Consider the following 72,089-nt stretch of genomic DNA (forward strand, 5'->3'; position numbering starts at 1 on the left):
GTTGTAAAATCAAAAGTCATGTCAAAGAAACTCTTTGAAAACTGGTTTCAGAAAGTGGGAGCAGTTATAGCCCATTACCTAGTGTTTAGGTAATAATTAGTGCCTGGGAAAATGAAATGTAATCATGGCGTAATGGGAATTAACAAAAGTCGAAACCCAAGAAAGAACTGAAACGCCATCTTTTCTTTTTCCTAAAGTCAGTCGAAAGAAGTCGCTTGGGGGGCAATTTGTTACCCTAGGATTTCGACTTACCAATAAATGGGCAACTGGGGCTCAAAATTGGTAATTGGGCCTCAATTTGGTAGAAAGGCCCTAAATTGGTAATTGGGCCTCAATTAAATAACTACATTGCCATTTGGGTCAAAGCGGTTCGACTAAGTAATGCTTAGTAGTCGAAGCTGTTCGACTAGAAAGATTATCAGAGGCTTCAGCGTTCGACCAAAAGTATGCGAAGACTTAAGAATTTTGCTGCAAAAACTGAAGTGGAAGTCGAGAGGTATTAGAAGTTAAAAGGAGACGGTTTTCAGCAGTTACAAGAGACGCGTGGAGGCCTTATACATCGAAGATGCTGCATGTCGAAGACACGTGTCGGCTGATGACAGTCAACCGTTAGTAGTAGTTATCTTATTTTTACTATTTAAGCAAGTTCAATAGGAACAGTTTAGGGGTCCGCATTTTCTACATAAACACAAGTAAACTCAAATCTCTGTGCAATAATGAGTAAAGAGTGCAACTTTGGAATGTACGTATGCGTACCAGTTTAATTAATGCAATCATTTTACGTTATATTTCATCTTTCAGTGCACATCTACTGCTTTTTTATTGCTTTGATTTACTTTAAAGCCTTTAATTTCAGTGTTTACTTTTACTTTAAAGTCACCGTTGCATTTAATACAAACCAGATACACATAATATAACAAAATAAAGCAATTAGTCCTGGAGTATTCTAGTTGATTCCGCAAAAGTAACATTTAAAAAGGAAACTAGCGCTTGTTTACCATTTTTCTGGGTAAACAAGGGTTCTTATGTTTTCTGCAAAATTCTCTTGACTCAGAACAAATAAATTGTTCATGAGCAAAGAGACATGAATTTTGATGTTAGTAAAAGCTAAAACATTTGAAGTTTAAGTTTAAAACAACAAGTTTATGATTCTGAAAAATTAAAGTGGCTGGCGGTTGAAGATGAAGTGTGGCGCGCGTTTTGGGTAAAACATTTGAATCCATCCAATCAACGCGTGACACATCAACTAGCCGTAGCATTTTTTATTTTCCTTTTCTATTTTAATTCCTTTTATTTCAAAAATTCATAAAAAATTATTCCTAAAAACTTTTTCACTTCAAATTTTTTATATAATTTCATAAAAATATTTTCTATTATATTTGTTTTTTTTTCAAATTAAAAAAATGATTTTCAATATTTTTTGTTATTTTTCCATTATTTTCTTTTTAATTCATTTTACACAATTTATTTCTCCATCATTTTCAAATTTTTTTATCCAACTTTTGAGATCTTATTTCTCATAGTTTTTATGATTTTTCATTATTTTCTTGATTATTTGATGTATGTTTTGAATTTTCCCTCTAATTTCCATTTTAATTCATTAAAAAATCTTTTAAAAAACCTTTTAATCTTTTTCTTTTGATTTTAATTGATTGCTTGATTCTGACTTTTTATTTACTTGGTCAATTTTGGTTGATTGAAGTTTCTTCTCGTTCAATTGACATGAGATTAGTGCTTGATGAACTTTTGACATTTCAAATCTACCATTAAATGATCATTTGATCATTTTTGGTACTTTGATTTGATGATAAGTTTCTCTCAAGGTATCATGAAGAAGTTTGATTGAAGTAATGATCCAATTGAAGGTTCGAAAAACACAATAAGGGGGGGTTGGATTGGGTTTTTGATAAAATAAAAACTTAAGACACGTTTGGTTATCCTGGCTCGTTTGAACTCAAACTACTTCTGTCCACCCGCCAAGGTGATTTTGCCTCTCTCTTACGAGGACTTAATCCACTAAATCAAACTTGATTACAACAACTTTCACAATGACAACCGTCAAAGTCTTCTTGAGATAAACCACAACCCGGTTACTCAAGGAACAATACAACAAAATTTAATCTTATGTGTTTACAAATATGCTTCTAATAAGCTGTACCACAACTGTGATATATACACAATGTTTAAGAACAATGCACAAAAATTAATAAGAGAATGAATATAGATTTTTTGATAGCTTGTGCGTGAGTATTCTACTTCTTAACTTCAGTAGTGTCTTCAATATATAGTAAAGCTTTTTTAACCATTTGAGAGACACACTTTTCACTTTTGGAATGTTGAAATAATATGATTTAAGACCTTTCCAAATATAGCGATTCTTTCCATAGAATTGATGATCCAGCCGTTAATAGAAGATCTTGAATTTAATGACTTGTAATGGAACTAAGTATCAGAAGATAATGTATCAGAGCATTACGTCAGCGTTTGGTGCAATAAGCGTTTTCCTTATCAGAGTTTCATCAGAACTTCTGCTTCTGAGAAATTATAGTCAAAACCCAAGCAATTGACAACCTTACTACTTCGATCTGGGAGAGCTTGTTGTAGTAACTTTTGGAACATGATCTTCTTAGAACGAAGATCAAGTGACAAATACTTCTTGTTCTTGTAGACTTCCTTCAAAGTCATCAGAACTTCTTGTTCTTATAACCTTCTTTCAGAGATTAGATCTTCTTATTCCTGTAAACCTCTCTCTTGATGAAGCCTCCTGATTCAGAGAGACTAAAGTTCAGACTTTCTTCTTTTTATAAGCTTCCCTTAATGCAGCCTTCTGCTTCGTTTTCTACTTCAGAACTTCTGAAACACAAATAACCAATCAGGGAGCATATATGTTCTTATTAGAAACATGTGTTTTTTATCATCAAAACTATTTCAAAGATGTAGAACCAAACTTTGTTTAAACACCAATCTTCTTTGCCTTAGTGCTTGATCAATTCTCTATCTTCTTATCCTTATTCTTCTTGTTTGGTTTTGACTTGTGCTACATTGTTTTAGGAGAATGATTTATATGATTTCTATAACATGCATGGCATATAACTTGCTATTGAATGGCCTCATATAGGTACTTATTCTACATAAGTACACTTACGATTGCTTAACATAACGTTAATTGTCTCGAATATGTTGATTGATCATTAATATTCATTATGACTTAATAATTGTACTAACTCCTAACATTTATTTTATGCACTTTACTTTAATTTTATTTACGTTATGCAATTTACATTTCAAACTCTTTACATTCATGTCATTTTACATTTCATGAACTTTACCTTTATCCCACATAAGCTACCAAGAAAAGAGCATAACCTTTGTGAGAGATAAGCTCTTTTTGATAAGAGGCAAATATGGATTGGGACGAGGTCTAGAAGTAACTGATCCCAAACTAGAAGCAATTAGAAGATAATATGCCGTAGCGATCGAGTAAACACCATGCTTACCATGGCTCCACCATTAGATGTCACTCTCGAGGGAGAAGGTAGTACCCTGCAGAAGATAGAGTAGCTCATCGAGCATCTCCTATTCCCACACAAAAATGTCATTCATCCACTTCAAATCCCATAACAAAAGACATCGACCCAATGACCTACCATTTCTAATTTCTCATGTTTTTGAAGAAAACTCAAAATAGTCTAGGATATATAACCTTCATAGGTTAGATAAAAATCTAAATATGACTCCAAAATGAATTAAGGAGTATAACCTACCTTTTTTAGAAATACCCTCCACAAATCACTCAGAGTCAACTTCTAACAGGGAACCTAATAGGGAGACATCTCTCAACTAGAGGACATTGATCCTAGAGCAAATAATGTTCCCTTTCTAAGAGGATAAACCTCCTAGGAACCATATATCATATATGGCTACAAGAGCCTAATGATACAAATCACGTGATTCATTAATTAGCCTCTAACACCACTTCTCAAGCATGTCCAACTTAACAAATCTAATATCACGAACATCCAACCCACTGTTGGCTAGGATTTTTGACTAGGACTAAAATCCTGCCAAAAAGGTTTTGTGAATATGGAAAGGCTCTTTAAGACAAAATACTGGGGTCGAACCACACATGGTCGACTGCGGAATAGAAATAGCAGGAAGACTTCTGCGCCCAGAAGCGCCAAAGGCCCAAAAATTGAGTAAAGGCCCAAACGATTCAGACAAATGGCCTGCGACACACGAGTAGAGCGTTTTGGAGGGAAATAACATATTAATGGATAACATGGGGTTTTGTGAAGGGAAAGTTAGAACGAAGAGCGTGGAGTTCTCAATGGGTCGGAAAAACTTCCAAGAAGTAGTTATTTTTATGCATTATAAATAAAGAACTTGTACATATTTTTGGGGGTTCACAACTTACAAACGCCTACATGCTAACACCCAAAGTACCCAAGCGACGAGCGAAATGAGTAAAGCAATGGCTATGTATGTTTGAATCACATATTTTTCTGCAAGCTTTAATATTATGTCTTTTTCATTCGAACTTTGTTGTTTTATTTACTTGTTCGTTGTGTAGACTCTGCACAATTCCTTATAAAAATTCCAATATTCAATTCTTAGAGTGTTCGACGCCGTGTCGAACATCCCCTTTCAAAACACCAACACTCTAAACTCTTATCAAAACATTTTGAAAATAAGAAGCGTTGTCCTGAGATTTCCTGGTCGATCTCACAAGTAACCTTTAAAAAGAGACTAGCGTAGTTTACCAATTTCAGAGGTAAACGCCCACATAAATGCTTTACTTTGCAAACATTCGTCCACCTAACCCCAAGAAATTATAGACTCTGTGTTGACCCTCCCTAGAGAAACTTTCTTTCAATCTAAATTATAACCTTCCAAACTTTTTAGTTATCTTCAGGAAAGAAAGATAAAAATTTGGGATTGAATTAAGGATGGAATTGAGGAGGATAACATGGCCTTCCAAAAGTCTCCTTATATGTGGATGCTTGGTAATCACACTAATAAGTGGCTCCTAAGTACTAGCAACAAGGGGATGTTCATCCATCGAGACCCCTTTGGAGTGTAGAAAATATTTGCCTACATCTAAAATTTTCGTCTTAACATGAACCACTGCGAGATGAATCTTGGAAAAATTAATAATCAAGTTGGAAGCTAGCTTAAAAACCTGGAGATTACACTTAGTTTTCCACAAACTCTACACTTAATCCTGACTTAGAATCAAGGTATCATCAGTATATTAGATGTGAGAAACCACCAAATCCAAGGACCCTACTCTAAACCTAGCGAAATGATCGAGTTCTACCACTTTACTAGGTATACCGTTTAGCGCTTTCACTAGTAGGTGGAAGAGGAAAGGTACCAACAAGTATCCTTTCTTATTTCTCTTTGAATATTAATTTCTTAAGTTAGATAACCATTAACAAGGAGTAAGAGATTACCAGAGAAGCCACACGTATGTATCCATGAATGCCACTTACCCTCGAAAATAAACCCATCGAGCATGTAGACAAGAAAACTCAAACTAATAAAGTCATATTCCTTTTCAAAATCCACCTTAAACATGAGACATTCCTTCTTGGTTTTCTTATCTAGACCTATAAACTCATTAACCGCAACCACTCCATCAACCAAAAGACCACCTTTAAGAAAAAAGAGACTAATTTAGAGAGATCAATTTATCCACCACAGTCGCAATTCTTACTGCCAACACTCTGGCATCAAGTTTGTACATTGATCCAACTAGATAAATAGGTGAAAATATTCTAACTACGAAGGAGAGTCAACATTAGAAATTAAAGTGACCAAGTAAGAATTAAAAATATGGCAAAGTGAGAAATTACTATGGAACTTCCAAACCATTAACCCTGAGTCGGTCCTAATAAACTGCTAGAACCTTTTGAAGAAAGAAAAGTTAAAACTATTAGATCCTAGATTCTTGTTACCCTCGCACTATGATATCACATGATCAAGCTCCAAGAAAAGGAAGAGGGAAGTCATCTCCGAATCATCCTCTAAAGAAAGAGACTGAAAGAAAACTCCATTAGAATGAGGACTATTAGAGAGAGGAATAGTCTTATGTTTACGGGCAATAAACCAATATTTGATCTTTATTTTATTAAGTCTATTAATTAAGCGGATAATTCAATATTAGTAGATTCAATAAGGGCCCGTTTATTTTAGTTTTTTTTAAAAAAATGATTTTTATAGTGTTATATAGTTTTGTGTAAAAAAAATTTACAAAGAAACTTTTTATAAAAGCTTCAAAAGAAAACTTTGTTTGAATAGTTATTCTTAAAATATTATTTTAGGTATTTTATCTTTTTATTGAAATTTTTTTTGGATATAAAAAATTCAAAAAATTATTTAATTTTGAAACTATTTCAAATATATTTTTATAAAAATTATTTTTGAAATAACACTTTTTGAAAAAATTGCGATTTTGACTATATTTTGGTTTTCAATAATGTTTATTTATGTTATAGGATGTCAAAAATAATGTTTCAATTAAAAAAAAAACGAATATGAAAAAAACTTTTAATATTTTAAAAAACGGTTTTGTAAAATTTATTTTCAAAAATACAAATAATTATTTTTTTAAAATTGAAACAAACTGATCCTAAATCTGATGTTGTTTATGAAAATAAAAGTGTATGATGAGCAATAAGTAGAGATGCACTTAGTAAATTTGAAATCATATAATTGATCAAGAGTTTATTTAAACTGATTAATTGACGAAATCTAATCTCAACCATGTTTTCTTAAACTTTGACAATATTATTTTACTTTTATGTTAATTTAGTCACAAAAACAATTCAACTCTCATCTTTACTTTGAAATATAAATACACTAAATGCTTGAAGTAAATATTATGTCCCTATAAAGACCACAATAAAAAAATACACTTCATATTGCTATAAGACTTGAAGTCAAAATTCCAAAACCTTACAATATTTCTTCTTTGCTTCTTTGCGCCTCATTTTGATTATTGCCCAATTCTTAATACCTAACACTTGAAACACTTCTTAAGCTCTCCAAATACCTTTATCAATGTGTATTATCGTTTCTAATTACTTCCATTTAGGACTGGAACGATGGCAAGTTACCATTTCCATTCATTATGTATGCAAGAATTTTATGAAAATCACTCACACTCACTTTTGTTTTCCATAATTAATTCCTCTCAAACTATTATAGTTATTAGGCATGGCACGGGCGGGTCGGGACGGTTTTTACCTCTCCCAAACCCAAACCCGAATCTCCAATTAATCCCTGTTACCCGCCCCAAACCCAAACGGGGATGGGGAATTAAAATCCAAACCCGTCCTTAACGGGTTCGGGTATCCCCGCCCCGCGACCATGTATTTCGTAAAATCAATTTTTCTAATAAAAATATTTACTTTTTCAAAAATCAAATTACATTATAAATAACAAAATAAAACAATCTCAAAAAATTTCATACATATATTTCAAATATTTAAAATAATAAATATAAATTAAATTATTAAAACATTAGCCAAATATTTAATAATATAAATTATGAAATATAAATAATAATGTACATATTGAAATAAACGGGGCGGGTTCGGGGGCGGGTTCGGGGTGGGTACTAGTGTCCCCGTTACCCGACCCATCCCCATGTTTTTTAATCGGGGAAAACCCAAACCCAAACCTAGTCAAAGTGGGTTTTCTCCGTCAACTTCGGGGCGGGTTCGGGTGGGTACCCGTGGGTATGGGTTTTATTGCCATGTCTAATAGTTATGTTTAGAAAAACTAGCGGTGGAGTGATAACTTAACTTATAGCTTATAGCGTATGGTTGGTGGCTGATGGCTGATAACTTATAAATTATAGTTGATGATTGATGACTAATAAGCTAATTAAAATATTCAATAAAATTATCGGTTTAACTAACTGATAAATGTAAAATGACAGAAAAAAATATTAATAATTAAATACACATTTAAAATAATTAAAATTTATAAGAGTATTAATGGATACAAAAATGATAAACTATAAGTTATAAGTTAAAACACTATTTAAAATAATATCTGAAAAATAAACTATAAATTAATAAAATAAATTATAATCTCGTGATGAAAAGACTGTTACCAAATAGATCTTTTATTATCATACAAACTTTTAAACTATAAACTCAAAATATAAGTCGTCAAACAGAGTCTATATTTCCCTAAATATTTTAACTCAATTTTCATGCCAATTGTTAGTGCAACAATTGAATCAACACATAAAAAAGGAATGCAATGGTATGGAAAGAAATAGAGATGCAGTGGTGTTATAATATGTATTTTAATTAAGAAAATTAAAGTTAACACAAGTTAACACTACAACCTATTTAAATCTAATACATTACCTACTACTAAGCATAACAAACTTAACTAACTAAGATATTTGATAGCTCTAATCTCATATGAACTTTGACTAACAAGTCTCGTGTTTTGTGAATGTGTATTGAAATGATGGTTAAATGGACTATCAAACTCCTATCAAACTAGGGCAGATTCAGCAAAATTCATCATCGCATCTCAGTTCACTCCAGTCATGTGAACCAAAAAGTTTCATCCAAGATCAATTTCAAATAAGAGGATAACACTAAATAATGATTTGGGGAATTAACAAAATGCCAAAAATTAAAAAGGAAGGTGACATGGAAGAAAAAGGGTGGGAGTGGGACATAGCAGAAAAGCACTATATCTTTATAACTACGTGGGGCAATCCAACTGCACATTGAGATATCACAGGCCACAAAAACTTGTGGCTCATACAACTCTCCCTTTTCTTAGCTGGCATTTTCCAACACAACTTTTACTCTTTATAAAACCTCTTCCCACAAACTCACAAATCATTATACCTCCCCTCTCTCTCTTTCTCTCTTTTTCTTCTCCATAACTCAAATTCTTCCACACAGGAAATTGAAATCATGTCTCAGATGATTAATGATTCACCAACCATAAAACTTTTTGGTACTACCATCTTTCTGACACACAACATCTATGTCTCTTCCAATGATTCTTCCTCAAAATTTGCTCATGAAGATTTCTCTGATCATACTCTTAATTCATCTGTATCTTCATCTTCTACACTTGATGAGGTCTCACAACAAACCATAGAGGCTTCATTTCACCCCACAAAGGATTTAAAATCTCCCACATCTTCAAATCTTATTCAGAACCCCAAGACTTCCTCATCAGAAACAGAAACCTCTCAACTGAATTCCACTACAATTGATGAACAAAGTGATATATCACAAGACAAGGCTCCAAAGAAACCATACATAATTGTTCCATGCCCAAGATGCAAAAGCATGGACACAAAGTTTTGCTACTACAACAACTACAACGTCAAACAACCCCGACACTTCTGCAAAAACTGCCAGAGATACTGGACTTCCGGTGGAACCGCGAGAAAGATGCTTGTAGGAGCAGGTCGCCGTAAGAACAAAGCCACTTCTAATTATCCTCAAATGAGTACTGTCTTGACCTTTGGATCAAATTCTTCTAATGTAACATACTATAGTGGTGTTTTGCAACCAATATGGAATGTACAATCTTGTGGCCCAAGTAAACCTACATTAGGGAAACATTCAAGAGATGGAGACATGATCAATCATCCCAACTCAGAGAAAGAAAAGCTTGGATTAGAAAGCAACAAAAAAGAAAGGAATGATAGTAATGAAGTGTTGATTCCTAAGTTACTGAGATTTGATGACCCTAAAGATGTTGCAAAGAGTTCTATATGGTCAACAGTAGGAGTCAAGAATGGGAGAGGAGTTTTCAAGGGATTTGGATCTAACTGTGATAACAATAATCATGCGGTTGATGCATCTTCATCAGTGTTGAAAGCTAATCCCGCAGCTTTATCAAGGTCTATTGTGTACCACGAGAGAATTTGATTGTGTATATATATTGAAGCTGTGTCCCACTCGATGGGTGTCAGAGTTTGACAAATAGATTCATATGATTTCAAAATGTTTCTTTATGTACATATTTGACAAAGTACGTGCATAAAGCTGACGTGGAAGAATGATTAACATGTGCATGAGATTTCTCACGTGGAGATTGGCTGAAGATAACTAACTGAAAGTTAGTTATAATTTGCATTAGTTAGTTACACTTGTATATAAACTTTGTAACGTCCTTTGTAACTGATCAATGAATGCAAAGCCAAGTTTCTCTTTCTTCTTTCTCGTTTTCTCGTTTTCTTCTCTGCAGTTATAGAGCTTTGTTCTTCTCCATCAATGGAGTTTGTTAGCATTCATTCACCATTCTCATTTGCTTAGATGGTATCAGAGCAGGTCTTTCCTGCTCTGCTTTTGTTGCGCATATCTCGTTCTTGAGAAGTGATTCATTCTGTGTTTTTTGTTCTTGCTTTGCGTTTCTTGTTCGTTGTTGCGTTATCGCATTCGATCAATGACGAGAAATAATAACAACAATAATCAGGATCAACTTGATCCATACTATATTCATCCATCGGAGAATCCATCGACGGTGTGTGTATCACCGGTGTTGAGTGGTGATAACTACCATGCTTGGTCGATGAAGATGAGGCGTGCACTTGCTATGAAGAACAAGTTCAGATTTGTGGATGGATCCATAGAGATACCTAATGAAGACGATCTGAACTACGTTGCGTGGCAAAGATGCAACAATCTCGTTCATACGTGGATCATCAATTCTATAACACCTTCGATTGCTCAGAGTGTGGTGTTCATAGATAATGCTGTGGATATGTGGAATGATCTTAAGGATCGATTCATGAGAGGAGATCGCATTCGTGTGGCACAACTGTATCAAGAAATATCAAATTTGAAGCAAGGTACGAAGAAAATTTCTGACTACTTTACTGAATTGAGAAGTTTATGGGAAGAGCTTGATCAATATAGACCTATGCCAAATTGTACGTGTCGTATCGCGTGTGGTTGTTTAGCCATGAGGAATAGCAGAAGCTTTAGAGCTGAAGACAGAATCATACAGTTCTTGATAGGTTTGAATGAAGAGTATCATAGTGTTGTATCACAAGTATTGTTGATGGATCCCTTACCACAAATCAATAAGGTTTTCTCCATGATCATGCAACAAGAGAGAAAGATTTGTGGCATATCATTTTCTGTTGGTAATATGGTGGAAGAGGGATCTGGCATGGTTAATGCTGTAGATGGAGGAAAACAATTTGGTAGAGGCAGAGGTAATGGAGGTTTTTCATCAGGTAGAGGTAGAGGTAATGGAAAGGTTTGCACATTTTGTGGGAAGACATGACATACCATTGAAAATTGCTATAGGAAGCATGGTTATCCACCTAGTTTTGGTAGGGGTAACTCATCTACTTCATATGCTAATCAAGTTGAAGTTGAAGATTCAGAGGCAAAAGGAGGAGCTGCCACTTCTTCAGGTGACAATGGTAGCATGACATTGACCAAAGAGCAGTACTCAAACTTGATGGCACTCTTAGAGAAGAGTACAAGTTCTGTGAATCTCACTAAGGGAGGTAAATTCAACTCTTATGCTTATGTTGCTAGTTTCAATATTCGAAGTAGTGTGGACTGGATCTTAGACACAGGAGCAACGCATCATATCACTCATGATTTAACATGCTTTCTTAAATATGAGAAGATAAGCCTTATGGTTGTTAATCTGCCTAATGGAAATTCAATTACATCCTCTGTATGTGGTAGTGTGCAGTTGACTAATGAACTGACTATTGATAATGTCCTATATTTGCCTCAATTTGAAGTGAATCTAATATCTATTTCAAAGTTATGTAAGGAACAGGAGTGTGTATTAAGCTTTGAAACTGATAAGTGTGTTGTACAAGCAAAGAAGGACTTGAGGAAGATTGGTTCAGCTAGAGTCATTGATGGCTTGTATCATTTGGAAGCTGGCAATGGTGAAGTCAGTAAAGATAAGGAGGCAGGCTTTGTTTCAAGTATTTTCACATGTAATAATAGAGCTGCAGAGTTAGCTCCTGCCATTTTGTGGCATCTAAGGCTAGGGCACTTAGCTTATGATAGAATGGAAAGTATGAGCAAGATGTATAGCTTTATTCCTAAGTATGTACATACAGCTTGTGATGTGTGTCAAATGGCAAGACAAAAATGTTTACCATTTCCTATTAGCAATAATAATGCACATGATGCGTTTGAACTTATTCATCTTGATGTATGGGGCCCCTTTAGTACAATTTCTGTCCATGGTTTTAGATATTTCTTGACTATACTTGATGATCATAGCAGACATGTTTGGGTGATTATGTTAAAATCCAAATCTGAAGTATGCCAAAGGGTTCAAGAATTTGTAGCTATGGTAGAGACTCAGTTTGACAAGAAAGTTAAGATGGTGAGAAGTGATAATGGGACTGAGTTACATATGCCAGCTTATTATGCTTCGAAGGGCATTCTTCATCAAAGAAGCTGTGTGTACACACCCCAGCAAAATGGGAGAGTTGAAAGAAGGCATCAGCACATATTGAACATTAGTAGAGCACTAATGATTCAATCTAAATTGCCTAAGAAGTTTTGGTCCTATGCTGTTCTTCATGCGGTTTTTCTTATGAACCGGATTCCTACTAAGCTCCTGAAGAACAAATCTTCTTATGAAGTTTTATATGGCAAGTTACCTGAGTTGAGTTCTCTTAAGGTGTTTGGATGCTTATGCTATGGATCCACCTTGCCTACCAATAGACATAAATTTGATCCAAGAGCTAGGAAGTGTGCTTTCTTAGGATTCAAGCAAGGTATGAAGGGTTATATTCTCCTCGATACCAGCAATTTTGAGATTGTTATTTCTAGAAATGTTAAATTCTTTGACATGGAGTTTCCTTTTCTTACTAAATCCAGTACCAATGATTCCACTTGCACCTATTTTGATCAGTCTAGAACTTCATATGATTCTTCTATGTCTGAAGGTGTGTTAGGTGTCCATTCAAGTGGAACAATGGTTTCCTCTGATTCTAATGTTCAGATTGCCCCCACTGAGCTTGCTGAATCTACCTCCTTATCCCCTATCATTGAGTCAGCTCCTCAAGATGATTTGGAAGATCATACTGCTGATCTTATTGTTCAGGATCAAGACACATCTCATCCATCATCTAATCCTTCATCTAATGATCATAGGAGGTCTGCTCGTATCTCTAAACCTCCTTCTCATTTGAAGGACTATGTCTGTAATTCCATCACTGCATCTACCAGCCAATATCCTATTTCCAAATATCTTTCTTATGCCCAGTTATCTCCTTCGCATCAAGCTTATGTCATGGCCCTCTCCTCTGACACTGAACCTTCAAATTACAAGTGTGCTAGCAAGGATCCTCGATGGGTTCAGGCCATGCAACTTGAGCTGGAAGCTTTGAAACGTAATCACACATGGGACTTGGTAGATTTGCCACCCGAGGCTTCCCCCATTGGAAGCAAATGGGTGTACAAGATCAAGAGGCATGCTGACGGTTCTGTTGAACGGTTCAAAGCGAGACTTGTAGCTCAAGGCTTCACACAGACAGAAGGCCTTGACTATTTTGAGACATTTTCACCTGTGGCCAAAATGTCCACAATTCGTGTGCTATTGGCACTTGCGGCTATTCATGGATGGCATCTTCACCAGCTCGACGTGAACAATGCTTTCTTGCATGGGGATTTGCATGAGGATGTCTATATGAAGCTTCCACAAGGTGTAAACTCCTCCAAAGCTGGCCAAGTATGTAAACTTAACAAATCATTGTATGGCTTGAAACAAGCAAGTAGACAATGGTTTGAAAAGTTAACTACTTTTCTCCAAGCTCAAGGTTTCCTCCACGCTCATGCTGATCATACTCTCTTTACTAAGACCGATTCTTCTTCATTCACAGCCATCCTTGTGTATGTTGATGACATTATCTTAGCCGGGACATCTCTCTCTATGATCAATTCGTTAAAGAAATCTTTGGATGCTACGTTTCATATCAAAGACCTAGGGCATTTGAAGTTTTTCTTGGGCCTTGAGGTTGCACGTTCTTCTAAAGGTATCTCCCTATGTCAAAGGAAATATTGCCTTGAATTGCTCCACGATGCTGGCTTAGCTGGTTGTAAACCGGTTTCTACTCCTTTGGATGCTTCTTCTCGTTTGCATCAGGATGATGGCTCCATTTTTTCTGATGTAACGGCTTATAGAAGATTGGTAGGAAGGCTCCTTTATCTCACCACCACACGGCCAGATATTGCCTTTGCTACTCAACAACTGAGCCAATTCATGAGTTCACCTACGGAGGCTCACTACAAGGCTGCATTAAGAGTGCTTCGTTACCTTAAACAATCCCCAGCTCGTGGCATATTTCTGTCTCAGGCTTCAGATCTGCAGCTCTCAGGGTTTAGTGATGCTGACTGGGGTGGATGTGTTGACACGCGTCGTTCCATCTCTGGATATTGCTTCTTTATTGGGCAATCACTTGTGTCTTGGAAGGCTAAGAAGCAGCTCACGGTTAGCTGTTCATCTGCTGAGGCAGAATATCGTGCTCTCGCATCCACTACTCGTGAGCTTCAGTGGCTATGTTTCTTGTTGCATGATTTGCATCAGCATCCATCTCGATTGCCAGTGCTTTACTGCGACAGCCAAAGTGCCCTCCACATCTCTGCAAACCCAGTTTTTCATGAGCGTACGAAGCACCTTGATATTGACTGTCATTTAGTTCGTGAGAAATTGCAAGTTGGAATGATGCGTTTGTTGCCAGTTTCTTCTCAAGATCAGGCTGCAGATGTGTTCACTAAGGCTCTTGGTCCGCAACCGTTCCACTCTTGTCTGTCCAAGCTTGGCTTGATTAATATCTATCAACCTCAAGCTTGTGGGGGGTGACAAAATACGTGCATAAAGCTGACGTGGAAGAATGATTAACATGTGTGTAGCAACCTGCCTAAAAATTGAAGGTTTTAGAGTCGCCACCTATTCTGAAGGGCGAATAGGAAACCCTACGCAGTTACGTAGTTATGAGAGCTGGGTAAGTTATTATAATCAGGTTGAGGGAAGGTGTTAGGCACCCTCAACCCTTTCCTAAAGGCTGACATTTAAAGATTCAAGTTATAGCTAATGAAGTGAAAAGAGGCAAAAATTAAAATTAAACTGAATTGAGATTTTAGGGGGGGAGACTCGCCTTGTTACCAAATGCCTACGTACCTCCTTATGGAGGATCAGAGTCCACGTAGTTCGGGGTCAAGGTTGTACGCCTTATGGTTGAATTTGTGATTTGAAATTGTTTTTGGAGGCTTTTTGAGTAGCCTATCGTAGTTGAATTTGATTTGAAGGGTGAAAGTATTTTGAGGTTGGCGTACAACCTTGATTTAATTTGTTACTGTTAGATGCGATGATCGATAGATTCGACCAGTATAGCTAACAGATTGATGGGCATCACTGGTTACTCAGATCGATAGATTCGATCATCGCGGGCAGCGAATTAATTGTGTTTTAGTTTGTGTATTTTTATCTCTCGTCTAAAGCGACTGATAGTTTCAATCGGGTCGAGGAGAGAATTATTGAGGGCAAGTAAATTGTAAATTAATCAGAACAGTTTTATTTCTCGTCTAATACGACCAATATATTTAGTCGGTTTGAGGAGAAATTAGGCTAAGTTGTAAAATATATAAATAATCAACTTATCAATATTTTTAGAAGTTTATTAAATTTAATTAATTAACATTTAGCAAAATTTATAAATATTAATAATTTATAAGAAACTAACATATTTTAATTAATCAATTACTTAATAAATTATTAAACTAACAAAATTAACTAATTAAGTTTTTACATTTTTTATTGTTTTATTTATAAAAAAAAAGGGTGTGTTTTATTATAGGTTAGTAATTCTGGAGGGTGTTAAAAGTTACTGGGCTGAGCCCATTAAGTTTAGGGATCCGTTGGATTCAGTGTGGGTGAGGGCGCATGGTGTACGGTACGCTTCAGGATTAAGGACGCTTGGATCTGATCCTAGTATGATCAAAGGCCTGCATGTATTGTTGGTGGAGGGTGCATAGAATGAAGACACACTGAATCACGTTCAGTGATGCCATGCCAAGTGTCCATGGAAGGACAGATGGCGACTACTCGGCTATCCAGGAGAGATCAACACAGGGATTCCACGGATCCCACTCTCATTTCTCTCCGTTTTTTTCTCTCTCTTCATTCTTGTTCTCTCTCTAAACTCTCTCTTTTATTCTTCCTTTCCATCAACAAACCCAGAAAAAAAAACCCTTTAAACCACCGTTAACCACCCCTTACCGTCGTGAATCCTGACGCGAACCACCCCTAATCCTAGAAAATTGATGAAGATCATATGATCTTCATCTTCCTAACGCACCCTCTAACAACTCTTTACCCAGAAATACCAAAAACATACGAACCCTAACAATCTTTATGAACCCTAAACCCCAAATATAAACCCTAACCCCAATTTCGTACCCAGATTCAAACAATAATCAATAACGGCGCATGCAAATCAAGATCCTAAGCTAAGTTTCGTTTTAGAGTTACCTTATGTCTTGAGTTTCTGGATCGTGTTAGCTCCCCCTCGCTCTAATCCTTTCGTCTTTTGCTTTTCAGGTTCGAAGATTAAGGAAAAGTAATCTCGTGGCGGCGCTTAGGGTTTTCTGAAGAAATTCTTCCCCTCCTTTTCATCTGTGCTTTCATTTGTTCTTATAGTCTTAGGTTTAGATTCTTTTAGGAAATCTTAGATTTAGAGATTTGATTAGGAGATTTGATTGTGTTGTAAAATTGATTCGTTGATTAATGAAAGATTCACTTTTCCGATTTGATTTTGTTCTTACGTTATTGTATGTTTAGATTTCCGTTATTGTATGATTGTTTGCGTTTTGATTTCTATGGGCCTGGGTTGAATATAGATTAGGGTTTGTGTGGAGGAGGAGCGGCGGCCGCTGGTGATGGATGAAGCTAGGGTTTGGCGGCTGCGCAGAAGGATTGGGGATGGTGAACAGGATCGGTCGGATCTTGGGTTTGACCCGGTCCATCTTCAGTCCATACGACTTGGGCCCAATGGATGCTATTGCTTCGTGGCCCAACAAACCAAAAAACCCAATTCACTTAATTTTCTTAATCCAATTAATCAATTAATTCTAAAACTAATTAACTAATTATAATTCAATAAAATGTTTTTTTTTTAGTTAATGAACAACATTTTGATAACCAAACATCAATACTAATAATAAAACTTTATTAATTATTAATTACCCAAAAAATCAATTTTTTAAAACTAATATTTTAGTGATTAATAAATAGTAATGAGTTATGATTAATAATAGTATGAATGATAAAGACAATTCAATGGGCCTGTTGGGCCTTAATTCTTTTATATTTCTGGCAAACAAACCCTCTATTTTTTCTATGAGACAAAAGAAGGAAAAGAGAAGAAAAAACCCATATGTCAATTGAGTTTAGAGATTTTTTGTCATTCACACCCCTATCCTCTTTCTTTAACCCATTTATACAGGAGTTTTATAGGAGAGCGAGTTTGATAATGGATATATCAAACCCTATGGCTCCTAGTTTTTAACTCCCTTAATAAATTGAAAAATGAGAATTAAACCGGGTAAATTTTGGGGTATGATAGATGCCCCTATTTAATTACCTTGGATCGAATGACAAGAGTGTATGGACCTCGCGTCGTTCAGATCGAAGAGTTATTAAATACTGGAAGACCCTTAAATTTGCCTTGAGTTTGAGTATGAGTGAAGTGAAATGTCTTGCTAAGGCCTGAGTCTTACATAGCGAGGACTTTTTGTTGGTTGTGTAATTGGCTTGCTATGGTCAGCAAGCCTCCGCAGTTTGTGAACCCCCACTTACTATAGTTCTAGTAAGTTTCCGTAGTTTGTGGACCCCAATAGGATTGCTTGCTATAATTCTAGCAAGTTCACCTGCACCGACAGGGTTATCTGCGAATATCATCGCAGAATTTACCTGTACCACCAATAGGGTTATTCGCGAGTGTTGTCGCGAAATTTACCTATGTCACCAGGGTTATCTGCGAGTGTTATCGCAGAATTTACCTGTAGCACCAATAGGGTTATTCGCGTGCGTTATTGCGAATTTTACCTATGTCATCAGGGTTATCTGTGAGTGTTATCGCAGAATTTACCTGTACCACCAATAGGGTTATTCGCGAGTGTTGTCGCGAAATTTACCTATGTCATCAGGGTTATCTGCGAGTGTTATCGCAGAATTTACCTGTACCACCAATAGGGTTATTCGCGAGTGTTGTCGCGAAATTTACCTATGTCATCAGGGTTATCTACGAGTGTTATCGCAGAATTTACCTGTACCACCAATAGGGTTATTCGCGAGTGTTGTCGCGAAATTCACCTATGTAGAATTTTGTTTTGTAAATGCGTATGTATCATGCTTATGTGTTATGCACATGCCCCTGTTGTTTGTATAATGCGCATGTGTGAATGCTTACACATGTGTATGTTGTATGTATACTGATGAATGTATGCAATGATGTATGTATGATAACCCCGACACCTCATCTCCTTATCACTCATCTCCTTATCACCCATTGCCTTTGTTTAACCTCTTTTGAACTGTTTGTGAGTTCTGGCTCAGTTTGTATTCGAATGACTTGCCGACCCCTTTGTGAAAGGATCAACCTGGGGTAACACCAGTGCAAGGTGTGTGTAGCCTTCCAGAGATTTTGTCTTTTTTTGCTTTTGTGTTGCAAGTTTGCGAGTTTCTCATGTTGAATCCATGTTAAAGTTTATAAAGATAAATTATCCTTTGCAAATGGTACTGAAATTAGAAATGAAGCGTAGTATGCAAAAAAAGGAAATTTTATTGATATTGCCTTGAATTGGCGGGTGTACAGAAATGCGAAGAAAGAAAATGACAAATAGAAATGATATTAATACTGCCGTTGCCTTTTTGTTATCGAGGGCCCCAATAATCCTTCGACTTCAGAAGTAGATGATTGCACGACCCCTTATCCTTCGTAGTTTGCCTTCGGCTTATGTCCGGTAATCCTGCTTTTGCTAGGCATAGTACTTCTTGACCGCGTCTGAGTTGATTGGGTGCGGTAGCTCATCCCCATCCATTGTAGTGAGGACTAATGCCCCTCCTGAGAACACCGTTTTTACAATGTATGGACCTTCGTAGTTAGGTGTCCATTTTCCACGGGCGTCGAGTCGAGGCAACAGTATCTTCTTGAGGACAATGTCACCTTCTCTGTAGGTTCGAGGTCGGACCTTCTTATCAAACGCTTTTTTCATCCTCTTCTGATAGAGTTGTCCATGACACAAAGCTGTCAGTCGCTTTTCTTCAATGAGATTAAGCTGATCAAAACGAGTTTTTACCCATTCCGATTCTTCTAACTTTGTGTCAGCTATGACTCTTAGTGACGGGATCTCCACTTCGATTGGGAGGACAGCTTCCATACCGTAGACTAGGGAGAAAGGGGTTGCCCCTGTAGATGTACGCACCGAGGTTCTGTAGCCGTGTAGGGCGAAGGGGAGCATTTCGTGCCAATCCTTGTATGTTTTCACCATCTTTTGTATTATCTTTTTGATATTTTTGTTTGCAGCTTCGACAGCGCCGTTCATTTTAGGCCTGTATGGTGAAGAATTATGGTGTTCAATCTTGAACTCCTCGCACAGCTCCCTCATCATGTTATTGTTCAGATTCGACCCATTATCGGTGATAATCCTGCTTGGAACCCCATACCGACATATGATATTATGTTTGATAAACCGAGTGACTACTTGTCTCGTTACGTTGGTGTAAGAGGCAGCTTCGACCCATTTGGTGAAGTAGTCTATGGCAACCAATATAAATCGGTGTCCATTCGAAGCTTTAGGTTCTATCATCCCTATCATGTCGATTCCCCACATTGCAAATGGCCATGGTGAACTCAGAACATTCAACGGGTTTGGTGGTACGTGCACCTTGTCAGCGTAGATCTGGCACTTGTGACAGGTCCTTGCATATTGGAAACAGTCGGCCTCCATTGTTAACCAGTAATACCCTGCTCGCAGTATTTTTCTAGCCATTGAATGTCCGTTTGCATGAGTTCCGAAGGTTCCTTCATGTACCTCCCTGATAATCTCCTTGGCCTCGTCTTTATCTACACACCTCAACAACACTGAATCATAGTTCCTTTTGTATAGGATGCTTCCGCTTAAGAAGAACTTGGATGCAAGTCTCCTCAGTGTCTTTTTATCAATTGTTGAGGCATTCTCCGGGTATTCTTGTTTTTCCAGGTACTTTTTAATGTCGTGGTACCATGGTTTGTTGTCAGACTGCTCCTCAATCGTGAGACAATAGGCAGGTTCGTCGAAGTGTCTAACAGTTATCCGTGGTTCATGGTTTGGCCAGGTCACCTTGAACATAGAGGAGAGCGTTGCTAGTGCGTCGACTATTTGATTTTCTTCCCTCGGGATATGAGTAAAAGTGATATTATCAAATTCAGCCGTCAACTCCAGTATAAGGTCTCGGTATGGGATTAGTTTTGCATCTCGAGTGTCCCATTCTTTGTTGACTTGATGGATTACCAATGCTGAGTCTCCGTATACATCAATGAGTTTGATCCTTAGGTCGATTGCAGCTTCTAATCCCAATATGCATGCTTCGTATTCTGCAATGTTGTTGGTGCAATCGAAACATAGTCTTGCAGTGAAGGGTAAGTGTCGGTCATCGGGAGATGTCAATACTGCCCCTATGCCATGTCCTAGTGCATTTGAGGCGCCGTCGAACATGAGTTTCCATACCAACCCCGGTTCGGGTCCTTCGTCAGGAACCGGTATTTCGTAGTCTCTTACTAGCATAATGTCTTCGTCAGGGAAGTCGAACTTCATAGACTGGTATTCTTCGAGGGGTTGGTGAGCAAGGTGCTCTGCAAGTACACTCCCTTTTATTGCTTTTTGAGTTACATACTGTATGTCGTATTCGGACAACAACATTTGCCACCTTGCAATTCTACCCGTGAGTGCCTGTTTTTCGAACACGTATTTTAAAGGATCCATTCTCGATATTAGCCATGTGGAATGATTCAGCATATATTGCCTTAGACGTTTGGAGGCCCATGCTAGGGCACAACATGTCTTTTCCAATGGTGAATACCGAGATTCGCAATCCGTGAATTTCTTACTGAGGTAGTAGATAGCGTGTTCTTTCCTGCCTGTTTCATCCTGTTGCCCCAGTACACACCCCATAGACCTTTCGAGTACTGTGAGGTACATGATTAGTGGCCTTCCGGGTACAGGAGGTAAGAGTATAGGTGGTTCTTGCAAGTAGTTCTTTATGGTTTCGAAGGCTACTTGACAATCATCATTCCACTTGATAGGTTGATCCTTCCTGAGTAGTTTGAATATAGGCTCGCATGTAGCTGTTAGGTGTGAAATGAACCTTGAGATGTAATTCAATCGGCCTAGGAAACCTCGCACTTCTTTGTCTGTTTTTGGAACGGGCATCGCTTGTATGGCTTTTACTTTATCAGGATCAACCTCTATACCTCGTTGGCTTACAATGAATCCCAACAGCTTTCCCGACCTTACACCAAACGTACACTTGTTCGGGTTTAACCTTAACTTGTACTTCTTCAGGCGTTCAAACAGCTTATGTAGATTTGTAATATGCTCTTCTTCTGTGCCGGATTTGGCGATCATATCATCTACATATACTTCGACCTCTTTATGGATCATATCATGGAATAATGTGACCATGGCCCTTTGATATGTTGCCCCTGCATTTCTCAACCCGAATGGCATTACTTTGTAGCAAAAAGTGCCCCAAGATGTCATGAATGTAGTCTTTTCCATATCCTCGGGAGCCATCTTAATCTGATTATACCCGGAGAAACCATCCATAAAAGAGAACACTGAAGCTTGTGCTGTATTATCCACCAAGATATCTATATGTGGTAGTGGGAAATCATCTTTTAGACTTGCTTTATTTAGATCCCTGTAATCTACACACATGCGCACTTTCCCGTCTTTCTTAGGAACCGGCACTATGTTTGCAATCCATGGTGGGTAGTCAACCACAGCAAGAAACCCGGCATCGAACTGTTTGAGCACCTCTTCCCTAATCTTTCTATCCATGTCTGGTCGAACCCTTCTGCGCTTTTTCCTGACCGGCGCACACCCTTCTTTGAGAGGTAACCTGTGTACCACGATGTCTGTGTCCAACCCCGGCATGTCACGGTATGACCAAGCAAAAATCTCTGCATACCCGTGGAGGAGCTTGATTAGCGTTGCTTTTACGTCCTTATCTAGCGTTGCCCCAATCTTAATGTTCTTGGGTTCTTCATCTGTTCCCAAGTTTATGATTTCAATGGCCTCTTGTGGAGGGAGCATGCTCTTGGATTCCTTACCTATTAACCTTGACAACTCTTCCGGAAGTTCATCGTCTTCCTCATCCCCTTCTTCAGCCTGATTAGCGAGAGCCTCGAGTTTGTATGGAGCCTCAGCAGTATTATTATCGGTGGTGTCAGAAGGTGATCTGCACATGTTTTATGTTTTGTTTTCTTTTAGTATGCAGATGTGAACGTGCTTTATTTGTGCAAGAAATTTATTTGTCATTTTCGGAAAGGAAAAAGGAATAAATGCGAGAAAAGACAATGTTTTCAATACCAAAATGCAAAGACAATTTCATTAATAAACTTCGAACTTGAAAGTAAATGGGGCCCTTACAAACTAGCTCTATGCTTCGGGCGAGGCATGAGCGTTATTGTTTTTCTTTATTTGAAAAGGGAAACAAAACACACAAAAGCAAATTACTTTGAAATGAAAACTATCTCCGGTATCTCCATGCTTGTCCAATTCTGAAGTTGTTCCCCTGGTCTGATTTCTCGAATGAAGTTGGACGTCCCTTCTCGAGAATCCTGGTTGGACACCATAGCCACATGTTCATACCCGCCAGTCACAAAAGTTTGCATTATTGGGGGGAATGGTCGTTCCTCTTTCTTAATGCTTGTGACCTTGGTGGGTTGGTATCCTAACCCCAGGCGATCCTTCTTCTCCAAAACTTCTGGCAGCTTGCCCCAGCCTTTAGTATCTGCGTCTTGTAGGTCTTTCCATGATGTCACCGCCCTTCTTATCTTCTCCACTGGTAGTGTGATAGCAGTTGCAATTTCTAGTGCTTGAAATGCGGTACCCAATGCTTCGTCTCCAGCCTCGATATATCGGTATGAGTTTAGATTGCTGACAAATATATCTTCTTCTCCATTGATGGTTACTATGGAGTTCTCATTCACAAACTTTAGTTTCTGATGGAGGGTGGAGGTGACTGCCCCAGCTGCGTGAATCCAAGGACGCCCTAGTAGGCAGGTATAAGCTGGCTCGATTTCCATCACTTGGAAGTTGATGCAGAAGGTGCGGGGACCAATTATGACAGGAAGGTCTACTTCTCCAAACACCGGACTCTGTGATCCATCGAAAGCCTTAACCACCAGACGACTAGGTCTAACCACAAGTCCTTCTAAGGCTATCTTGTCAAGTGTTGCTTTTGGCATCACGTTTAAGGATGACCCTGTGTCGATCAAAACTCTAGCCAGATGAGCCTTTCCACACTGCATGGAGATATGCAAGGCTTTATTGTGTGACTTTCCTTGCAGGGGTAGCTCATTGTCACTGAAACCTAGGCATGCCCCAGCAGTTAGATTGGCCACCATTCCGTCAAATTGATTGACTGTGATGTCCTTAGTTACATGGGCAGCGTTTAGGATCTTCATCAGAGCATCTCGATGTTTCTCAGAGTGTATTAATAGTGATAAGAGTGATATCTTAGATGGTGTTTGTTGTAGCTGATCCACCACTCTATAGTCACTCTTCTTAATCAGAGCGAGAAACTCTTCAGCATCCTTATTAGAAGTTTCTTTATCCTTAGGTTCAGCCTCGTCACTTGATCTCATGACAACTTGTTCTCCAGATTGCGTCAAGTTTTCACTAGACGTGGGTTGTACTTGCGCAGTTTTGAATATGCGCCCACTACGGGTCATGCCTCTAGGCCCAACGATGCTTGACACTGCAGTATTAGTATCGGTCTCATATTCCCATGGTACCGCTTTCATCTTGTCCAAAGGATATGGTCCTCTGATTGGGATGATCTTGGTACGCTCTTGCGTAGGTATCATTACTGGTGGTCTAGAGCATGGGATAATCAATGGTTTCCTTGCCCCCTGTGCAGGTATCACTAAAGGCTCGTTTCTTTCCACCATCGCCACATATTCCTCTTCAGGGTGTTCCTCTAATTGGATCAATCCTTGATCCATGAGCCTTTGCAAAGTGTCTTTGAAAGCTTCGTTATGTTCTAGGATAAACCCCTTTATAAGAAGATACCTCTTAAGTGCATCTATGGGGGAGTTCCGTTGTTGAACCAACTCTTGCTCATTGACAACTTCTATTGCATTGACTGCGCCTTCATGGTGTGGCATCGGATTTGTTTTCACATTGGGTTTGTCAAAGGCGATTGCCCCTGACTCAATCAGATCTTGGACTATGTGTCTAAAAGCCCAACATTTCTCCAAGGTATGTCCAGGAGAATTGGCGTGAAATTCACACCTTTCATTCGGTTTGTAGTTGGGTGTGATCTTGCCTGGAGGAAGAGGTGGCAGTGGCCTAACTTCTACCAAGGATTCATTTATTAAATATTTCAGAATTTCTTTCTTGGAAGTAGGTAGCGGATCGAATCTCCTTTGTCCTCCCTGAAACCGGTTTTGTTGTGGTGGATATGATATGGGAGGTCTGTTCTCCTGATGCCCTACAGCATTAGTCTCTCCTTCCTTCTTCTTTGTGAAGTTGGGGGTAGGCCTCTTCGCCTGATAGGAGTTAGATGATGCTCCTTGTATTTTCCCGCTCTTAATTCCGTCTTCTATTCTTTCACCAATAACCACTAAATCTGAAAACCCTGAGGACACACTCCCTACCATTTTATCGTAGTATGGCCCTTGTAATGTAGCCATAAACATTTTTACGAGTTCTTTTTCCAACAGGGGAGGTTGGACTCGGGAGGCCATTTCCCTCCATCTCTGTGCATACTCCTTGAACGATTCCTCTTTCTTTTGTGACAAATTTTGGAGTTGCATCCGATCGGGTGCCATGTCCAAATTGTATTTATATTGTTTTAGGAACGTATTAGCAAGGTCGGTCCAGCTTAGGATGTGAGACTTCTCTAATTGCATATACCAGTCAACCGATGCTCCACTCAAGCTATCTTGGAAAAAATGCATCATCAACTTTTGATCATGAGCATAAGCAGCCATTTTTCGCACATACATGCGCAAGTGACTCCTCGGACAAGAGAGTCCCTTGTACTTTTCAAAGTCGGGTATCTTGAATTTATGAGGAATAGTCAAATCCGGCACCAAGCTCATTTCATAGGTATCCACATCGAAGACATCATATCCTTCCATTGCTTTCATCCTTTCTTCCAGCGCCTTGATTTGTTTACTCTCCTTGGAATTCTCCCCAGAATCAGCAGAGGTCAGCTTTGGTTGAGGGACTTGATCTGTGTCATTAGTGTCCCCATACTGTAGATCCAAGTAGTCCTCATCCCTAAGCGGATTATTGATTGGAATGCGAACTGTGCGAGACGTCCCTTCTTTCTGAGTAGTAGGGATAAATCCTTCTTGAGAGGCCTCTCCCTCTTCATGGGTCGTAGTGACCCTTTTAGATGCGTGAGCATTCGTTTTGTGAGGGTCATGGCCTCGAACATATCCTAACAATGGGTTGCCATCCTTAGGTATCTCTTCATACTGATCGTGAACTTCCTTAGCTTTGTCTTGCTTATCTTTGAGGTCCTTCATGAAACTCAGCATTTGGGCCATTCCTCCCTTGAGGTCTTCAACGGTGCCTTTCAGTTGGGTCATTTCTTCGCGAAGGGCGGCTTGGTTCTGCTCTAGTTGTTCCATTGCTTTCTTCTTCTGAGCTCTGGTCTGGATGAGTGATCGGGTTGCAATGGCGTGACTGGAGATGAAGACAGTTTTCCTTTTAATGTTTTTGAAAAGAAATGCAATGCTACGCGTGCTATGAATGATATGCAAATGCTATGCTCATGTCTTATCCACATTGTTATTATAATATATTTATATATATTTATATATATTTATATGTTAACATATATGTCTATATATATATATATTATTTCTTTTTTTTTTGGTTTTTTTTTTGTTTTGTTTTTTTTTTTAGTAGGAACCCCTTTTTTTGAATAATCCTTTTTGGTGAAAAATTGCAAAGAAATAGAATAATACGGAAATAAACGCACTTTATTAATTTAAAATTACTTTAAAGAAAGTACAAATTAAAATTGTTCAACTTTGCGGAAAGAAATAAACATCAATAGAAATAAGACTTTTAAATTTAAAGTAAGAACTAATAAATATCTAAGAACGCCTATGAATGTCCTCCTTGAATTTGTCCACCATGCTCCTACAAAGCTCCAAGAACTCCTTCACTTCTTTGGGAAGGATGATGGGAGAAGACTCCGCTTTTTCTAAACCCTTCGGAATGTCTAGAATTAAATCATTGCACAAGTAGACTAGCTTGTCATAATTTTCACGACACTTCTCATATTCTTCAAGCATTTTTGGAACCATGCTCACATGCTCACTTGCCGTAGAAACAATTGTGTATTGTCTTTTCCAATGGTCTCTTTCGTTCAGGGTTGCCTCGTGTACCTCTCTTTGTCTTATGAATATTTCCCTAAGTGATACCATGGCTTGGAATGCTCTATTGTACTCATCGGTGCGCTGTAAAAGTGCTTCTTCCGTGGTTAATCTCCTTGCGCGCTCTTGTTGTCCAGAATTGCGAGCTTCTTGAAGATCATATTTGAGGTTCCTTATTTCCTCCTCTTGATCTTTAGTCCTATCAGTTAATTCAAAGACCACAGCTTCTAGATTTTTCTCAGATTCAGCTTTGTCATGGGAAGCTTTCTCATAACGCCTTCTCCACCTCGCAATTTCTATATCTGCTTGTGCCAACCTCTCATTATTTGCCTCTAGATTGAAGTTAGCACTTAGAACTCCCTCGGTTGCACGCTTTCTTTTACCCCTTTGTCTATCATTTTCTTCTTTAGCAGCTTGAAGCTCTTGGTTCTTCTCTTTAAGATCGAAGCGCAGTTGACTTTTTTCGTTGGAAAGTCGAAGTATGTCAAGCTCTAATTCTTCCTTTTCCTTACGGGATGCCTCTAGGGCAGCCTTGATTCCTTCTATCTCTTCGATGGATAGAGAAATAGGATTAGGAGAATCGGGCTTGTATGTGGGATCCACAACAAAAGGTAGCAAAATTCTTCCAACTCTCTCTTGAACCCATCTAGTGTAAGGTTCCTTAGCAACAATGTTCTTCGGCCCATAGTTCTTTGTTTGAACATGTTTCCAAGCTTGAATGATTTTCTTTAGTGTCCTTGGATCTCCTTTCCCATTGTCACTTAAGAACATTTCTTCCACTTGTTGATCGGAAGGCTCACAATCCATAGAATGACCCAATTGGCGCAATGCAAGCACGGGATTATAATTGATGCAACCCAAAGTTCCCATTAAAGGCACATTATTAAATTCTCCACATTTATAGATAATTCTTTCAGAATTTAATTTTCTCGCAAACCAGAAGATAGAATCCGCATTGAGAGCTCTTAGCTTTTGAGACCATTCATGCCTAGTCAAATCTTTGATTAAATAGCTAGCCTTGTAAAGGTGAGAAGTCAACCAAGAATACAATAGATGAAGACAACAAGATATTGCTCCCCTTTTCTTTTCATACCGATCATGGATAGTATAGTAAATATTAGCAAGAATGGTAGGAGTTGGATCCTCTTTTGAATTTCTGAAAGAGGTGAAGACATGGATAGCAGCATCATCAACATATTCCGCCTTATTAGGAAGTAAAACAACACCAAAAATTAAAAGAGCCAAAAAATGTCCACAAATGTCCCATTGTTTCTTTTGAGCATAAGACATAGCTTGAGCTTCTAAGTAAGTTCTTTTAATTCCTTGTATTCCCCCATCGGTCTTGTGATTAGCTTCTAAATCCGCAACGGGCACTTCCAAAGCTTTGGCTAAATCAGACATTTCAGCCCTTTTTCCAGCACCTGTATAAAATACTTTTTTAATTCTTGAAAACCCAAGCATAGCATCCATCTCCTCCAAAGTAGGAGCCAACTGAAAATCCTGAAAAGTGAAACATCTGAGCGGCGGATCATAAAACTGGATCAAAGCGGTGATTGCTTCTTCTTGAACCTTAACCTTGAGCAAGTCCAAAATATTTCCATAACGGCCTTCAAACCTGTTCAAAGCAGTTGATGACATCTTATCCCTTATATTTCTCAATTTCTTGATGTCAGGCACTGAGACGGTGAGGTGGACAATAGGCTTCTTAGCATTCATTTTTCCTGAATTTTCACCAAAAAGAATTATTATTATTTTTTTTATTCTTCTTTTTTTCCTCTTTTTTTTCACCTGTGGATAAGACATGATAAAAATATGCATATGATGTATGATGCGTGCAAATAATTATAAAAAACATAATATTATAATAATAAGCATATATTCAACATATAATCACATAGGCCCTAAGTTCATAGGTTCGAAATAACGGCTCGGGAGCCTACCCTTCCCATGGGAAAGTTCTAGAAGGTCTCATGGGATCATTCGTAGCCGCCGAGACTTTTTGTCTCTTTGGATTTTAGAACAACTCATTGGTCCATGAGGTTCGAATTTTAGGGGTTGGTTCCCAGAGAGATCAGCTAACTACCCAGTCCACCCCTCAACAAGGTCGAGCCTCGTATCAGAACTTTCCGAATATTTAACCCACTCTGAGTGGAATTATAATAAGACTCGTAGGCGATGTAATTCCCCTCTGGTCATTATTATAATCCCCACGCTTAGGCTTAACAGCAGTGAAATATACCCAATAAAGCAAATTATATAACAATTAACATTTAATGCAAATATGGCAAATAAATATTTAATAAAAAAACAATAAATAAATAAATAATTAAAAAAAAATCATTACTAAAAAGATAAACCTTCCCCCAAACCCTAAACGTGGCAAGTTTGCCAAACCCTAAAATGCGCCACAAACCCTAAACCACAAACCTAAACCTAAACCCTCTCAAGCCTTAGGAGCATAATAAATCACCATATGTGTATTTCCCCAGCAGAGTCGCCAGCTGTAGCAATCTGCCTAAAAATTGAAGGTTTTAGAGTCGCCACCTATTCTGAAGGGCGAATAGGAAACCCTACGCAGTTACGTAGTTATGAGAGCTGGGTAAGTTATTATAATCAGGTTGAGGGAAGGTGTTAGGCACCCTCAACCCTTTCCTAAAGGCTGACATTTAAAGATTCAAGTTATAGCTAATGAAGTGAAAAGAGGCAAAAATTAAAATTAAACTGAATTGAGATTTTAGGGGGGGAGACTCGCCTTGTTACCAAATGCCTACGTACCTCCTTATGGAGGATAAGAGTCCACGTAGTTCGGGGTCAAGGTTGTACGCCTTATGGTTGAATTTGTGATTTGAAATTGTTTTTGGAGGCTTTTTGAGTAGCCTATCGTAGTTGAATTTGATTTGAAGGGTGAAAGTATTTTGAGGTTGGCGTACAACCTTGATTTAATTTGTTACTGTTAGATGCGATGATCGATAGATTCGACCAGTATAGCTAACAGATTGATGGGCATCACTGGTTACTCAGATCGATAGATTCGATCATCGCGGGCAGCGAATTAATTGTGTTTTAGTTTGTGTATTTTTATCTCTCGTCTAAAGCAACTGATAGTTTCAATCGGGTCGAGGAGAGAATTATTGAGGGCAAGTAAATTGTAAATTAATCAGAACAGTTTTATTTCTCGTCTAATACGACCAATATATTTAGTCGGTTTGAGGAGAAATTAGGCTAAGTTGTAAAATATATAAATAATCAACTTATCAATATTTTTAGAAGTTTATTAAATTTAATTAATTAACATTTAGCAAAATTTATAAATATTAATAATTTATAAGAAACTAACATATTTTAATTAATCAATTACTTAATAAATTATTAAACTAACAAAGTTAACTAATTAAGTTTTTACATTTTTTATTGTTTTATTTATAAAAAAAAAAGGGTGTGTTTTATTATAGGTTAGTAATTCTGGAGGGTGTTAAAAGTTACTGGGCTGAGCCCATTAAGTTTAGGGATTCGTTGGATTCAGTGTGGGTGAGGGCGCATGGTGTACGGTACGCTTCAGGATTAAGGACGCTTGGATCTGATCCTAGTATGATCAAAGGCCTGCATGTATTGTTGGTGGAGGGTGCATAGAATGAAGACACACTGAATCACGTTCAGTGATGCCATGCCAAGTGTCCATGGAAGGACAGATGGCGACTACTCGGCTATCCAGGAGAGATCTGAAGGATAGAAAAACACTTAGAAAGGGGGGGATTGAATAAGTGTAACTTTAAATCTTGGACGATAAAAATAAATTGCACAATTATTTTTATCCTGGTTCGCTGTTAACGAAGCTACTCCAGTCCACCCCCGCAGAGATGATTTACCTCAACTGAGGATTTAATCCACTAATCGCACGGATTACAATGGTTTTCCACTTAGTCCGCAACTAAGTCTTCCAGAGTCTTCTGATCACACACTGATCACTCCAGGAACAACTGCTTAGTTCACTCCTAAGACTTTTCTAGAGTCTACTGATCAACACGATCACTCTAGGCTTAGTTCACTCCTAAGACTTTCTTGCTCAGCCAACTGCTAAGACTTCCTAGAGTATACTGATCACACGATCACTCTAGTTCCCTACAACTTAATGTAATCTATTCAAGAGTTTACAAATGCTTCTTAAAAGCGATAATCACAACTGTGATATTTCTCTTAACGTTTAAGCTTAATCTCACTAAAATATTACAACAGCAATGTAGTGAGCTTTGATGAAGATGAAGATTCTGAGTTTAGATTTGAACAGCGTTTCAGCAAGTTTGATATGAGTTGTTTTGGTGCAGAATCGTTAACCTTGCTTCTCATCAGAACTTCATATTTATAGGCGTTGAGAAGATGACCGTTGAATGCATTTAATGCTTTGCGTGTTCCGTACAGCTTTGCATTTAATGTTATACGCTTTTGTCAACTACCTCGAGCCTTGTTCACGCTGTGTCTACTGACGTAGCCTTTAGTAGCTTTAACGTTCCTTTTGTCAGTCAGCGTAGTCTGCCACGTGTACTTCCTTCTGATCTGATGTTTGTAAATACGACGTTTGAATATCATCAGAGTCAAACAGCTTGGTGCATAGCATCTTCTGATCTTCTGACCTTGAAGTGCTTCTGTTGCGTGATACCATCTTCTGATCTTCAGTGCTTCTGATCTCATGTTCTTCTGATGCTTCCATAGACCCATGTTCTGATTCTGCTTCGACCATCTTCTGATGTCTTGCCAGACCATGTTCTGATGTTGCATGCTGAACCATTTGAGACACATCTTCTGAGCGCTGAATTATGCGTACTCTTTATATATTTCCTGAAAGGGAAATTGCATTGGATTAGAGTACCATATTATCTTAAGCAAAATTCATATTATTGTTATCATCAAAACTAAGATAATTGATAAGAACAAATCTTGTTCTAACAATCTCCCCCTTTTTGATGATGACAAAAACATATATAAATGATATGAATTTGCGATCAGAAAGAGTAGACGGCAAAAGACAAATTACACAGCTATAGCATAAGCATATGAATATGTCTCCCCCTGAGATTAACAATCTCCCCCTGAGATAAATAATCTCCCCCTGAAATAAATACTCGAAGAACTTTGATAAAAGACTTCCCTGATTATTTCGGTAGAGACGATCATATAAGCTTCTGCCTTCAGAGAATTCATAGCTTCTGACTTCTGCTTCCATTGGACAGCTTCAGAACTTGAATTTCTTTAGATCCTTAGAACACTCACAGCTTCTGATTCCTGCTTCCATCGTGGACAGCTTCAGAACTTGAATTTCTTTGATCTTCAGAACATTCACAGCTTCTGACTTCTGCTTCCATTCAGGACAGCTTCAGAACTTGAGTTTTCTGGATCTTTTAGAACATTCACATCTTCTGATTTCTGCTTCCCTCGGATAGCTTCAGAACTTTGAATGTCTACCAACATCACTTCATGCTAGATTTGTATCAGAACATTGTTGAATGTACCAGAGCATCATCAGAGCATCTCTACATCCTGAAATGTTACAGAACAAAACTAAACGACAAAAGTCAGCATGAACGAGTTAGAACATAAAATGTATGTTTGAACACATTATATGTATCAGAGCCATATAGGCTGATATAATGTATCAGAGCAAATAATGTGTCAGAGCCATAACATTATATGTATCAGAGCAAATAGAATTTTGTCAGAACAGGATAGACAATGATATTCAAATTCTATTATCAGTGCTTCTGATTCATTCTTCTTTCTTGCTTCTGATCTCTGAAGCTTGACAGCACTCAGCTTGCTTCAGTTTCCAAGAGCTTATTCCTTTTACAGAATAACGCTTCTTATGGTTTTGCTTCTTGTGTTTGCTTTGAAGATTCACTTCACTTTTCTGTACCTGCAAAACACTGCAAAACACTTAAACCATATAGAACTTGCAGTTCTTGTTAGTGAATGCAACTGATTAAATCAAATCATTTATCACAGTATTTCTCCCCCTTTTTTGTCATATCATCAAAAAAAATAGAAAAGATTCAGATGAATAAAACAAAACACATGGAGGAAGACGATGATTTCATTAAGGTTCAACCAATGAGTACAAAAGTACAAGATGAAAAAAATCAGATGCACAGAAACAAAACAGATGCAGAGAAAAGAGAGAGACAACATAGACTCAATCTAAGATGGCCCTAGTCTTGACAAGATCTTGGCCAGCATCTCTTTGACATCGTTGTTGTGTCCTTCTTGCCTTTCAATGAAAGCATCATACTTGTCATTGAGTGAGCTTTGTTCATCCTGTCTCCTCTGAATCGCTTCTAGAGTCCTTGCAAGACGAGAAGGTTCATCAAAAGAAGCTTCACCGCTTTCAACCACAGGAATGGCATGTTGATCTGCAGCTTCCATAGAAGTATCATTTGCTGGGATATCCTCAACAGGGTCTGATTCAGCAACATGATCTTCAGCATCTGCTTCTTGCATAGAAGCATCTCCATACTCTGCAGCAGGAATTTCAGAGTCTCCATTCTCTAGTGCCTGAAGAATGGCAGCTAAATTCCTGGGAGCAGAGGGACCTTCAACTTCTGGTGGGTCAACAACTTCTGGAATGACCAAGCTAGGGTCTTTCTTAGAAGGGTTTTCCCTCAGAAAGTCAAATAAGGTCTTGAAGTCTCCAAGCAGAACAGGATACTCAGGAATCCAGATAACCATGTCCCTGCATGGGTTTGCTTCCATTGCAGCAGCCAGTCTCAACTGTGCCATCTCATCCACAAAGGGCTTCTCTTCCAACAGATATCTGCCTCTGAGACGAGCAAACCAGAAGTCTTCATAATTCCTCAGAATTCCACGAGGCCGTGGGGCAGCAGCTACACAGGCTTCCTGAAGTTCTAAAAACAGGGCATCTGATTTTCTGCGAAAGATCCTCCAGAAGTTCCGCATAGCAACATCATTCAATCCAGAACTTTCAGCAATTCTGAGAGTATCAAAGGTACTCCTGAGATTCTTCTTTATGTTTTCAAAAACTACACCAATAGGATATACAGGGCGGGATTTTATTTGGGTTTTTGAAAAGGCAGGGTTGGAGGTGAAGTATGGAAGAGGTTCTCTATCCAACCTATAAGAAGATTCTGCTTCAGTATCAGAATCTAACACTACCATTTCAGCTTCAGGACGAGGCTTGGGAGTGTAGTTGCAATCACGGAGCAGCTGCTCATGTGATGCAGAGGTTGGAAAAGGAGAATCACAAGGATTGTTTTGAGAGGTGGAGGGAGTATGTTCAAGAGTGGTATTGAGAGAAGGTTGAGATGGAAAGAGAGTTTGAAGGGGTTGTATATCCAGAACAGGATCTATGGTAGGTGGAGAGGAAGGAATGGTTAAAGGAGAAGATGGAGGTGTAAGAACATGGACATAAACAGGTGATTCTGATGAGGCTTTTTCTGGTTCAGGTGTAGGGACAATCTCTATTGGTGCAGCTTCTGAACAACAAACAGGAACAGACTTTGGTTCAGAAATGCATATACCTTTGGAACCCCTCAGAAAAGCTTTGGCCACATCCTCAGTCTTTTTCTGCTTTTTACTCTTCGGCTCTTCAATAACCTTTGCTTTGCCGCTAGCAATTTCTTTTCTTCTGACATAAGCTAGAACTTCTGGTTGATTCTCAGCCTCTTGAGCAGCATTTTCTTCATCTGAGCTTTGAATAATCATCTTCCTTTTTCTGATTTTCTTCTTCTCCACAACTTCAACAACTTCAGCATTGTTATTTGACTTCTTCTTCTTTTTCTCAGCTTCCTTCTTTTTCTTCTCAAAATCAGCAGAGACAGCCTTAACAGCCTTAGCAATCACCTTCTTAGAAACCTCTTGTTTAGAGACAGCAGAAGGATAATCATGCTTTCTTTTAGTCCTTTCTTCCCTCTTGCGATTTAATTTGAAAGGAGCACCTTTGTCTTGATCTTTAAAACTCTTATTCTCTTCAAGAGATTTCAGATAATCAGTTTTGACTTCAGGTACCTCACTATTGAAGAAGGTTTCAAAGTCAGCCAGAACTGGTTCTCTTATGGTTCTTGTTCCAGCTAGAGGTTCAGGAACTTTGAGAAAAGTGTTAATTATTTTCATCTTCTTTAAAGAGAAGGCATTCAGACAGGCTCCAGTGGTGACAGCAAGATCTTTGATGATACCTTCAGACTCCAGACTTTCAACAATCTTGGAATGTACCAGAAGGTTTGTAATAATCCTACCAAAAGGAATGGTTGTTCCAGCATTTTCCTTTCTGAAAGCATTCCTGGAATCCTTTACTGCTTTCCACATATGGTTGAAGATAATGTAAATCGCATCAACCTTCTTCTGAGTGGCAATGCAATAAAGAATATACCTTTGATCATTACTGATGAAATCCGAGGCATGAGTTGATTTCCTATGGTAGAAGCACCCGAGAAGGATCTTTGTCCAGATTCTGTAGATATCTCTCAAATTCTTAACATATTTAGTTTTCTTGACATTTGAATAGAGAGTGGATAGAATATCTTCCCAATCTTCTCTTTGATCAGACTCAAAAGCCCCTTCAGGATTTTTCAGATCAAACATCACTCTTAGGATGTTTTCAGTAACAACAACAGACTTTCCATGGACAAAAGAGAGTATAGCTTTTGGTGCAACCACAGCATGTACCCAGAACTCCTTGACAAGATCCGGATAAACAGGGCCAACGAACTCAGCAAACAACGAGGTCCATCCTTGAAAGATGATGTCTTCTTTAAGGTGAAATTGATTTTCTTCAAGGTTGTCAAAGTCGACCATGAGTTCACACAAAACTTCCAATTCATCTTTGGGGATGGAGCATGCAACAACAGGGGTGAGTTCCTGGTGTGTTTCTTCGTGCATATGAAGAAGAGTAGATGAACCAGCAAAATGAGATGAAGAATCAGCCATTGAACCAGAACGATCAAAGGAGAAGAACAAATATTGGGTTTTCGGTTAGGGTTTTTAGAAAACGGCTAAGAACTTTTCAAACGAGAGAATGCAAAGAGAGAGAAAGACAAAGGAGCGAAAAAGATGTATGATATGATTTGAAAAGCATATATAGAGACGGATTAAAAAAAAATAACTTGAACAGTTCCAGAATCAAAGGAAATCAATTTTATTAAATGATGAGTGACGTGAGGAGAGAGAACGTGGTAAATGAAATGATTTAAAACAGTTACCTAGGTCGGCGTCTTTTCAACTGCACGCTTTGTACTGACCGTACAGACACGTGTTCATCATCAGAAAGTAGATGACAGCTGTATTAAGAATAGACTTTACGCCTTCAGATTCTGATCACTGCTTCTGAGTTGATCAAGTTTCTCTTCTGGAAATACTCCTTCTGAAGTGTGCTGATATAAGTCTGAATGATCTTCTGATCCATTACTTCTGATATACACAGCTTCTGGAGGTTCACTTCTTTGTTCTGCAGCTTCTGATAAGACAAAACTGTATCTGCAGAAATTCTTAAGCTCTTTGTTTCAACAGAAACAAGTTTATCATCAAAACAGATGTTTATTGATTTGTCCACAATCAATGTTTCAATGTTGTATATTCTGTAGCATTTAGAGCATTCAGAATACTCAAGAAAGAAACATCAAAGCCTTAGAGGCAAACATCATAGATGATTCCAAGACTAATAAGCTTCTTTTCTGAAATCCTACAAACATAGTTTCTTCAACAGATTTAAGAACCAGAACTTGGAAGACAATCTTTCTTCCCTTCAAGTGTTGAGAGCAACTTGAGTCCAGGTGTCATGTCATGTTGAATGTTGTCTTCTTTGTTATCAAGAGAATCTGCAAAAGAAATAATCTTTTTCTTTGGTACCCACATCTTCTTGGGTCCTTTCTTGTTAGATTTTCTCAAGTTCTGATTGAACTTGGGTTTAACATTATAAGCAATAGGAGGAACAGCATGATAATTTTTAATATGAGTTTCATGATATTTCCTAGGTTGTGTCACATGCTTCTTGGTGTGTGTTATGTGAAAACTTTGTGCATGTGAAGTGTGCCTAATATCATGGGAGTGGCCATACTTGAACTGATCATACAATGGCTTGTATGTAATTTTCATTTCATCAACAGGTTCAAGTTTGTATGGGGTTTCACCCTCAAAACCAATGCCGACTCTTTTGTTTCCAGACACAGCATATATCATAGAAGCTAGCTGACTCCTGCCAATACTCCTAGATAAGAACTTCCTGAAACTTAAATCATATTCTTTCAGAATATGGTTTAGACTGGGAGTGGATTTTTCTGAATCAGAAGGAGATCCAACATTATTGGATAATTTTAAAAGTTTTTCTTTTAATTCAGAATTCTCCAACTCAAGCTTCTTTGTTTCAAATTCAAATTGCTTTTTCAGCTTTTTGTATTTGAGACTAATCTGAGACTTGAGTTCCAGAAGTTCAGTTAGACCGGAAACTAACTCATCTCTAGTAAGTTCAGAAAATACCTCTTCAGAATCTGATTCTGATGTAGATTCTGATCCGTCATCTTCTGTCGCCATCAGCGCACAGTTGGTCTGCTCATCTTCTGAATCATCTTCTGACTCATCCCAGGTTGCCATAAGACCTTTCTTCTTATGAAACTTTTTCTTGGGGCTTTCCTTCTGAAGATTTGGACATTCATTCTTGAAGTGTCCAGGCTCATTGCATTCATAGCACATGACCTTCTTCTTGTCAAATCTTCTTTCATCAGAAGATTCTCCACGTTCAAATTTCCTTGAACTTCTGAAGCCTCTGAACTTCCTTTGCTTGGTCTTCCAGAGTTGATTTAGCCTTCTGGAAATCATGGACAGTTCATCTTCTTCTTCAGATTCTGATTCTTCAGGATCTTCTTCTTTGGCCTGAAAAGCGTTAGTGCATTTCTTGATATTTGATTTTAATGCAATAGACTTACCTTTCTTTTGAGGCTCATTTGCGTCCAGCTCTATTTCATGACTTCTCAAGGCGCTGATAAGCTCTTCCAGAGAAACTTCATTCAGATTCTTCGCAATCTTGAATGCAGTCACCATCGGACCCCATCTTCTGGGTAAGCTTCTGATGATCTTCTTTACATGATCAGCCTTGGTGTATCCTTTGTCAAGAACTCTCAATCCAGCAGTCAGAGTTTGAAATCTCGAAAACATCTTTTCAATGTCTTCATCATCCTCCATCTTGAAGGCTTCATACTTCTGGATTAAGGCTAGAGCTTTAGTCTCCTTGACTTGAGCATTTCCCTCATGAGTCATTTTCAAGGACTCATATATGTCATAGGCCGTTTCCCTGTTAGATATCTTCTCATACTCAGCATGAGAGATAGCATTCAGCAAAACAGTTCTACATTTATGATGATTCCTGAAAAGCTTCTTCTGATCATCATTCATTTCTTGCCTTGACAGCTTTACGCCACTGGCATTTACTGGATGTTTGTAACCATCCATCAGAAGATCCCATAGATCACCATCTAGACCCAGAAAGTAACTTTCCAGTTTATCTTTCCAGTATTCAAAGTTTTCACCATCAAATACCGGCGGTCTAGTATAACCATTGTTACCGTTGTATTGCTCAGCAGAGCCAGATGTAGATGCAGGTGTAGGTGTAGACTTTTCACTTTCATCAACCATCTTTTACTGAAGCGTTTTTCTCTTCCTGAATCTTTTCTAAACACGGTTAAGTGCTTGCACCTTAGAACCGGCGCTCTGATGCCAATTCAAGGATAGAAAAACACTTAGAAAGGGGGGGATTGAATAAGTGTAACTTTAAATCTTGGACGATAAAAATAAATTGCACAATTATTTTTATCCTGGTTCGCTGTTAACGAAGCTACTCCAGTCCACCCCCGCAGAGATGATTTACCTCAACTGAGGATTTAATCCACTAATCGCACGGATTACAATGGTTTTCCACTTAGTCCGCAACTAAGTCTTCCAGAGTCTTCTGATCACACACTGATCACTCCAGGAACAACTGCTTAGTTCACTCCTAAGACTTTTCTAGAGTCTACTGATCAACACGATCACTCTAGGCTTAGTTCACTCCTAAGACTTTCTTGCTCAGCCAACTGCTAAGACTTCCTAGAGTATACTGATCACACGATCACTCTAGTTCCTTACAACTTAATGTAATCTATTCAAGAGTTTACAAATGCTTCTTAAAAGCGATAATCACAACTGTGATATTTCTCTTAACGTTTAAGCTTAATCTCACTAAAATATTACAACAGCAATGTAGTGAGCTTTGATGAAGATGAAGATTCTGAGTTTAGATTTGAACAGCGTTTCAGCAAGTTTGATATGAGTTGTTTTGGTGCAGAATCGTTAACCTTGCTTCTCATCAGAACTTCATATTTATAGGCGTTGAGAAGATGACCGTTGAATGCATTTAATGCTTTGCGTGTTCCGTACAGCTTTGCATTTAATGTTATACGCTTTTGTCAACTACCTCGAGCCTTGTTCACGCTGTGTCTACTGACGTAGCCTTTAGTAGCTTTAACGTTCCTTTTGTCAGTCAGCGTAGTCTGCCACGTGTACTTCCTTCTGATCTGATGTTTGTAAATACGACGTTTGAATATCATCAGAGTCAAACAGCTTGGTGCATAGCATCTTCTGATCTTCTGACCTTGAAGTGCTTCTGTTGCGTGATACCATCTTCTGATCTTCAGTGCTTCTGATCTCATGTTCTTCTGATGCTTCCATAGACCCATGTTCTGATTCTGCTTCGACCATCTTCTGATGTCTTGCCAGACCATGTTCTGATGTTGCATGCTGAACCATTTGAGACACATCTTCTGAGCGCTGAATTATGCGTACTCTTTATATATTTCCTGAAAGGGAAATTGCATTGGATTAGAGTACCATATTATCTTAAGCAAAATTCATATTATTGTTATCATCAAAACTAAGATAATTGATAAGAACAAATCTTGTTCTAACAAGATCAACACAGGGATTCCACGGATCCCACTCTCATTTCTCTCCGTTTTTTTCTCTCTCTTCATTCTTGTTCTCTCTCTAAACTCTCTCTTTTATTCTTCCTTTCCATCAACAAACCCAGAAAAAAAAACCCTTTAAGCCACCGTTAACCACCCCTTACCGTCGTGAATCCTGCCGCGAACCACCCCTAATCCTAGAAAACCGATGAAGATCATATGATCTTCATCTTCCTAACGCACCCTCTAACAACTCTTTACCCAGAAATACCAAAAACATACGAACCCTAACAATCTTTATGAACCCTAAACCCCAAATATAAACCCTAACCCCAATTTCGTACCCAGATTCAAACAATAATCAATAACGGCGCATGCAAATCAAGATCCTAAGCTAAGTTTCGTTTTAGAGTTACCTTATGTCTTGAGTTTCTGGATCGTGTTAGCTCCCCCTCGCTCTAATCCTTTCGTCTTTTGCTTTTCAGGTTCGAAGATTAAGGAAAAGTAATCTCGTGGCGGCGCTTAGGGTTTTCTGAAGAAATTCTTCCCCTCCTTTTCATCTGTGCTTTCATTTGTTCTTATAGTCTTAGGTTTAGATTCTTTTAGGAAATCTTAGATTTAGAGATTTGATTAGGAGATTTGATTGTGTTGTAAAATTGATTCGTTGATTAATGAAAGATTCACTTTTCCGATTTGATTTTGTTCTTACGTTATTGTATGTTTAGATTTCCGTTATTGTATGATTGTTTGCGTTTTGATTTCTATGGGCCTGGGTTGAATATAGATTAGGGTTTGTGTGGAGGAGGAGCGGCGGCCGCTGGTGATGGATGAAGCTAGGGTTTGGCGGCTGCGCAGAAGGATTGAGGATGGTGAACAGGATCGGTCGAATCTTGGGTTTGACCCGGTCCATCTTCAGTCCATACGACTTGGGCCCAATGGATGCTATTGCTTCGTGGCCCAACAAACCAAAAAACCCAATTCACTTAATTTTCTTAATCCAATTAATCAATTAATTCTAAAACTAATTAACTAATTATAATTCAATAAAATGTTTTTTTTTAGTTAATGAACAACATTTTGATAACCAAACATCAATACTAATAATAAAACTTTATTAATTATTAATTACCCAAAAAATCAATTTTTTAAAACTAATATTTTAGTGATTAATAAATAGTAATGAGTTATGATTAATAATAGTATGAATGATAAAGACAATTCAATGGGCCTGTTGGGCCTTAATTCTTTTATATTTCTGGCAAACAAACCCTCTATTTTTTCTATGAGACAAAAGAAGGAAAAGAGAAGAAAAAACCCATATGTCAATTGAGTTTAGAGATTTTTTGTCATTCACACCCCTATCCTCTTTCTTTAACCCATTTATACAGGAGTTTTATAGGAGAGCGAGTTTGATAATGGATATATCAAACCCTATGGCTCCTAGTTTTTAACTCCCTTAATAAATTGAAAAATGAGAATTAAACCGGGTAAATTTTGGGGTATGACAATGTGCATGAGATTTCTCACGTTGAGATTGGCTGAAGATAACTAACTGAAAGTTAGTTACAATTTGCATTAGTTAGTTACACTTGTATATAAACTTTGTAACGTCCTTTGTAACTGATCAATGAATGCAAAGCCAAGTTTCTCTTTCTTCTTTCTCGTTTTCTCGTTTTCTTCTCTGCAGTTATAGAGCTTTGTTCTTCTCCATCAATGGAGTTTGTTAGCATTCATTCACCATTCTCATTTGCTTAGAATATTATGTATGAGACAGGGTAAATAATAAGATGAATAGATAAAAGAAATGACAATTTTGGTCTGAAATATAATGGTTTAAAATAAATAAATATTACAATCTTGCTATTGATATTGCTTCATCTTCTACTAGGTAGTGGTAGTATAGTAACGTTATTTTGACACTATTATTTAACATTACACCGAAATTGTATACATAAATTATACCATTTTTAATTTAATTTTTCTTGAGTTTTGTGCAAAGACCATTTTCCTGTGTTATTAGATACGGTGTATGAGAAAACCGTGTCAAAATAGCACACCTGTTAAAAAAATTATGACATTTAATTCAATTTTACTTATGTCATTTTCCATAAGTTATTGTATAATGAAAAAAAACCTATTTGACTGTGAAACATGCACCAACAAGTAAAAGTGTCGCGTGTCAAAACACCATGCACAATGAACATCACTAACAACTTAATCTTTTTTTTAATGACAAATATAATTTATAAAGTAACCAAATACACCAAACACAACATAAAAAGTGCCACAAAAAAAAAACCAAGATACAAGTCAGAAAAACAAAGAAAGCACTAAAAAATGAGATCAAACAAAAGCACAACCACAACTATTAAAGAACTACTTTGGTACTTACAGGCTAGAGTTTAAACCAATCAGATTTACCATCAACAAATTAGATCCCAACAAAAGAGGAAAGATCCACCACCACATGCACTCTGAATTAGGACTAACCCTCGATCCACTATAGATGCCAGTGGAGGATAGGATTCCGAAGTCAATTCATAAAGGTGCAAGAGTTGTCTCTGACCTACCCAATAACCATTTCTAAGCCAAACAAATATTCTACTCATCCACTTCTTTCGCAGTTACTGTGACTCCATTAAAGATTACATTGTTGCAAGCTTTCCAAATAGACCAGATAACTACATGCCAAATCATAAGGTAACCACCCATATACTTAACCATGTCTTCTAAAGAAAGAAAATACTAAAAAAGCACCATAAGGTCTGTCATACCCCAAAATTTTCCCATCTCATTTCACTTTTTCATCTCATACAAAGGTTCAAGAATCAAGGTCTAACCTCAAGCACACTCTCCAATGATCTTCTAAACTAGGGTTTTGACCCCTCTAAAGAAAAATCAGTGAATCAAAGTCTCCAAAGGACTTCATATGGCCTATGATGTTTCAAGCTACCTCCATGACAAAATTCATGTTTTAATTCCAAGGATTGACCAGTCAATTGCTCAGAGAGTCAACAGTCGACTATTTTGACCTAAAAGTCAACTGTGGTCAAAGTATAGTCAAAACTCCTGATTTTTTGTCAACAACCTAATTTTGAAGCATCATTCATCATTTGATCAAGGATTGATCATGATTCATCAAGAAAAGTTCAGAAATCAACAAAATCCAAAGTTTCTAAATTAGGGTTTTCATAGGAGAAAGTCAACTGAACTTTGACCAGCCATAACTCCTACATGGAACATCAGAAATTTCCCATCCAAAGCTTAATTTGAAGGAAATTAAATTATCTACAACTTTGTCTCTCACATGCCAAGTCTAAAAATGCTTCATTTGAGAGATATGGATCAAAAGATTATAGGTCCATTTTGAAAGTCAACCAAAAACAATTTTTTGTCAAAGCCAATATCATCAAGATAAAATCCTCAAATGGAAAAAAGTTTCCAAAGTGGCTTGTAGAGAACATCTTGAGGTTTCCAAAAAGTCCTAGAAATCATCCATATCTTAAAAATTGAGGGAGATATGCCTTGTCAAAGTTGACTAATTTTGAAGGAAAAAATGTGAAATAAAAGGCCTCCAAATGGATTTTTTTGCAAAGAGGCCCATGATTTTAGGATCCAATATTGCTATACAAGTCATCTAGAAGCTCCAATATTGAAGCCACGAAAAAATGATGAATATTTGATTTAATTTAAATTTTTATTCATTAAAATTATGGATTTAAGACAAAAATTTTGAATAAAATTGAGAAGATTTGATTTGCTCCCAATATCAATCATTATCAATCATGCAAATAGTCAATATTCATTACCAAATTCGTGCTAAAGAGATTGGATTGAGAAAGATTGAAATTGATCAAAAATAGAAACATCCATGAACCATATTTTCTCAAATTTCCAATCAAAGATTCAATGAGATTTCCTCCAAGTTTGTTGACCTAAATCTTTCTCTTATAAATACTAAAGTTACTCAGATTGCAAGGGACGAAAATTTTGACTTCAGAAACCCTATTCAAACTCACAAAATTTGAAGAACAAATGAAGCTCGATTTTGGAGATTGGAACGGATTCAGAGCATTCTGAGAATTGGTACACATTCCTTGAACAATTCCAGAGCTATACCAATCATCACATTCAATCAACACGTCCGAAATTGCTACTCATTCACTCACGGTTTGCTCCTCTATTTTTAAACTCGATTCCATACTTTCATGCATTGTAAATCAAAATTGATTGTGTATTCATGTTTAGTGTGATCCTGCGAAGGTTTCTGGGTACTTTAATTGCTGTTTAGTCGCTCGTATCAAGAACGGCCATAACTAGGGTTCATAGTTTTCAGATTGGGGATTCTTGTATAGAGACGTTTTCAGGATGAATTAATGGTTCCATTGAGTTTGTATGATTGTATAGAGTCGATCTGGGTTGTTTTTTTTTCTTGTTTGGGCTTGATTTCATGCAGGCACCATGAGCATGGGATTTGCTACAACCTCCTTGGTGGCAGGTTCGCAGGAATTTCGTAGCAAAAAAGGTCTGAGGGAGGCCAACGAAGTAGATGATTCGGTGGCATGTCTTGATTGGCCGAATTCAAACATTGAGCGCGCTCTCTTCTTGCCATTAGGTGTCGTTGTTTTTTATATTATTTATTGAATGCAGTTCTTATTACGCGTATAAGCGTTTGGTTGAATGGTAAGGCGTGTGCTTGGTAATTTAAAGGTTCAGGGTTCGATCCCTGGCCTTTATTATATATTTTTTTTCAATAAAATGCAACTAAAGATCCTGTGCATCAAATTTGGAGTCATTAGCACGGGTACTCAGAATCACAACCGTTGGATGGCCACCATCATGGATCTCACGCACAAGACTGAAGGGTGTATGCCATGGATTGCAACATGCGCAACACAAGATTACCAGCTAAGTTTTTTCTAAATTTTCTTGTTTTTAATTACATAATATAGTTTTCTCTTTTTATTTTATTTTGCTTATTTATTTTATTTGTTTCCAAAATTCTCTTAAAATATTTCTTTTACAAAAGTTGTTCTAAATTTCTTTTTTTATATATCAAAAATAAAAATATTTATTTATTTTAATTTATTTATTTTATTTAAATGTTTTAAATTAATTTAATTTTTTTAATTGTTTAATTAATTATTAATGCTTTTTAAAATACATGTTAGGGTTAGGTAATTTAATCGAAATTTTATTTCGGCCGATTTATTTAATTAGGTTGAAAACCAATAATTAATTAAATTGTTTTCTGTTATTCATTTATTCTAGTAACCATAGTTAACTTGTGCCCTAATCAGGGTTTACGAGGATCCTTCCTACACTGAAAAAAATTTCTTTTTTCTTTGTGCAGAGTTTCAGGGTTACCATCAGGGTTCTTCCGATTACGCGCCAAATTCAAAGCTAAGTTCCAATCCCTCCTTTTATTTAAATATTAATTGTACCTTATAAATTAAATTAGGGTTTGATTCCGCACTGTTAATGAACTACTCCTGCACTCACCCTTTGTTTATTCTTCCTTTGCCAATTTTCAGGGTTAACCAACCGGTCAAAGATCGAACGTTCGGTAACCCTAAAATTCATTCTATTTTTAGTTTCTTCTCTAATTATTATTTATGTCAGACTTATTGCTCTATTGGGGTTTGTTTATTGCTTTTTCCCCTCCCCATGGTTTATTTTGTAACTGCTTCCTGGTTGTATTGTGTGGCCTTGAAGGCACTTAAAACTGTTATGCATTATATTATTACTGCGTGGTTAGTAATTTAGGGAGTGTAACCTCGAACTGAACCTAGAATAACTAATTACAAGATAATTTTCTGAATTAATCACGTGATTGTGCACCCACACACCTTTTATGGTAACCCCTCTTGTTGCCTGTTGCTTGTTGCCCGTTGCCTTGTTGCCTTTTGTTTTCAGTGCAGAATAGCCAAGTCACTCGAATACGAGGACACCTCAGCATTGTTGCCCTCAGTTCATTCTTAAGATCATAAGTCCCAATGATGCTGCCTTCGATTCGCTTATATGATCTCGTCCCTCGAAGTTGCCTACGAAATGCCGAGGTGTCCTCTGGTTGCCTAATAATAATGACTATTCTGATCCTTCCCTTAGACCACCTGCCCTTCTATGGCAGGGACAGTCTTATGGCGAACGATAATCTCGACGACTCTTTAACCTCCAATAAAAGGACATCCTACCCTCTTATGGTATGGATAGCCTTTTCGAACCGAAAAGCTAAAAGAACAATTTTCCTAACTTAGGGTAGGTGCTCCTGATTGCTTACTCTTTTCAATTCAAAATTCAAAATCTTTTTCCACTTCTTTTCAAAGAATCTTTTCAAAAAGACTACGCTTATTTACAAGTTAAAGTTCTTATTCAAACATTTTCTTATTCACACACTACAAACATTTTTGAAATCAAAGTGAGCTAAGCAATTAAGAGCCCATGGATAACCATGGATGCAAAGGGTGCCTTACACATTCCCTTTGTATAAATTACCCCCCGAACTCAAAGTCTTTTTAAAAGGTCTTTTTCTGTTCTTTTAGCCTTTCCAATTGGATAAAATAAAAGTCGGTGGCGACTCTTGCTCACCGCAACATTTATTTGCGAAATAAAATAAAAGTCAGTTCTCCCACCGTATTACAAGATCCTAGTGAATAACTACTTGCCTCCCCAACCACATAAACTCTATGCCACACTGAGTATGCTATCTCACAAGTAACAAAATGACGAGAAATAGACTCAACTAGAAACTCATAGAACGGACAAACAAGCCTACGGGTATTAGATATCACTCTTGTCCTAAACAAGTTGACTCTAGAGGGAAATCTATCATGCAAAACCTGCCAGGAAAATAACAAGATCTTAATTTGTTATTCTCGTGACATTTATTTTTCAGCATTAAATTATACGATAAAACAATGCTAAATGAAAATGACAAAGAGAATGCATGAATTGAATTACTTGTACAACAATAAAAGATACGTGAGGGTGGGTTATAGTCAAATGATTAAGACTCCGTACAATTTGTTGACATAGAAAGAGACCACACCTAAAGAATTGTACATAAGTTTTGTCTTTGTTTTTATTTATAACACCAAAAACGTATAATTTGAAAGAAATCAATTTTTTTAATCGAAAGAGAATTTTGGAAGGCTTAAATAAATTTTTCATAATAATAATAATTAACACTTTTATCATACTATATAAAATCATTGTCTCAAAAAATATTAAATATTTTTTATATTTTTTTAAAAAGTCATGGTCAAAAACCTTCCCCTTCCACTCTAAACTCCTAAGCAAAGTCTATGTGAGACATTAAACTCACCAACATTGCAGCTTTATATAAGTGTATAGTATCTAATTGGTCTTTTTGTTTTTGTGGCTAATCTAATTGGTCGTCTTAAAAAAGGTGTTTGGCATGATGTTAAGCAGTCTAATTCAAATGTGGGCTCAAAACCATTAGAAAATATTAGAAAATTTCTTTACCCACCTCCCTATGGGGGGTCACCCCCAGCGAAATTCCCAAACTACCGCTGCTTCGGAAATGAACTTCCGAAGCGCTTTTTTTTTTAAAAAAATTTCCTTGATTCGGAAGTTCATCTCCGAAAACACCTCATGGGGGGTGCGTTCGGAGATGAACATCCGAAAACACCTCATGGGGGGTGAATTCGGAAGTTCATTTCCGAATTATGCAGAAACTGTGTTTTTTTTTATGTTTTTTCTTAAACGCAACCGCATTTTAATTAAACGTTACCGGCAAATAAAATAAACAATAGATAGATTGAAAACACTAATATGATAAATAAACAAAAAAAAAATACTAATCCGATGAAAATAATATATACAAACCGAAACAAATAAAAATAGTGTGCTAAAGATACAATCCGAAAACAAAAAATAAATAAACCCGACCACTACTGGGTGTGCCTAACCCTCTCACCCTGGGCCCTCCTCTGCCGCCTGTATGTCGCCGCACGGTCCGCATCAAGGACGATCATCTCCATCACCGCGACTGCCTCTGGACCGCCCCGCTCCACGATACCTCGATCCAACGCGTCCCGACCAATCATCGATATCCGCTGACAAATCGGCATGAGATCAATGACGTGATCATCCTCGGCCTGCTGGTTCTCCAGGATCTCCTCGTGTGCTGGCCTAGGAGCGCCGGGAACGTCGGGTCTCAAGAGAGGATGGGACACCCGGTAGAACCATGTGACGTACCCCTCCACACTGTGCCAGTCCTGGGTGACCCGCATGCGACGGTACTCCTCCGGTACCACATGATCCTCCCAATGCTCCCATATGGCAGTGAGCTGCACTCTGGTCACTGTGTCAGGAGCAGCCTCGAAGGGTGACCTGGGTATGATCTGCACGAATCCGAACTGACGCATGCACTGCTCCGGGAGATACCGAACCATGATGCCGGTCCCGCATGCCAACCAGCCTGAATATAGAGCAACCCCGTCGAAGGGGACAACCTGAGCGTAGTCGGCGAACGGCCTCCAGGTGACGTCGTCGTGCATCGTGCGGTCCAGGTACAGGCGGTATGGTCCCACCGCATCGTTCCCCCTCTGGAGAACGTATCTGGCGGCCCTGGGCATGGGGTCCACATACTCAGGATCGATGTGGAAGCCGTGGATGCGGGAGAAGTAGGAGATGATCCAGCTCTGAAACAGAAACAAGATAATGTATTAAAATTAAATACGAAACATAAATAAATAAATAAATACGAGAATGTGTTAAAATCAAACGTACCGTAAGCAGAGTGCAGGATCCGACCAGCTGCCTCGTCCTCCAGTTGGAGGCCTCATTCAGCTTCTGGTAGAGATATGCCAGAGTAGCTGCCCCCCAGTTCCACTGGTGAACGGTATCCAGGTCCATGAAATAGCGGAGGTAGGTCACGTCGACGTACCTGGCGCTCTTGTCCACAAAGCATGCAGCGCCTACCACATGCATGTACCAGCACCGGAGAGCGCAGTCGCGGTGATACTGTGTGAACAGGTCGTTATCCTCCTGCTCGGCCTCGGCCGCCGCGTCCAGGTGGAACTCAAAATAGATCTTCAGTGTAGTGAACCGGACATGAGGCCCACAAGTCGTGGCGCACTCAAAGTGAGCAACCTCCTCCTCCATGCCCAGATAGAGCGTCATCCACTCAATGGCCTCCACCCTCTGGATCTTGGAGTGGGTCAACAGCGGCCCCCTAATAGGCAGGTGGAGAAGACACTGGACGTCATGCAAGGTGATCGTCATCTCCCCAACCGGCAGGTGGAAAGATGACGTCTCCTTGTGCCAGCGCTCCACAAATGCCCCCTGCATGCCGGTGGTGATGGTGGTGTACCCGGTCATGCAGAGCCCGCTAAGCCCTGAACCTCGCACATGGTCGTTAAACCACTGAGCTGCTGGTTTAAACAGACCGAAAATCTTCCTGGAGTGGTTAACCATTTTCAATGGCTCTCTCTCCTGTTACAAACAAAAAACAAATAAGCGAGAAATAAACGGTAAAATTATAAAAAATGGTGACAAATAAACGGCTAAGTTAAAAAAAATACCTCTCCCTCCCAGATCCGCCGAGCGACGTGATCCTGGTAGTGAATCAGCAGGGAAGTGTCAAAAGGCCCTCCCGGATAGCTATCCACCTCCTGCTCCTCCTCCTCCCCGACTGCAGGGTCAACATCCGGTATGACCTCCTCCTCCTCCTCCTCATCATCATCCTCCTCCTCTCGCTGGCGGGAAGAAGATACCCGAGCCAGCCTACTCCTATAGCCTGAAGGAGATGAACTCTCCACCAAGTCCTGTGTAACGCGCACACGGCGTCCCCGGCCCCGCCCGCGTGTCGACGCAAGCTGCGCCATCGCCCGCTCGCGTCTAGCCGACGCAGTCTGGGACTCCCTGCCCTGTCTGATGCGTGCTGGCTGGTTGCCTGTCATGTTCCTGTAAACAATCGAAATTGAAATCGATTAATATGCGAGACAAATGAAAAAACAAAAAAAAATTGCACTTCTGATACAGTTCGGAAGTTCATTTCCGAAACTGGGATGGAGGTGTTTTCGGAAATGAACTTCCGAAACACCCCTGCGCAGAGCTTTTCTGCAACCTTCAATGGCAGACCCCAAAATCAAAATTCAAACCTATGTATACACATTCTAAACATCCTAAATATCAGTATAAACCTAACCTAATACATTTTTTGCTATTTGTAAACACCCTAATATACATTTTAATCATAGATCTTAAAATCAAAATGCTTACCTATTGAATAGATTGGAGGACTTTAGAATGTAATAGAGCAACTAGATGGAGCCTTTGAGGTAGCTTGGAACTGGTTTGCACAAAAATCTCTTTGGGGTTGAGTTTGAAGAAGATTAGGGTAAATGATTTGAGGGAGGGGGCCGTTTTGCTTAATCTGCAAAACGCGCAGTATTTCGGAAATGAACTTCCGAAATTTCGGAAATGAACTTCCGAAATATGTCAAATTTTTTTTAAAAAAAAGCGCTTTCGGAGATGTATCTCCGAAAACACCTTTTTCTTGCATTTCGGAAGTTCATTTCCGAAGTCAGGGGTAGTTTGGGTTTTTCACCAGAGGTGAACTAGAAGGTTGGGAGGTTGGTAAAGAAATTTTCAAATATTATACTTTTTTTATTTGAAGCTGTTAAGAGTTTTCCTTTGTGAGTGCACATGTTCCACTAACGATTTTACTTAAATTTAACAGAAAAATTATTAAGAAGATAGAAGTGTATAGTTAACCTCTATTTAACACAAAAAGTATGCATATTTACTAAGAATAGAATTTGATACTCTTTTTAAAATAATAGAATTTGTTTGTGAGGATATATCGACTAGGTAGGCTGATCTTTTCTCCACCACATAAATAAATATCTCTTTAAAATAATAGAATTTGATTGTGATTGTGAGGACAAAAACTGCATTAACTCCTGAGTCACAAAAAATGAGAGTATATATGTCGACTGAATATGACATTACGTTTTTGGATCAAATATTGTTATCCTTTTTTGATTTCTAGATAAATATTCTATTTTTATTTTACTTTAGATCTACATCAAAATCAAAGCTTTATAATACTCAACTCTTTTGATACTAATAATTGATTTTCCAGTGCATACATAACTTTTTGGATAGTAATTATCATCCACATATAATAGAATAAAATGAGAAATAGATTTTTTAAGTTAACTGTACGTCAGAAATTGAATTAAGCTTTTAAAAATGCAATAGTGTAAAATTTCTTCACAAAAAGTTCAACTTTCAATTGTAATTCTCTTTTTAAGATATTAATTTTACAATTGCGCATTTCAGATATCGATTTATATTAATAATTTGTATTTGATAATATAATTTTTTTAATTAAAAAATTATTTAAATTTAATTTGCAAGACTTATATATATATATATATATATATATATATATATATATATATATATATATATATATATATATATATATATATATATATATATATATATATATATATATATATATGAGGAGGGATCAAATTACACCCGAAGAGTTACACCACGAGTTACACTCGTTCAATAACCACATTTCGAATTAATATTTTTAAATTCAACCGTTCGATTGAAACATAATATCATATAGATCATACCTATAAAGTTTGAACTTAATCTGTAATGATTTACTATATCATCAAGATATCCAAAGATTAACGTTAAGATGAGCTTTCATATAACGTTAATTTTGATGTAATTCAATGACATAGTAAATCATTATAGATTAAGCTCAAACTTTATAAGTATGATCTATATGATATTACGTTTCAATCCAACGGTTAAATTTAAAAAATATTAATTCGAGATGTAGTTATTGAACGAGTGTAACTCGTGGTGTAACTCTTCAGGTGTAATTTGATCCCTCCTCTATATATATATATATATATATATATATATATATATATATATATATATATATATATATATATATATATATATATATATATATATATATATATATAGTCAACCCTTGATAAGATGCATGATAAAGAAAATAAAAAAATTATGACTAAATGAAGCATTAGTAATTAAAATGCTTAGCTTTACATCAAATGGTCATTTATTTATATAGACCAAATTGAATTTAACTTTAAAGAATTTTGAATTTTTTTTATAAGCAACAAATTATATTGAAACGAGTACTAGGAGTATTCAATCCGATTACAGAGGGAAAACTATTTACAACAGCACATGTAAGGGGTTAACCATCCAAGTAGCTATATATAATTGAAGCTGACCCAAATAAGCGGCATAAAACCAATTCCAAGCCAACGATTTTGCCATAAAAATAATCTCTTGACTGCCCTTCACCCCTCCATTGAACAAGATATTGATTCTTACTAACCAAATAGCCCGAACTACTGACAACCATATGATTATACTACAAAGGTTATTTCTATATTGCCTACATACTACCGAATAAAACCGTAAAAAATGATCCAGAATGGAAAGAGCGGTAGGATACAAGTTTACTCCTACCCATTCCATGATGAATTTCCAAACTTCCGCGGCAACACGACATGATAAAAAGATATGAGTGTGTGTTTCTTCAAAACCCGAACATAAGGGACAAGCCAAATTAAGCGCACCTGATAAAACGCCTCTCTTAGCCAACGCATCCCTTGTTTGGAGTCGATTATGAAACAACCTCCAACCCAAAACTTGTATATTCGACGACGCCTTTGATTTCCAAATGAGCTTAAAAGCTTCCAACTTTTCAGCGCTTAAAGCTAAGGCCTGATCCCACCCAATGGACAACATTTCGAAGGCCGATTTAATCGAAAACCTGCTGTTGAGGGCCACCAAACAAACTCATCTTGAAGAAAATAGTTAGGGGTTGTATGTTGCAGAATGGTGTGCAAGCTGGCATAAGCTCCAGCCTCCAAAACTGTCAAAGAAACAGAGTTGTCACAAAATGACCAAACCCAAGATTTCTGGTCCTGAAATCCAGCTTCTGAAACCCTCACCAACGGTTCTTGCAATGCCTAAAATAGCATAGAAAATTAGTTACACAATGAATCATTACTTACCCAGCGATCCCTTCAAAAATCGGTATCGACACCGTTACTAAACTTGGACGATAAGCACATACAAAACCAATTGGCTTCCACTCCCCAAACGCCTAACATAATACATAAGTCCATCCACCACAAGGAGTGCTTTGGATTAACGCTAGAAGAACCATCGGCCCGGAATGCACACTTTATGTCTCCATATTTGAAAGATAAGAATTATGCCATAATTACCCCTTCTCGACCAAAATCCTCCAACCCCATTTACTCATTAGTGATCTATTGAAAATTTCGCAATGCTTCACACCGAGACCACCAGCAGACTTCGGTAAACAAATAGTCGACCAAGCCACCCAATTTATCCTTCTTAAGTTTTCTTGCTCATTCCATAAAAAAGAAAGTTGTATGTTAATAAGTTCTTGGATAAATACTTTAGGCGCTTTGTAAAACGAGAATGTAAACAGTGGAATCGAATTGAGAACTAAGTTGAGCAGAGCTATTCGTCCACCAAGATTAAGATATTTTCCTTTCCAATATACCAGTCTGCTCCTTACCTTTGCAAAAACCGAAGCCCATGAAGATCGTCTTTGTGGGTTACAGCCTATTTGAATACCAAGGAAAAGAAATGTTGATGGAATGATCACACGATGTAGAAAATCAGAGGCAGCCTGCAGAAAAACCGACATAACATTGATGCCTATAATTCTTCTCTTGCAGAAATTCACTGATAAGCCATAATAGAGCGCTCAAAACTGCGGAGAAAACAAACTCTAACAAGTTCTCTAACGAATTTATTTAAATGATTAAACAGGCACATTATAAATAAACGGATAAAACAAACTTTTGATATTAAAGTTTAACCCTCTTTTAAACTGGAATGAATGTTGATCAATTCAAGTTTGTGAACCTGATTAGTAAAATGGCCTAAATGTAGTGGCTTTGTGAAGAGGTTTGCCATTAGGTAGGGTCACTTTATGAGCACGAGATGAATGGTACCGACTTGTACTGTATCGCATACTACACAGAAATCCACCTCAATTTGTTTTGTGTGCTCTTGAAACACCAAATTTCTAGAAATATGAATTGCACTTATTTTATCATAGTAGAGGGTTACTGGTTTAAGGTATGGTCTTGGAAAATCCTATAGTAGATATAGAAACCATTGTGTGATAGAAAGGTTTTAGCAACTATTAAATCTAGATCTAGGGTTAACTAAGAACAAACATAAAACAAATTGCAACAAAAATAAAGAAATAAATCTGTGATAATTCTATACTCTCCCAAGAGGGAACCATCCAATAATTATAATAGGATTCAGACCTAAAGGGATGTCCAAAATGGGCCTAGCCCAATAAAAGAAATACAATTAATATAGCATAAACTAAACACTTATTTTGTAACAAAACCTTGCAGCCATTTGGGCTTGAGCCTAATCCTAATGGGCCTAGTATCATTACCATCCGGTCCAAAAGCAACCTTGTTCTCAAGGTTGGGTTTAATAAGGCCTTGGTGAGTATTTTCGGTGGTGGCCCATTATATAGGCCCAGCAAAAGAAATACCTTGGTTATTAGGGTTTGTACTTGTGCCGTGAGGGGAGGAAACGATGTGTGTTGGGGACAGCTCACTGCCTAGCGTATGAGGCATAGAAGAAATAGGCTGGAACTTGGGAAGCGTGCTAGCAAAAAGATTTTCAAAGGGTATGGATGTATGCGTCAGAGGATCCAAAGAAACCAGCGGTGAGGATTGACTTGGCGTGTTGGAACTCCTCAAAGCATCACGTGATGTACTCGTCTCAAGGACCACAAACTTAATGTCATGAGTTTGGGAGTTGAAGTCTTTAACTTTCTTATTTACTCTTGAAAGTTCTCTCTCTTTTCTTTGTACCACTTCACCGTTCTCACCTTTTGAAACTTCTCTCGCTTTTCTCTGCAAATATTTCTCTTTGCTCTGTAACTGTATGGCCTCACCGTCCTTCAAGATGTATTCCTTCCTCTCATTTTCAATGGTTGCATGCAAGGTAATAACTCTTGTGTCTTTATTTGTTACTTCTTTAGAATAATCGATGATATCGGTTGTGTTTGATAGGACCAAGGTTGATTGTTGTATGGTTCTTGTTGTAGGTTCAGATTCGAGTTCCTATCTAAAGATGTCCTCTTCCTGTGGCTCCCAGTTTGTTGAAATCGGAGACAAAAGTTCTGAAGGGTGTTTACCGTGAAAAGTACGAAGCTGAGAGACATGTATCAATGAATGGATCCGCGATGTTGGTGGTAGATCGAGCCGATACGTTGCATTTCTGAAATATTTCAAAATTTTGAATGGGCCAAAATATCTCTTTGCATGTTTCTGGGAGGAACGACGAACAATAGAAAGTTGACGATATGTTTGCAACCTCCATCTTCCGTTTTATTTTGGCTAATTTCCTTTGTAAAGCTTACATTAAGTCCTCACAGTTTTGCAAGGAGGTGTCCAAGGTGGAAACAGTGGTAGATCCGACTTTGTAGGGGGGAAACGATGGCGGTGGACGACCATAAAGTGCCTCAAAGGGTGACATCTGAAGGGCTGAGTGATAAGTGGAGTTATACCAAAACTCTACCAAATGTAATAAATTAAACCATTTCTCAGGTTTTTCACTCGTATAGCAGCGTAAGTAAGTCTCTAAACACCAATTAATGACTTCTGTTTGGCCGTCTATTTCAGGTTGATAGGCGGAGCTGTACTTCAAGGCCGTTCCCTGAACACGAAACAACTCTTTCCAGAAGGTGCTGAGGAACAGAGGGTTGCAGTCTGTTATTATGGATTTGGGACTTTGTACAGGCGGTAAATTTCCAAAGAGAAACGCATGGCGAGATCCTTAGCAGAGAACTTAGAAGGAAGAGAGATTAAATGAAAAAACTTTATGAGCCTATCGCACACTACGTATATTGTTGTGTGGCCGTGAGAATTCAGTAAGTGCGTAATAAAATCCATACTTAAGTTATTCCATACTTGAGTAGGTATAGGCAGAGGTTGAAGGAGTCCTTGTTTATTGGTTGTCATGTATTTGTTTTGCTAGAAGGTGGTGCAGGACTTAACAAAACTTTTGATGTCTTTGTATATTCCCGACCACAAGAATGAAGAAGACAAGCGAGCAAGTGTTGGCTGTAATCCAGAGTGACCACCTTCTGGTGTCAATGATATTCGGCGATAACGCTGTTTCGCAACTCGTGAGATTCAAGTTTAAAGATTATTTCTTTGATATACCCAAGACCATCTCTTTGCTGATATTTATTCTATCAAGAGGTGTCAGTCCGAACCTTAGTCATAAGTTGTTTACCGTCCGAATTTGACTTGTAATATTGCTTCAATTGGTTGATGAGGAGTGGAACAGGGGACAAGATGGAGAGCAGAAAAGAATCTTCTTCAGATGGAATGCGGCTTAAAGTGTCGACGACTTGATTTGCTTTTCCAGGTTTCTAATGTATGTCAAATTCGAACCCTTGTAACTTAGCGAACCACTTCTATTGTTCTGGTGTCTGGATAGTTTGAACCAATAGACTCTTTAGGCTTTTCTGATTTGTGAAAATGTGAAAATGTCGACCTATTAAATATTGTCTCCATTTATTGATAGCTTCAGTAATGGCGAACATGTTGCGGACGTACACCGATGATGCTTGGAGACGGTTGCAAAGCTATTTACTAAAGAAAGCAATTGGATGACCGCCTTGTGATAGGACTGCGCCTACTGCTACTCCCGAAGCATTGGTTTCAAGCACAAAGGGTTTGGAAAATTTTGGAAGACCAAGAACTTAGGTTTCCGTCATTTTTCGTTTTAATGTTGTAAATGTTGTGTCCACTGCTGTATTCAATTGTAACTTATTGAAATGTAATAAACCGGTGAGAAGAGCAGCGAGAGAGGTGTAGTGACGCACAAATCTTCTATAAAAGCCGGTGAGGCCTAAAAAACCTTGAGTGTCGTGAGTGAGCGTGGTTTTGGCCAGTCTATGATAGATTGAATCTTAGTCGGATCTGGGGTTACACCAACATTAGAAATAATATGACCTAAATAATAAACACTAGGAACAGAAAACACATATTTTGATAACTTGGCATAAAATTGATTAGATAAAAGCAATTCTAAAATCAATTTTAAATGATGTTCAGGGTCAGTAAGAGAAGAACTATAAATGAGAATATCGTCAAAGAAAACTAACGCAAACCGTCTCAGATATGGTCGTAGAAAATTGTTCATGGCTGATTAAAAAGAACTAGGAGCATTAGTTAAGCCGAAAGGCATTACCAAAAACTCGTAGTGCCCATCAAAAGTTCTGAACGCAGTTTTGTGAGTGTCCTCTGGTGTCACCCTGATCTGGTGGTAACCGGATCGCAAGTCAATCTTAGAAAAAATAGTTGCCGAACTCAATTCATCAAAGAGTTCATCTATTTCGGGTTTAGGAAAACGGTCACAGACTGTGACATCATTGAGCGTTCTATAATCAACACAAAAACGCCAAGAACCAACTTTTTTCTAACCAAAAGCACCGGGGAGGAATATGGGATGTTACTGGGTTTAATGATACCCTTATTGAGCATATCTTGTTTAATCATAGTCATTGCATCGTTTTGGGAGTGTGGGTATGGATATGGTTTTGCATTAATAGGAGCAGTGTTAGGGATAATAGGTATTCGGTGGTCGTGGGGTCGGGTGGGGGCATGCCTTACGGTTTTTTAAAGATGGTTGCAAAAGATTTTATGAGGGCGGAGATTTGGTGGGGCAGTGTGGTGGGGAGGGTGTCAAGGATATTGTTTGTGGGAGTTTGAAAATTATCGTTTTGATCAATAGGGGGTTGATAAAGTAAAAGGTGGATAGAGGCAACTTAATTTGTTTGTAAAAGGTGGCAGAAATTGTTGTAGGAAGAGGGGATAATGAGGGTTTTGGTATTGTCGGTGATAGTAATATCATTGTTGTTATAATTAAAATAAATCTTGGGAATAAAAAAGTCAGCCATGAGAGATCCTAATGTTCTTAACCATTCCATTCCAAGGACAACGTCCGCACCTTCAATTGGCAGCAAAATGGGATTGAAAAGGATGTATTTTGGAGCATGATACGTACCTTTGGGAAAATGCCGGAACAAGATAATTTAAAACTGATGCCAACCATGACTGAGAAATTGGGAATTGGGTGGGTATGAAGTTTTAGGTTGTGAGCTATACATGGTTGGAGTATATTATGGGTACTGCCCGTATCAATCAGAATAGCAACTGAAAGACAATTGATGGATCCTTTGAATTTTAATGTCTTAGGGGAGAATTGACCATTGGCAGCTTGAGGAGAAAGTTGAAAATATATGTCATCCTATTAAAGGGTAAGTGTAGGTTTTTCACAACTTTCAACTATAAGAGAAATTTTCCCGCTGTGCATTTATGGCCAGGAATGAATTTCTCGTCACAATTAAAACTTAACCCTTGAGCACGATGTTCTTGTAATTGAAAATTGGATAGTCGTCGGATAGGTAGTTTAGGGGGTTGGGCTGGGGTTAAGGGTTTAATAGCTGGTGTGGAAACAGGTGTATTTGAGGTTGGTGGGGTGGGCCTGGTGGAGTTGGAGGAAAAGGTTTTTGGAATTTAGGCTTTACATCTCATAGCTTGGATTCAATTAGCTTCACAAGCCCAATTGCTTGAGAGATGGACGCTGGTTTGTGAATATCTATTTCGTTTTGAATTTTCGGTATTAATCTAGAAATAAAACAATTAAGGATAACATCTCGAGATAAGCCAATAACCTGGTTTCCCAATTTTTAGAATTGAGCTTGGTAATCTACAACAAAATGGGTTTGTTTCAATTTGAATAACCCAGCTTAATGATTAGCATATGTGGATGGGCCAAAACGTAATTCCAAAGCTTTAGTGAAGGAATGTCAATCCAATAATTCATGATTCTGCTGCATCCATTTAAACCAACCCAGGGCCTCTCCTTTCATATAAAATGACATCATGGCCAGACGTTTTCAGGGGGTAAATTATAAAAAGTAAAGAACTGTATGGCTTGAAACAACCATTCTAATGGATTTGAACCGTCAAACATGGCAAGTTCAAGTTTAGGTGTACAGAAAGGGGGAAGACGTGTGGCTTGGTGGCTTTGGGAATAAGGGATTTGGGAAAATTGGGGTATGGAAAAAGGTTGGGATGTAGTTGTTAGCTGGAGATTTCGATGGAAGGATATGTTTCTTAAAGAATTAGAGTTCGAAGAAGAAGATGGCTTTCGATGGCCATTCTTGAGAATAAATGGTTTTTAAAGGCCATTTCTGAGGATGTTATTTATGATGAAGATGATTGAAATTGAAGTTAAATCGAGATAGATTGTCTTTGAGACTTAAGTGTTTTTCGAAATACAAAGAGTACTGAAGCTTAGCGTATTTCGTTGCATTCTCACTAAAGATCACGTTGCCACGTATCGAAAGAGAATTCAGGCAGGAGGATTTGAATTTCGAAATATTCTGTATAACCGAACAAGGAAAGATGGCTCCCCAGGGATTCGAAACGCATGCATGTGAGCAACGTGGCATTACATTAGCGTAGGACCTTTAGGGTCGAATTAGTTTAAATAAGGGTCTTAGTATCAGGATCCAGTGTGTTCATTTTGTACAAATCACTCACAAATCACTCAAGTATCAAGTGTTAAGAGAAAGAGTTCGCTGAGAAATGTACGTATGACACCACACTTTTAATATGTTTGTATTTCTATTTACAGAATCAAAGTGTCTTTAAGTTTCTTTTACTTTTCGCCCAGTTTTTCCTTCAATTCTAGTTTTCTTTTCGATAAGTCTTTACATTATTGCACTTTACATTTCTGCACTTTACGTTTCTGGAAGTTACATTCCTTTATCTTTTCGTCAAAGGTTTTACTTACATTTTTAACCCGTTTATGGTTCAGTTGTGTACATTCTTTGTTAGTTTATTTAGCAAGTTATTTACACGTTCATACTATAACCGAGTTTCGAGGCAAAAGACCAACAAACATGAGCCAAATTATCTTGAAAGACAACTATTTGACTATGTCCTAGGATCAATCTAGTCGATCCTGCGAGTAACCAAAGTATATTTATAGTTTGGAGGACTAGCGGTTGTTTACCGAAAATCACCGTAAACAAATTGGCACGCCCGGTGGGACCGTGTCAAACAGTTTGTCATTAATTTGTTGTTTTGTTTTTTCTAGAATATATCAAGACCGTGTATGAACCTTAGGGACGGTAAATTAACCAACAGTGCACAACCGATTCCTAAACAAAGGTACAAAAAGAAAATGGTCGATTCGACCAGTGGAAGGGGAAATCAAGATCCCCCACAAGGGTCAGGAACAGTAGCAGTAAATACTACAAATGTTTCGACTTCTACGTCAGAAGCACAGGAGATACCCGCTTCGACAGGGTCTGCGGCCATTGTTAGTTCCCAGGCCATGCCCGAAAATACATCAGTGCCAACAGGGACAGTCCCAGTTTCCAGTTCGACCATGGTGCCTCACTTTACAGGCATGACAGAAATACCACATTTTGCAGCAAATTTCGCAAATCAACAACAAACCGCAAGACCATCGTCATCATCATTCGAGGGTTGGAGACCTGGAAATCCTTATGGAATGCCGTTTTCATATATGACAGGATTACATGGTGCAGGACCTACATATACTCAACCTAGTGCGACGACATTTTTGCCTAACGCTGGTTCAGTAGGTCGAAGCTCACAGAATATAGGCCCATAGGGCCAAATGCCTCTCTTAACTACCAATAGTCAAGCAGTATTTAGGCATGAGATCGATGCAACTAACCACGATATGGTGGGTATTCTTGCTAGAGAAATGGGATCGATTTTTACTCCCTTAGTAGCAAACATTACCAAGACTAACCAGGATAATGTAGAAACATACCAAAAAATATCTTCACAAATAGGTCGTATGGCAGATTTCTTAGGAGTCCCTCAAACATCTACTAGGCGAAGAAACAACAAGTCTACCTATCGAGAAGGTGACCCAGTCTTAGAACGTGTTCAAGATGTAGTTCAGTCACCTAGGCAGGTACCCGTCGAAAGAAATCAAGTAATAGATTTAGAAAATCAGAATCGAAGGACCAATACTGGTTAACAAGAAGTTCCCCAGGAACAGCCTAGGCTAGTTGTAGTGGGCAGGGACGAACATCCAGACGAAGTATTACACAGGGTTAGGAGAGACAATATGGCGACAGAAAATAACCTAACCACCATGATAGAAAGAATTTATGGCCAATAATGGCCTTAATACTGAACTTCGACGTCCAAACTACACTTCCCCTGTAGCGGAGTATATTATGCAAACGGAATTACCAAGAGGTACCAAAGTACCCAAATTTACGAAATTTTCAGGGGATACTAGTGAATCGACTGTGGAACACATAGCCCGATACTTGACAGAGGCTGGTGATTTAGCAGGCAACGAAAAATTGAGAATTAAATATTTCCCTAGTTCGCTAACAAAAAATGCTTTCACATGGTTTACCACCTTACCCCAGATTCCATAGATGCTTGGGCACACTTGGAGAGGTTGTTCCATGAACAATTCTATATGGGCCAAACCAAGATAAGTTTGAAAGAGTTGGCTAGCATTAAGAGGAAATTCACGAAACCCATAGATGATTATTTGAATAGGTTCCATTTGCTGAAATCAAGATGTTTTATCGTTGTTCCAGAACATGAATTAGTCGAAATGGCTGCAGTAGGTCTAGACTATTCAGTTAGAAAGAAATTGGATACTCAATATTTGAGGGATATGGCCCAACTGGCAGATAGAGTTCGACAAGTCGAACGATTGAAAGCTGAAAAGGCCAACGTGAACAAGAATTATAAGAAGGAGCGAGTGACATATATTGAGGCTGAAGAGGCTGAAGGCGAAGCCTTCGAGGATTCATACAGTTTCGAGGAGGTCGAAATAGACTTAGCCGGATTAAAAGAAGCTCCCCCTTACTCTTGTAAATTGCTCACCCCTTCGAATGGAAAAAATCCTGTCGAGAATGACAAGAGTGATAAATTTCCAAAGAAAACTTACACTTTTGACGTCACTAAATGTGACGAAATCTATGATTTACTAGTGAAAGATGGCCAGATGATAATGCCTCCAAATTCCAAAGTTCCTCCATTGGAACAGCGGAAGAAACGAGGTTTTTGCAAATATCATGGTTTTTTAGGCCATAAAACCTCACAGTGCTTTCTTTTCAGGGATCTAATTCAAAATGCTATCAAGGATGGACGATTGAAGTTTGCTGATAAGGGAAAGAATCACATGAAGGTCGATGCTGATCCCCTGAATGTCGTTGACACCAACTACGCTGAACTAGTCGACATCAATATGGTGGATGTATCTGAAGCTGACATTGTTGAATGGGAGATGATTTCAACAGGAAAGCAGGCTACTGAGAGCCTAAACAACAATGCAATCTTCAAAACTGATGTTGAAGAGTCCTTCAAGACAGAAATCACTAAAGATCTTAAGGAGAAAACTAGCGAGGCCACTGAAGACCTCAGAGTGAAACTCGAACAGATAAGGATTTCTGAAGTTCCCCTAGCAGGCGTCATTATGGTGAATGTTGGGCAACCTTTATCTGAAATAGAGGAACTAGAGAAGTGTCTGCTGAAGGAAAGAAACTATGGGAATTCACGGGCAAATGAAAGCTTGAAAGATTATCTCTGGAGGTGTCACGAGAAAAATACTGGACGAATGCTAATGTGTCCAAGGTGCTCGATTATAATGAATCGAAAGGTCCAAGCTAACTATGAAAGGGCCCAATGAAATAAGATGCAGGGGCATTAGAGGCAAGGAAACCAATTGTTGAAGGTATACCCAAGGCCAGAAGAAAGTTTGGTGAGTTTCTTGGTTCGATGTCACAAGGCCAAGACAGAGATAGTTACGTGTCCCAGATGTGGGGCAGTTTATGATAACCTGATGGCGGAGTCATTCCAAAGAATATTATTCTCTACTAGTTGGGATATTCAGGGACTCAACCCCAGCATGTATGTGTTCGATAATCGAACACCATCAAGAAGGCCTGATAGCCCTTATCCCAAGGCTCGCAGAGTGACATTCAAACTCCCTGCAGAAGTACCCATGGATAGATGGACACAAGCTGGTGTAGGAAATAACAAGTGGCGAAGTTGGGACCAAGGTGGACGAACTGCAATGGCTTATAGAAAGCAGTTCCAGGCATCAAATCGAGAGACGTACAGACTGGAGAATTGCAAAGGAAGGAACCCAATGTCCAGATCTCAATGGAGAAGACACCAAAGAATGAAGAAAGCCCATAAAGAATACAAGGCGAAGGAGGTTGGAGAATCCAGCAGCACCAAAGTCCCAATGCAGGGGACAAGGTCAAGCAAACCTCCGGTAGAACGCAAGTTATTCAGTTCTGAAAATGAGAAAGAAGAAGAAAAGATGCAGTCTAGCCCTTGGAAAGAAGATGATAGGATGACTAATGACTTCGATTCAGACGGAATTTCATCCATAAACTTCAATTGCAATGTGGTGTCTGTTCTTCCTCACGAATTTTACCAAGAGACGGAGGTTGAAGACTGCGAGGAAGCTGACACAGAAGAAATGGCAAAACACAGACCTGTGTGTTACTATGTGTTGAATAATGGGGCTATTGAGGAGCATAATGCATTTTTCGAAAGACCTGACCAAGGTATGAGGAATCATTTGAAACCCCTTTATATAAGAGCTAAAATTGAAAACGTGGGCATTAACAAGGTCCTAGTTGATGGAGGGGCAGCAGTAAATCTAATGCCCCAATACATGCTAAAAAGGATTGGTATGTTCGACACTGATATAAGGCCTCATAATATGGTTTTGTCCAACTATGAAGGGAAAGTAGGACATACCTTGGGAGTGATCCAAGTGAACTTAACTGTGGGTTCAGTCACAAGGCCAACGATGTTCATGGTTATGCCAGCAAAGGCAAATTATAACCTTTTGTTGGGAAGAGAATGGATCCACGGGGTTGCTACAGTACCTTCGACAATACATCAGAGGCTAACTATCTGGAGAGAAGATGGTATAGTGGAAAACATAGAAGGAGATCAAAGTTACTATATGGCTGAAGTCAATCAAGTCAACAAAACTAGTTTCGACAGAAACTTAGCCAATATAGGGCCATGCAATGCAGCAGAAGATATATGCGCTCCAAATAAAAATGCTATGTATTATCTATCCTTATACCCAAACGGATTCCAGTGGAACAGAGAAATAATGGACGGTCCAGATGACACAGAACCTGTCGAAGGATTACTAGGGATACGGCCAACTGGCTGGGACGAAGACGTTTATTATGCCTGAGTCATCTTTCTTCGAAAAGATTTCGGCATACATAGCCGAAAATAAAAGAAAAGCGGCTCTTGAAGTCGAACTAGCAAACATGGCTGTCGAAGCCATACACAAAGAATTAGAAGTATCAGGCCCTGGGATACACTTTATCCCATAACCACCTGACGATGAAATTCATGATGAAGAGGTTTCAGGCAAAGAAGCAAGCCAAAGATTAAATGCAATCTATGATGAAGAACCTTTGGGGTTTGAAAAAGATCCAATGGCGCCAAATATAAAGAGGTTAACTCAAGACCCAATCGAAGAAGTAAATCTTGGAGACGAGAGTCGAAAAAGGGTGACATACATTAGTGCAAAGTTAGAGCCAGCACTAAAGTCAAAAGTCATTGCGCTACTAAAGGAAAATAAAGATTGTTTCGCCTGGGACTATGATGAGATGCCTGGTTTAGGGAGAGATTTGGTCGAACTGAAGTTGCCCATAAAAGAAGGGAAGAAGCCCATCAAGCAAACTCCTAGAAGGTTCGCACCAGAAATCCTCTCGAAGATTAAAGCAGAGGTCGAAAGACTTCTTCGTTGCAAATTCATTAGGAGTATGAGGTATGTCAAATGGATTGCTAATATTGTACCTGTTATTAAAAAAGAATGGTTTTTAAGGGTATGTATAGATTTTCGTGATCTAAATGCAGCGACCCCTAAAGACGAATATCCTATGCTTGTGGCGGAAATGTTAGTAGACTCAGCCGTAGGCTTCAAATATCTAAGTATGCTAGATGGATATTCAGGATACAATCAAATTTTCATTGCAGAAGAAGATGTGTCCAAAACAGCTTTTCGTTGTCCTGGGGAAATAGGTACCTATGAATGGGTTGTTATGCCTTTTGGTTGAAGAATGCTGGGGCAACTTATCAAAGAGCAATGAATTATATATTTCATGATTTTATAGAAACATTCATGCAGGTGTACATAGATGATATTGTTATAAAATCTGTTTCAGATGACAATCATCTTGATCATCTCAGCCAATCATTCGAAAGAATGAGAAAACATGGCTTAATGATGAATCCCCTTAAGTGTGCGTTCTTTGTGTAGGCTGGAGATTTCCTGGGCTTCGTAGTCCACAAAAAAGGAATAGAAATTAATCAGAATAAAACGAAGGCTATTATGGAAACAAAGCCTCCATCCACAAAGAAAGAATTGCAGTCACTATTAGGAAAGATAAACTTCTTAAGAAGATTTATCTCCAATTTGAGTGGGCGTACGCAAGCTTTCTCCCCCTTACTTCGCCTGAAGCAAGGAAGGTTTGAATGGCACGCTGAACATCAAGAAGCTTTTGAGAAGATCAAGCAATATTTGATGCACCCATCCATCTTGTCCCCCCCAAATGGAAAGAAGCACATGCGCCTCTATATCTCAGCTTCAGATAATACAATAGGTAGCATGTTAGCACAAGAAGATGAAAATGGCATCGAAAGAGCCATTTATTACTTAAGTAGAGTACTCAATGATGCAGAGACTAGGTATAGCGCCATAGAAAAACTCTGCCTTTGTCTATATTTCTCTTGTATAAAACTCAAGTATTATATAAAGCCAGTTGATGTTTACGTTTCATCTCATTTTGATGTTATTAAACACATGCTATCCAAACCAATATTGCATAGTCGCATTGGCAAATGGGCTTTAGCCCTTACTGAGTACTCTATAATCTTTCAACCTCTTAAGGCAATGAAGGGGCAAATTGTGTCAGATTTCATTGTGGATCATGCAGTGGTTGAAAATCCTCAATAATATGTAGATTTGAAGCATTGGAAGTTATACTTCGATGGTTCAACACATAAAGAGGGAAGTGGAGTTGGTATTCTTATAATTTCTCCTGATGGAATTCCAACAAAGCTCAAGTATAAAATTGAAGGCCCTCTATGCTCCAATAACGAAGGTGATTACGAAGCAATAATTGCTGGACTTGAGGCCTTGTTGGAATTGAGGGCAACCAGAGTCGAAATTAAAGGAGACTCGGAATTAATGATAAAGCAACTGACAAAAGAATACAAATGTATCAAAGAGAATTTGATCATGTATTTTGTCATAGCAAATAGGTTGCTTAAAAAATTTGAATATGTGGATTTAAAATACGTCTCAAGGGTAAACAATCAAGAAGAAAATGATTTGGCACAGTTAGCCTCAGGATACAAAGTATCAAAGGAAAAATTAGAAGAATTGATCGAGGTAAGAGGCAAAGCAATGGCCACCAAATTGTCTCCAAGTGATCTGGAGAATTCACAATTAGGTTTCGCCAACGAAGAGGAATTCGAAGTATTAAATATAGATTCCTTAGTAGATACGGATTGGAGGAGTCTAATTGTAAACTACTTGAGGGATCCTTCGGCAGATACAGATAGAAAGGTAAAATATAGAGCCTTATCATACTTCTTGATGGGAAATTAATTGTTTAAGAAAACTCCTGAGGGAGTCTTACTAAAATGCCTGGGCAAAGCTGAAGCATACTTGGCACTCTCGAATGTGCACAGTGGGGCATGTGGTGCTCATCAAGCGGGGCACAAAATGAAATGGCCTTTGTTTTGTTATGGAATGTATTGGCCCACTATGTTAAAATATTGCATAGAGTTCGCCAAGGGTTGTCAGAAATGTCAAGAACACGCAAGTATTCAGCATGCACCTGCAAACGAATTGAGTTCAATCATAAAACCATGGCCTTTCAGAGGTTGGGCATTAGACTTAATTGGAGAAATTCGTCTCGCATCATCCAAAGGCCAGAGATATATATTAGTAGAAATAGATTATTTCACAAAATGGGTTGAAGAAATACCACTAGCCAATGTAGACCAAGAGGCTGTGATTGAGTTTATTCAAAAACATATATTGTATAGATTTGGAATCCCAGAAAGCATAACCACAGACCAGGGATCAGTGTTTACTGGTCAAAAGATGCAAGAGTTTGCGAAAGAGATGGGATTCAAGTTGCTCACTTCTACACCTTATTATGCTCAAGCAAACAGACAAGTCGAAGCAGCCAATAAAGTGATAATTGGTCTGATAAAGAAACATGTAGGGAAGAAACCTAAGAATTGGCATAAGACCTTGGACCAGGCACTTTGGGCTTGTCGAACATCACCAAAAGAAGCTACCAATACTACACCTTTCCAATTGACATTCAGACACGATGCAGTACTTCCAGTCGAAATATACTTGCAATCAGTCAGGATTCAGAGACAAGAAGAAATTCCCCCAAATATATATTGGGAAATGATGATGAATGAGTTAGTTGATCTGGACGAAGACAGACTTCGAGCATTGGAAATGATAAAAAGGCAAAAAGAAAGGGTGTCAAGAACATATAACAAAAAGGTAAAAGGTAAAACATTTATTAACAATGATTTAGTTTGGAAAGTTATTTTGCCTATAGATCGAAGAACCAAGCTTTAGGCAAATGGTCTCCACACTAGGAAGGCCCTTTTCGAATCTTAAAAGTATTCTCAAATAATGCTTACGAGATAGAAGAGCTGGCAGAAGATCGTAGGATCTTAAGAGTGAATGGGAAGTATCTGAAAAGATACAAGCCAATTATGCACAAAGTAAAGATTTCAAAAACGTAAGCGTTAAACGTAGAGGTCGTGGGCCAAAATGGTAAAACATTTCGCCAAAATGGCTTTATCTTTATGCAAGTTAAATAATATAAAGTAAGAAGACAAACGATGTCAAAATATATTCCATTACGTTAAAGTATTAAGGGTACATCCGGTCAAGATGGTTGCATTATATGCAAACCAAAATTACAAAAAAAATTACTACCAAAAGAAGTATTAAAAATTATGGATAGCAAGACAAAAACAAAGACCCACAACGCCTCCAACAACGCCTCCAACAATGCCTCCAATAATGCCTCCAACACCCTTCATTTAACCCTATTTTGCAAATCCTCTAAGTTCAGCAGGGGCAAGCTTTCCGCCTCGAAAGGATCAAGGGATCCTTCCCTGCGCAACTGTTTTACTATCCCTTGTTTAACAAACATATGAGATAGCAATCTTTCGTAGGGAAGACAGGAGGATTTGCCTTGGCGAGATGCAGCAACAGCAACGACTTCGGTGAGATGTTTGAAAATCATCAGTGGTATGTTGATCTTCTTTTTCTGGAGAGCACAGAGCATGAACTCCAGGTCTTCCACCATAATGTTTTCCTGATCTTCTTTTCATGGGCGAAAGTTTCCCACTAGAAGTTGATGCCAAATCCTGCAAAGGAGGGTGTTGAAAGGATCGTTAGCAAAGATACTCGCTAAAACGGCAGAAGTGCTCATGGCAAAAGAGTTGTCAAAAACAAGAACAGAGTTCTCACATCTCATCACTCCAGAGATGAGTGTTGGAGAGATGGTAATGCGAGATCCACGGACTTGGAAAATGATGGTAGTTTTCCCTTCTGAATCCATCCGGAGGGATGCAAACATCCAGAAATCAGCCAGCATGTTTGGGTAAACAGACCCTTCTAAGATTCCTTGGTAAACCTGTAAGTTTTGAGTGGCAAATAGTTCATCAACATCAATGCCATTTTGATGGAACTCTTCAGTAGAGAGTTTGAACTCTTTCTGGATAGCGGAGATAATGTTGTTATAAGTTAGAGGTGTCATTGTTGCAAGAGAGAAAGTATAAGAAAGATAAAACCTTGATGAAAATATGGAAGAGGATGAAGAAAATGATAGAAATGGTAAGGTTTATATAGAGGATGTTTGTCTTAAAGAGTGATCACACATTGAGATTTGATTGGACCGCGTGTGAGATCCCCGAGGAAAGATATGGAGTCTGCCGTTTCTAGTCTTGGAAGTTGAAGTGTAGTCGTGTTAGAAACTGATACACGCACGTCTTAATTAGACGTTTTGGAGAAGGTGATGTCATGATTAACTGACTGTTACGACTAGTAGAGTGGAAACGTCAAGTCAAAAATAAGTGGCCGTGAAGAGTAATCATGTCACGTGTATAAGCTATCGAGGTCATCATGATAGTTGAAAAATAGGTTTTGACAATTTAAAAATTGTTAAAATATCATTTATGACATTGCATGGTAGAATATATGGATAGTTAAAAGACAAATCATATATATATTCGTTAGCCAGTTCGATTACAAAAAGCAGGACAAGTACAAAATAGAAAAAAACATTACAAAGATTATTATGATTAAGCAAAGTTTGCAGGGAGATTGTTCTTCATTGTTGAGTATTGAGAGGACCATAAAGACAAGCGGCGTTCGATTGTGGCCTGTTGCTTCTTCAACTCTTCGATCTCCAACACTAATTTTCGCGCCGTTTCGATATGTTGAATTCCTGCTTGTACCACTTCATCTAATTCTTTTTGCTTTGACTGCTTGATTTCTTCCTGTCGAGACTTGGCAGCTTTCACTTTCTCTTGGAGGCGATCAATTTCTTCTTCCCAAGATTTGATATTCGCTCCGCAAGTGTCGTATTCCTTTTTGAGTTTCGCAAGCTCAAGGGCACCAGCTTTGGTAGTTGATTCGTTAGCAGCTTTCCACGAAGAGCTATGAGAAGTTATTTTCGTGTTGAGTTTTTGGTCAACCTCTCGCTTTCGAAGATTATCAGCTTGAAGCTGATCAAGCAAGGAGCTTAGCAAAAAAATCACTTGTGAGGCTTCGTCGGAGACTTGGAGTAGATCTACCTTCTTTAAAAGATTACTCAAACCAAAGAAGCTGGTAGAGTCTTTGCTTAGAACTTCGATAAAGTTAGTCTCAAAGAACTTTTTCTTTATCTGGCGAAGGAGGTTTGGAATATCATTTCTCATACCATTTTCCACCAAGATAGTCTCAATAATGATGGGTGAAACACTTTTAGCATTCATCATAACCTTGAGGAAGCTTACAGGATCAGTGTTTTTGAGTTGCTCTAATTCAGCTGGAGTGAGTTCAGAAGAAGTTTTGGGTGAAGTGGTTGCAAGAGCAACAATAGTACCAAAGGTGGAAGTTTCAACATTGCTTGATTTATGTAAACTAGAGACTTCGTCCATAGCTTCATTCCCAAAGTTAGTGTCCTCATTTCTGGTAGATTGCTCAGATACCTCACCAGTGTTAGAATGTTGAGGAGGATCCTCCATATCTTCGTCTTGATTGATAACGGGGGATCCATCATTCGAATGAGTATCTTCAATATGCTCAGGGGAAACAGCTTTGACGCTAGGTTCATTATCCTCGAGAACTGGAGAAAGACTGGGAGATTTTTGTTGAGGAACACCTGTTACAAAAATACATTAAGATAAAAGCTACGAAAAAGTATTGATAGATTCAAGGCCTATAAAGGTATACCTTGGGGATTATCAAGGTCAAAGTTGAGAGTTGAAGCTTTGAGGTCAGAAGTAGCTATGCTTGCATCGTCCTACAAATACAAGGTAAAATGTAAATTTATCATGAAAAGTTAGGCATATTGGATTGTTAAAGTCCAAGATTCGATACCTTAGGTGGGTTGTTATCCGGGCTCGAGTTATGACTTTCAAAAATTGGGGCATTACCAGTGGTCTTCAAAAGTTGTTCATTAGACAGTACTTTATCACTTGATGATGTGAGTTTTGAGGTCCCAGATCCTTTGCCTTTAACTGAAGAAATGGTGGCCTTCTGTCTTTTCTTCGCGGCTTGTCTAGTATGAGGAGGAGATCTATCCTCATCATATGAAGCACTAGTATTTGAAGGTTTCCTTTTTGGAGTTGGTGGGGGTTTCGAACTCTAAAAATATTCACAATAAGGAAATTTAGTAATGTCCAGAATACAAGCACAAGTGAGAGTGTGAAAGTGTATACCGTTGGTTTCTTGCCAGTGTTAACAGAGTCATCTCCACTTGCTTTGTTGCTTCTCGAAGCTTCAGCGTCCTTTTATACAGATGCCTCCTTGATTCCTCGCTTTCGACCTAGAGCTGTGAATAAAGCAAAATTAGTAAACAGACTAAGAAAAGGTTGTAATCGAAAGATTATCCAAGCCCCAACCTTCAGGTATTGGAGTCAGAATACGAACGTGCTCGAGGCTTATATGAAAATGTCCTTTGAAATTATCCAAGGTATGCTTAGTCGGAACCACTCGTTCAGCGCGTTTTTTGGATTGTTCGCAAAGGATTTTTGGGACATTCCCACACACAAACCAGTCTGGAAAAGGAGGACTTAGAGCCACACCAAAATCAGCACTAGGTAGTGGAGGGAATTTTGGAGGATAGAGCTTGAAAGCCACTTCATAACGTTGTTCAGGTCGAACATATGTGGGCAATTTCAACTTATCCAGTTTTGTGGAAAATTTTTCACATAAAATGACCGCAGTTTCACGAACGGTCCGACTAAGATCATCAGGCCTGTAGACAGTTTCAAAGAATTTTTGAAAGGCTTGAATTTCTTTAATATGAGTTGAAGTACCTTTCTTAAAGTTCTCCTGCACATCAGCAAAAACTTCAGTTAGTTCTTGCAAAAGACTATCCGCATTGAAGATTTGCTTGTTATAATATTCTGTCCACCACTGATGAAAATCTATGGTAGAATAGAAAGCAGGTTCGGAGGAAATGGGAGAGAGGGTTGTGATGCCAACATATTTAGAAATCTTAGACTCATAGTCTTCTTTAGCTGAATGCATAGTGTGCAGACACATATGACTTCTCTTTTCGTACATACATTTTGGTTTGAGTTGAACCAACCCAAATTGTCTTGATACGAGGTTAGGTTGGTAACAAAGAAGACAACAGTGGCTCTTCGGAGATCGTAGTCGATGATACAGCAGTTTAGGTGTTAGAAAAGCTTCCCAGATAACCATGGATTCAACTTGTTGATTGGAGAAGTTGCAGAGAATTCTCGCGTAAACCATTCAGGACCCACCTCTCTTTTCACAAATGGAGCCATAGAAGAACTGAAGTGGTAACGTTTAGCGAACATCATCATATAGGCTCGGAAAGTCTCACGAAGCTTTCCTGGTTCTTCTTTGGGAGTTAGGTGGGCTAGTCTAGTCCATTCGACTGTTCGATTTCGTATGGCCATATCTTCTTCATCCACGATTCCTTTGCGTAGGAGGTAAGATTCGAAGGTGGCGTTGAGCCACAACTGTAGTAACCAGAAGGGTCCAGCGAAGAGAAGAGATCCGGTTTTGTAATCTTTGATGAGATCTGTTGCTTCGCCAAG

The 72,089-nt window shown here is 38.3% G+C and overlaps 2 protein-coding genes across 2 annotated transcripts; one reads left to right on the forward strand and one right to left on the reverse strand.

Annotated features, from left to right (window-relative positions):
* Window positions 1-8,909: 8,909 nt before the first annotated feature.
* Window positions 8,910-9,954, forward strand: LOC131646459 (cyclic dof factor 3-like). The gene has a single exon (XM_058916485.1). It carries the CDS (start codon window positions 8,952-8,954, stop codon window positions 9,921-9,923), a length of 972 nt encoding a protein of 323 aa, XP_058772468.1. The 5' UTR covers window positions 8,910-8,951; the 3' UTR covers window positions 9,924-9,954.
* A 32,223-nt stretch (window positions 9,955-42,177) lies between these two features.
* Window positions 42,178-48,888, reverse strand: LOC131649613 (protein MAINTENANCE OF MERISTEMS-like). Its single transcript, XM_058919365.1, has 3 exons — window positions 48,331-48,888; window positions 47,963-48,242; window positions 42,178-42,257 (listed from the first exon to the last, which is right to left on the reverse strand). Exons 1-3 carry the CDS (start codon window positions 48,823-48,825, stop codon window positions 42,178-42,180), a joined length of 855 nt encoding a protein of 284 aa, XP_058775348.1. The 5' UTR covers window positions 48,826-48,888.
* Window positions 48,889-72,089: the final 23,201 nt, after the last annotated feature.

This window comes from Vicia villosa, linkage group LG2 (genome assembly GCF_029867415.1).
Source record: "Vicia villosa cultivar HV-30 ecotype Madison, WI linkage group LG2, Vvil1.0, whole genome shotgun sequence".
NCBI classification, from domain to species: Eukaryota; Viridiplantae; Streptophyta; class Magnoliopsida; order Fabales; family Fabaceae; genus Vicia; species Vicia villosa.

Excerpts from the sequence above, each read along its gene's own strand:
- LOC131646459 (XM_058916485.1), top strand. The coding sequence starts at position 8,952 with ATGTCTCAGATGATTAATGATTCACCAACCATAAAACTTTTTGGTACT.
- LOC131649613 (XM_058919365.1), bottom strand. The coding sequence starts at position 48,825 with ATGACGATCACCTTGCATGACGTCCAGTGTCTTCTCCACCTGCCTATT. Across the intron at positions 48,243-48,330 it reads GATCCTGCACTCTGCTTACG|AGCTGGATCATCTCCTACTT; the intron begins GTACGTTTGATT and ends TTTCTGTTTCAG. Across the intron at positions 42,258-47,962 it reads TCTCCCGGAGCAGTGCATGC|TTATCTGGTCTATTTGGAAA; the intron begins GTCAGTTCGGAT and ends TTTGGCATGTAG.